The sequence below is a fragment of the Rhinolophus hipposideros genome (assembly GCF_964194185.1).
Source record: "Rhinolophus hipposideros genome assembly, chromosome: 14".
NCBI lineage: Eukaryota > Metazoa > Chordata > Mammalia > Chiroptera > Rhinolophidae > Rhinolophus > Rhinolophus hipposideros.
The window spans coordinates 4370589-4442677 of NC_138060.1; positions in this window are offsets into that span (position 1 = coordinate 4370589).

Here is a 72089-nt window from a genome sequence, read left to right on the forward strand (position 1 = left end):
ATTCCCAAGGAAAATAAAAAGTCTGCATATTTATGTAACATTCAGCAGATGGACGTGATATTAATATAGGGTTTTCAGTTGTACTTTTATAACTACTAGATTTTCTTGCCTAACTTGGCAACCCGAGGCACCATTTGAGTTTTGGATTTGGACAATACTGCAACAGATGTCCAGACCAATAAAATAAATTCCTTAAGGGCTATGCTTAATTTGTGTAATTGATCAATTTTGGTTACATAGGCCTCAGCTCACCAGCTTGTAACTGCCTTCCACGAAAGCCTTCCAGTTGGGATTTCATTCCATATGTTCCCAGGGTTTATAGACTCTCTCTGACAATGCAGCAGATCGAGCAGGGCCTGTGGTGACACCTGTTGGCAGCCAGTGGCAAGAAACAACAACTGACAGAGTAGGTGGTTCTGGGGCAGCGTTTGTCAGCCTCTGCACTGTTGACATTTGGGCCAGTTCTGTGCCATGGGGACTGTCCTGTACATGTACGATGTTTGGCTGCAACCCTCGCCTCCACCCACAAGATGCCAGTGGCACCGTCCCCCCAACTCTCAGTTGTGATAATCAAACATATCTCTAAACGGTGCCAAATGTCCCTTGGGGGACAAAATCAACCCCGTGAGAACAGTGGCAATAGAGTGGATGTTTCTGGAAGAGCCACACCTTGGAATAGCTTAAAATTTCTCCTGTAGTTTTTTAAAACATTTTTTTCCAGCTTTATTGAGATAGAATTGACATACTGCATTCGATTATACTATACAATCTCGTGTAGGTTTTTAAGACAAAACACGACATTTCCCCTTCTTTGCGTTGAACGTTTCGATCTAACGTTTCAGTCAACTCAGAACACACAGGGTGGCTGTGTTCCTTGCGCAGGACACTGCGGATCACCGTACGCAGGCGGGTGGTAATGAAGACAGGGATTTCGAAACCCAACTCTAAATGTTCATCACTCACCTATTAAACTTGCCAGAGTTGCTATGTTAATTATCTCCCCGTATCCTTGATTTAGCATAATACGGCCTGCAGCCTGTGACAGAAATTAAAGGAAAGACCAGTGACCTCTTTTGTGATTGTGCTAATAACTACAAGATAATAAATTAGTTCTCAATTTTCAGAAGACTTTACATGGTAAAAAAAAAAAAAAATGGAGCCAGTACATGATACACAAACTTGATAGAAGACGGCTGATTGGCAGCAACTTTGAATCTTATTTTAAAAAATTAGTTTCCAATCAATGGGAGCCAGAAGTTTAAACAAACTGCCGTATTATTTACCTGGCTAACCACATTACTGAAAATAATAATAATGAGAAAATTATGTCAGTTTGCAGTTTACATTGGATATTTTATCAAGAAAAGTCTTCTCATCTGACTTTGTCCGAAGTAAGGAAAACTTTGCCACACATATGCTGTATACACACCCCATTTGCTTACACCACACACAAAAGATTTTTCCAGTCAGATATACTGACATGCAGGATTCATACTAACATCAGAACAAAAACATGCAAAGTAAAATGACTCATCTAATAGCAAAGAAGTGCCATGACTTCTTGGCATGTCTTGAGCCTTTCTTACATCTGCTCCTGCCTCTAACAGCTTTCTTCCCTTGGCTGACAAAACGCAAATAAGAATGTACAGGAAGCATGGCCCCCCTCTGACGTACAATAATATTTAGCTAATTAGAAGACTCCTCCAGCTCGTTATGCTAGGCAGTAGGAAGTAAGAAACTACATGAAAGCCTGACACTTGCTAAGCCCTAGGATGGTGTCAGAGCTGAACTGGCATCACTTTCTTCTGTTGCTTTATAGACTTGGTAGGATTGCAATTTCATTACTTGAAAATCAGTTTTGGCTTTCAGAGGGAATGATCCCTTGAACACTGCACCATCTTGTGGCCAGATGCTTAACTACAAGTTCTTAATTAAAGTGTGACACCCCAGTTTCTGAGAATGATGGCTGGCTTAGTACTTAGTATAGCTTATTCCCACTTTAAAACAGTACAGTAGGTAGGTAACATACATGAAACATTTCCTTCTGGTTACATGAAAAGGCAGTGGAACTCTTTTTTAAGACAGCTGTGTGCTTCACACCATAAATACTTTTTTAATCCACAAATATTTGTGGAAAGCCATGTACAAATTTGGCCCTTAGAATATAGTGATTGGGGCCCAAAAAGGTGTAAAATGTGATTTGGGCCCTCAAAAGCTCACAACCTAGTCATATAATGATGAGCTGTAAAGTGCGTGAATTCTGAATATCCCAGATAAGAAGTGCAGTAGGAATTAGAGGAGAGAACTGAGGACTGACCTTGTTGGAAAAGATGTATTGTAGACAGTGGGCTTGAATCATGCTGAAGAATGATGCTGCTGATGCTAATGGTGCTTAAAATAAGCCCGGTACTATGCGAAGCCCTGTGCAAAGATTACCTTAATTAATCCTCCAAACAGCCTCATCTGCTGATGAGCATCTCAGCAATGGGGTGGCCCGGTGAGCCCGACCCCACAGCTCAAGCTGAACCACCCGCTGGCCTGTCTCCCATGGTAAGGATCAGATTCCCAGGAAGAATGACAGAGGGGTTTCTGGAGGAGCGAGATGAAGTTTAGCAAAGGGCTGGAGGCTGGGTGTACAGGGGCGGCTCCAGAATTACCCTGTAAGACGGACTTAGGTGGATGTCTGTTTGAGTGGGAGAGAGAGCTCAGAGGCTTACTTGCTTGAAGCTGTGTTTGCACAGGAGGCATACAGGTTCCACCTGGATAAAGTCGGAGGAGTTGATGGGGATCATGGAAGAGACTAATGCCTGAAGACCCCCCCACCACAGCGGCTGCCAATAAGAATGTATTACGTACTCAAAGTAAACCAAAGAAACCAGTTAATAGCTAGGTTGTTGAGAGGGCATTCATGGGAAACGGGATGTATAAAGCAGATTGGTATGTAAGAGACAAGCATGTTCAAAAAGTTAACAAGAATGTGAGGGTTCCAAAGAAATGAAGCAGTAGGTTCATTCATTCATTCAGCAAAATGACCGTGTTAAAGGGCAAAGGATCTTGGGAAGTGGTAGGATTAAGAGAAACTTTTGTAAGGTAGGGGAGATGTGTGCATATCCACAGCACAAGGAAGTCAGTCCGGAGAGAGCGAGAGGGCGCTGGGAGATGGGAGATGCTATAGAAATAATGCACGATTGAGGAAGTACAGGTGAGGTGAATGTGGGACTGAGCAGCGCTTGAGGGAGCAAGTCTCCAGAAAGGGTCCCTTCAAAGTCATGTAAATGATGCCATCATCACCTAACAAAAAGATTGCAGACTTACATTTGAGGCAGGTAAAGTATGGGGTGGACCAGCCAGGTGAAATTAATAAAGAATGGTGGCAATTGAGGCAGCCTGACCCGTCTAAAGGGGACAGCTGAGCCTCCACTCAGACTACTGCCAAGAAAAAACAAGAACCCGGAATTGCCAGATGCTCTGATATTTCAAGACAAGCTAAAAAGATGGGTTTCTATGTGCAGTCTCTCGATGTATATGTTGTTAAAAATTTTAAAACAGTCTGCAGGCCAAACAAAACACATCTGTATTCCAGATGGGGCCTGCAGGATGCCAGCTTAGGACCTCTGGCTTAGCAGAAGGATATCAGCGTGGTCCCTGGACTCAGTCACGGCTCTGAGCTCCTGGGCTCATGGGCTAGGCGGTCCCAGCTGGAGGTCTTGCCAGCACCCCAACCACAACAAGCCCAAGCCCAGTTCATGCTCTCCCCTCAGAACTCCCCTTCCTGCCATGGCTGTTTTCAAAAATGCCAGTGGCACTCGCCCTAAAATCACGACCTGTGCAGCGCCCCGGCATGCATCCCCCTGTTGTCCAATCTCCATTGTCAGCACCCCTCGTTGAAGCTCTCCTGACTTTTAATCTAGACTGTGGACATCATTTCCCACCTCCGCTTGCTCCCTGTTCCTCTCGTGCCATTCATGTCATTGCACTCATCCTCCTAAAATGTAGTTACGTTTTTGCCGCTCACTTCAGCCTCAGCCCAGAAATGTGAAATGATGTTCCCCAGGGCTCACTAAAATATGTACAAACCACTGCAGCAGCCTGCCCCCATGACTCCACACTGTAGACTTTTCTAACTCAACATTTCTTTCCAAATGAAATGCTCTTCTAGATCTGTACATATCCTAAGCTTTTGCCAGTGTAAACTGCCCAATTGCCCAAATCGGCTCAAGTTTTCATGTAACTACATCAGAGTTGCTCAACCTCATCACTACTGACATTTGGGGCCATATAATTCCTTGGTGTGTGTGTGTGTGTGTGTTCTTTTGGGGGGGGGGGCATTACAGGACCTTTAGTAGCATCTAGGGCCTCTGTCCACGAGGTGCCAGGAATACCACCCCCGGATGGTGACACCGAATAGGATGTGATGGAATATCCTTCCCAGGATAACCTTCCAATTAACTTGAACTCTAGATATTCACCAGTCGGTAGCAGAAAAGTTTGCTCAGCAGTAGGCTGAGGGGCAGAGGAAGTTGGCCACTGGTAAACAGACACCATGTGTGTATTATACTGCTGATAACCAGAGTCAGAATCTATCCTGACTTTTTCACCTCTTATCAGCACTTCCCCCAGGACCTTTTGCCTGCCTGACTCCCAGGCAATGGCAAACTCCCTTACTCCGGGCTTTCATAGCACAGACTTTATAACACTTCCTTGTTTAATGGTTTCTCCTCTAGGCTGTACAGTGCATGAGGGTACAAACCTTGTGTGTCATCATCCCTAGTGTATTTCCAGCTCCTAGCACAGTGCCTAGCATGGAGAGGGCACTTAATATGAGTGTCATATGGGGCGTCAGGCAGGGTCTCTGGTCCTGCTCCTCGCGCTCGAACGCAGGATATGGTGAGGCCAAAAAGGAACACCCACGGAGCCATAGATAGGGGAGTCATTCCACTATATTCTTGCTGGCGGCTGGGTTGGAGACACAGGAGGCAGGAGCCACATGACCTGCAACCTGCCATCCACTTCTCTCTGCCAACCAACTTCACTTGCTAGCTGCAATCCGCTCTTGCTAGCTCAGCCACCAGCTTCTTGCTAGCCCCCATTTGCTGCTAGCGTAGCCACGGCAGTTATATTCGTGGCCAATGGCTCACTGGTTACAGCTGACGGCCAACTAGCCACAGCTGATGGCCATCCAATCACAGTGGATGGCCATTTACTACCTGAGCCAGCACCTTTCCACGTGAGGCCGAGAGCCTGGAAACTGCACTCCTGGCTCTGTCCCCACATATAGCAATGAATGATACACCTTGCAATAATGGGGTGATTTATTCTGTGTGTAATTCTCAGCAAATCCCAGCTCTCCTATTCTGTTCAGACATGGCTCAAGATCAATGATCTCCATGAAGACATCTCTGACTAATGCCAACTGACAATGGTCTTTCTTTTCCTATAAATCAATACGGCATTTTAGTGTCTCGTTATGATTTTCCATATAGCAGACCTCTATTACCAAAGAAATTCAAGATCTTTGGTTGAAGACAGTCTCTATCTTTGCCTTTTTAATCACCCTTTACAATGAATATACAGTTGACAATTTTAAATATTTCTAGAGGTGAATAAATGATTGTGTCTTTCAATAAAACACCTGAAAAGCCCTCCATAACCAAATTGAACATTGGAAACCAACTTTTAAATTTATGATCTGTCTCTAAAATGCTTACTTAATGTTCCCTTATTGTGTTTTAAAATTAAATTTCTATTGATTCAAATTTAATTATTATTTATTTGTACAATACATGTCACTTTACAAATAATACATACAAAAACCTTCTAGCCAGCACACATTATATCATCCCACAAGTTTGTGGTCAGGTGAAATGAGTTCTTTGTAAGAAAAAATAGAGACCAGAGAACTTAAGCAGCTCAATTAACCTCCTTGGTTTCCTCAATCCATAAAATGGGTACATTAATATCTGCCTGCTGGCAAAGGTAGTGATAGTTCCCGTAAGCTTGGGTTTGGAGTTCTACAGACTACATTCAAATCTGCATTTTGTCCCTTGATGGCTGTGTGCTCTTTGTCTCTCTGCTTTGGCTTCTTTAAATGTAAAACAAGAACTGAAACAGAACCTACGTATTGTGAGCCGTGTACCAGTGTGACGGTGTAGTTGGTCCCTGGTAAGGGGTGAATGCTCAGTGGAGGCACTTCCTCTATTATGACGGGGAAACAAATGAGACAATGTATTATAATTAGAAAAGAACTTTGGACAAGAATAGTTCTTAGGGATGACCCATTTTGTGATTGTAGTTATTAGAAAGTTAAGTGATTACGGTATCAATTGCCTAATATCCATTTAAACAAAATTCTTACTTCTCAGTCTTGTGGCCACACAGTCAGCACTGGGTCTTTATGGACTGAGACTAGAACAGGGCCTAGGACACACATTATACTTCAAAGTGTCTAAACCAGTCATTTTCCCCAGAGCTCTTTGAAATTTCAGGAGACCTTTTTGTTAAACCTAGTGATTCTGTCTGGCATGTCCAAATCTGTTCTGAGTTAGTTGGAACCCTCACTGCACCCAAACTGAGGCACGTGGAACTGCCGCTTCAAAGTGAAGTCCAGCAGAAATGCAGCTTCAGAGTTCAGCACCCGTCCTACTCATGCTGGCAGGACCCTTTTGCATTCCACAGTCAGGGCTGGGAGAACTGGGCGACTGTCCATCTCCCCTGCTATGCAGTGTAGCCTGGGCGGCCTCCAGGGATGGGTGTGTACCCGTTCCTCATCAGGCTGACTGAAATTCAACTAAATTCAGTGTAGATGGCATTCATCTCAAAAGGAAAAAAAATTAAGAGGTATTTTGACTAATTCAGATCTGAAAATCTTTTTTTTTAAATGGAGATTTCACTCACTCAACAAATACTTAGATTCAACTGAAATATCAAATGAATGTCTAAAATTTCCCTCTAATTTGGCTCTGAAGATCTGGGTTTTGTTTGACCTTGAACAAGATTTTACTCTCAAAATCCTGTCAATAAAGCAGGGAAAATGACAGTATTTGCCCACTGCAAGGGGGAATTGTAAAACTGAATTAATTGAAGTCTTGGATGAAATGTGGTAGCAACACCAACAATCTGCATTTCTTCCTGACCTGTATACGAATGAGTGTTAATTTAAAAGACAAACTTCCAATTTATAGCATGATTGTGGAGTGGAATTTTACACACACACACACACACACACATACACGTGCTCATCCATATACATATGTATATGCATATGTATAGCTTGGCATTTATACGAATGTGTGATTTCAGCAGCAAATCAGCCAAAGGAAAAATTAGCTACAGTTTTTTCCAAGGGAAATAATTTTCTGTTCATGTTCTGTTATTTTCAAAAGACTTTAATGCTGTTATTTCAAAACTAAATGTCCTCAAACAAGGCAAAGACAATTCTTCGTTGAATTATGCTTGCAGATGCCAAATTTTCAGTGTTGTGTTAAAGTTTTACAAGAATAATCCAAAATTTTTAAAGTGTATATGGAAACATTCTTTTAAAATGAATTAAAACTATTCTACCTTTTTAAGATCAGATAACCTTTAAAAGAAGATAAATAAACATTCAAAAAGAGAAAGGGAAAAAAGGAAGATAGAAAAGAAGGGCATATTTAAAGAACTTATTTTCATCACCCACCCAATAAAAAAATAAAAATTACCCATGAAATTTATTCTGCATTCTTACTTAACTAAAATTGGGCAGGGTCTTTTTGCAACAAAATAATAGAAAAGCAGAGCTCCAATATAATTTAGTAGGAGTGTTAAAAAGCTATTTCTTTTTCTCTTTGCACTTGTCTCTGGCTATCACGTACATAAATTCCTGCCTGCATTTTTTTTGGGACACAAACAGATTAGATATTTCTTACAGATAAATATTATCTCTGGATGCAGCTATTTTCATAGCTGATTAGTTGACTAAATGCCACAGTATTTTTAAACTAGTTCATTTATAGATAAGGCTTTTATTCAATATAGCATCAGTTAAATTTGGCATCAAAATATGGCCTCTTGTCACAAGCAAAATATATGCAACTGATAGGATTGAATACTGCCTAATACAGTAGGAAGAATGTATGGATCAGGGCTGTTTATCTTCTAGCATGAATAAGAATCTTTTGTTAATTTAATAACACTATGTAACATTAACACCTAATAAAAGTGTAGATGTGAAATATAAACATTTTTATAGATACACTAAGAATTTTTATTTTATTTAACTTTATTTTATTAACTAATTGTCTATTACATTTTTAATGAAGAGAGAGACCATATGTAAAACATCAAATGGGTCTTAAAAAGAGAAAAAGAGGGAAGAGTTCTCACTAAAATAGACATATTCAAAAAGAAAACAAAACTGGAAAATTTGAACGGTACCAAAATTATTGATGAAAAGATATATCTTTTAAAAGATTATTAAATCCTTCTTTCCATTGTTGAAATCCAGTTTTAGTCACCTTCCTCATTAACTTAAGGCAGGGGTTTCATCTGTTCTGTTTACGACAAAAGCCTCATGGTCTAGACCAGTGCCCAGCACATAGTAAGTGCTCAATAAATCTGCGTTGAATAAAGAAACAAGGAAAAGAGCCTGTCAAGGCAGGCTCTAACATTTGAGATTGATTAAAAGGCAATAAGAATTCCACAGAGCTCCTTGTAGGTCACTTTGAGGTTTGCTAAGAAGGAGAAAAGGAAAGAAAAAGAAGAATCAAAATTAATAAACAAAATGGGGCTTTGGATCGGTCTACACAGAACCTTGAGTAAAAAAACAGAAATTGCCCAAAGGATAATTGGAATATTACTTTCTTCTTTCACAAGAGTAGGACTACCTCACTTTTAGCAACAAAGACATGGATTTGAAGTAGTGAGAAGAAATAAGATGAAAGAATTGCCACTGAGTAAGAGGCTCAATAAATATCTCTGAATAAATGAAAGGTTTTATGCACATGAGGCAGTGGCTTGGTGCTGGGAGGGCAAACCACAGCTGTCCTTGGAGAGCTCACAGTCCAAATACGAGGAATGGGCAGATTCAAGTTCTGACAGAAAAGAAGGGGAAATAAGTAAGAAAGGTGACAACACCGAAAGGGAAATTAATCTCTCCTTTTTCCAACCCATGGCACATTTGGAATTTGAGCAAAAATCCCAAAGGCCTTAAAAAAAGACACAATGGGTCACAAGCAATACATTCAATGAAAAGCCTCTGAAATGCATGGTGATAAACTTGAGAACTTTTATATGAGGAGAGAATACAAAGAACAAAAAAATATTCTGGAAAAGATGGAACCTCAGCATATTAAGAGAATAAGATTGTAGGTTTAGAAATTTACAAAATAAATGGGATGAACCTGTAATTGTTCAGAAAAGTTCAAGAATTGTGGAACGAGGGTCAGCTCATAGCATTAGAGTGGTACACTTGTGATAAACTTTTTAAAATACCATAGCTAAATATAGTACAGATTAAAAACATGTAAATTGGGTATAGGAAAATTCATGGATCAGAGACAACTCTAGTAACCTGAGGTAAAATCTGGCCTATGGCTGTGGATTTTTTTTAAGTCTTTATTATGGAAACTTCAAACATATACAAATTTAAATACGTATATATTCATCCAGTTTCCAAAATTATCAATCCACACTCAGTGTTGTTTCATGTATATCCTTTGTTTCACTTACGCAAACCCACTTCCCACCCTAACCCATGAATCATTTTGAAGCAGATCTCAAGATGACATCATTCATCTGTAAACATATCAGTGAATATTTCTACCTAAAATACAAGGATATTTTTTAAAACATAACTATAATACCAATATCACACCAAAAAAGTTAATAATAATTCTTAAACATCATCAAATATTCTGTCAAATTGCAAACTTCCCTGATAGATAGGCAATAGTGTTTTTAAAACTTAAGAATTTATTGTCACATTTGGAAATAGAGATATTTCAACCAAAAGTCTAAGTTTCTGACTTCTCTTTTAACAAAAATATCTGGCAACTCTCGGAACACAATCATGAACAGCAACACTGAGAAGAAATGGAGTAGACGCTTCTGCTTTCCTGCCCGTCTCACAGTCTCCGGCTCACCATACCCTCACCACTCCCTCGCACCCTGCCCCTTGCACACTCCACACATCTATAGTACCTGTCTGGCTCTTGGATACAACTGAGTCTGCAATTCTAAATCTAAGCTAACAGAAGGTTTGGGTGATTGGATCCCGTCTTTTAGCTTGGAGGGTAATGATTTCATAAGTGGCAACCACAGTCATGGTTTAGCCTTACAGATTTGAGTAAGTCACAGATAGAACAGCACCTTGAAGACAAATGGTCAAATCGGAAGGTTAAACCAAGGGCGGAATGAGAGAAGTCAACAACAGACCAGGAAGCCAAGAGGGAGAAGGGAGGAATTATGAGGCACAGATTGATTTGATTAGTTCAAGAATTATTTGGAGAAGCAAATTATGTGCTGGGCTCTCTTCTTTGCAATGCATTCCAAGACCCAGAGATGGGTAATGTTGCTTTTAAAGGAGTTATGCCAAGTCCAACACTACATAAAGCCTTCCCGCCTTCCCCATTCATTTGTCAGTTTTGAAATGTGAGAATGCAAGCACAGTAGGTTAAATTAAAAGTATAGTCACTGGGGCGAGGTATTAATGCTCTTAAAATTGAAACTAAAATTAAAATCTAAAACAAGATTTCTTACACTCACCTATATCTGCATGTAAACTCCTTTTCAGGTATGCTGGAATGCTCAGTACACAATGTAAGACAATAAAATGGTATGTGTTTGACAACCAAATGCTGTTCAAAATTAACAGAGCTCAATTTTAAGACTAGCAGAGTAGAAGACATACAATTTGCTTGCTATGCACACAGTAAATTAAAAACTAAAAAAAAGGCAATGAGTGTAAAATATTAAATATTTATTTCTCAGGGTATTTTTGTGCATTCTGATATTAGTGGGTAATAATAATTACCGTACCTTATCCAAGACACACCTAGACTGAGAAATTAAATTCCCACATATGGGTATATGCAGCAGTCCACACACAGGCTTAACTCCCATTATGTTAATAGAACCAGAGGAAATGCACATATGGGGGAGGGGAGGCAGAAAAACAGCAGAATCTTAATATAATGGAAATCTGGAAGAGTATGTTTCCATTGGAACTAGGTGAATTAATTCCATTAAGATTTCTCAAAATAAATATGCATCCGGGACAGAAAAGCTGGGTACGTAAATGATTTCACAGAAGGTAACTCACAGAATTGACACGTCAGTCTCCTTGTATACTAAAAAGCTCGAGATGTCTTAGTCTGTGTGGTAGCTCAGTCAAGGAAATTAGTCATCCATCTGAGACCCCAGCATGGCTCATAATTTTAGTGGGGAGATGCCTTGCCTTCTTGCCCTCTTTTCTACTTGTTAATTCTAATTCCTCATCATGTCTACACCACCACAGGGATGTGCACACCAGTCCCTGGGGCAACCACAACTCAGAGCCATGCCTACAGGTCACCTGGCAAAGGCTACAGGCCCAGCAGTGGCTGATGGGATTAAGGAGGCCAGAGGCCAGAGCTCTGGTGCAACCTCTGCTGTTTAACCAGGTGGATGACCTTGATCGAGACCTCAGCATTTAGATCTGAGGAGAAGCAAGGTAATAACCCTTGTCCTCCTGCTTCACAAAGTCTTAGCCTCCAAAAGAATGCTGTGTGTATGTGAAGGTAACTGCAAATTGTACAGCACTCCACAAGGCCCATAAGAAACAGCAATGTGTGTCCTGCTTTTCAAATGTTTGATTCATTTATTATGAATGTTTTATCTTTTGACCTTTTTTCTAGTATTAGATTAATACACATCAGTAATCACAAATGAGAACAAGGTAAGCAGACAGAAGAGGGGCCATCACTCATGCTTTCCCCAAAATAACACCCATTACCATTGTACATATACATCAATCTGAACCAGTGCCTCTTCGATGGCAGGCAATTTTGTCCTCCTCCCCTGTGATATTTGGCAACTTCTGAAGACATTTTTGGATTTTTCATCAACATCCCAAATAATATCTTTCTTCATCAATGTTCACTCAGGAGGACAGGGACAAGGCGTGCTAGTGGCCAGAGATGGTGCTAAACATCCTACAGAGCACAAGACAGCTCTCTACAACAAAGAATTACTCAACCCAAAAGAGTCGAGAATGAGAAACCCAGATATAATATACATACATGTATATGTAGCATCATATGTAACATTAATGTCATAATGCCATTCTAAAATGTCTTTCACCAACTTATGCTAGGTAGCATGGCATTCCCAGACTCTCATATTTGACCAATGTTTATTACTATTATAAAGACATACAGGCAATGTACATGTGACATTTAATACTGAAATTATAAAATGTTGTTTCATATACCTTTAATGGAAGCAGTGTTTGTGATGACACCATTTATCATTTACTCTCCCAACTTCTTCTTTAACTGTAGGAAACTCATAGGGTGACAGCGGAGAGGGAAGATGGAATGGCTTTTGCTCAAGCAGGTTTTTTCCTACCAAATATATTTCTAGACACTGCAATGGAGTCACACAATCTAATGGATATTAGATTGGTCATCAAGAATACACAAGAAACTTAGGGGGGGCATAATTATGGGAACATTGTTAAAGGGGACTATTCTTGCAGGTAATTTTTTTTTTTTTTGCTTTTCATAAGAGTAAGTAGTTATAGAGTTAAGAAAATAAACAGGCTACTCTTTAATAAAAGTAAATATTACTTTTTACACAGCTGAGAAATCAAACATTAGAACTCCACCAAAATAAATTTAATAATTAATAGAAATTGAAAGAGGCCAAATAAAAAAGACATTCCACAATACTTTTTTAAACCTAAAAAACAAAAAGATACCAGTTAAGTGGTATCATTATCATAATTAAAATCAGATCTACCATCGTATTTTTCACGTATTAGGTTGGTGCAAAAGTAATTGCAGTTTAAAAGGTTAAAAACGATTGCAAAAACTGCAATTACTTTTGCACCAACCTAATAGTAACATGTAGTACACATCTCTGTGCGTCCATGTGTATAACTCTAAACAACTCCTTTAACAGCACAAAAATATTTCATTGTATGAGTGTTTACAATTTACTTAAACTCCTACTATAAATATTTATATTTTTTGAATCTTTCATTAAAGTAAACAATGCTGCTCTGAACATCTTCATTGATAATTCCTTAAGTAGATCTTGAACTGTGGTTAAATAGGTAGAAGGTGAATTAGAAATCAAAGTGTAGGAGTCATATAGCCAAGTAGCCCTCCAAAAGTTTTATTGAAAGGTGAAATTGAAGTCAACCTTTATAACTTGCTGTAATAATCTGACTCTATTCCTGACTCTATCCACTGCCATTCCTGGTGAGCATGAATGTTTTCAGTGACGTAATTACTCTACACAACAGGAGATATTCCACAGCCTGTCCAAAGCTGTCTAAATTAAAGTGACTTCCAAATTTTGATTCAACCAAATGATTACTGATCATTAAATTATCATTCAGGTAGAAGTTCACAGAGACAGAGCCATAGCAAATCTGATTTGGCCACCAGGGGAACCCTAATTATCATTTTGTCATTCCTTTAAACTAACCTTCTAACCTCATCCAATTGTCTATGTGTCAATTCAGTTTACATATGTAATTAATTATTAAAATGTTGTTCCTAAGCCCATTTGGCCTCCTCTTTTTGATGGTTCTCGGCAAACACTGATGAAGACAGCCATTATTTGAAATTTCAGGTCTTTCTTTTGTTATCCCTATTGTCAAGAATTCGTCTTTATTTTTCTTCAGGGACCTATTCTGCGGAACTGAAAGTGGTTGGCCAGCCCAATCCCAAGGTCTTGAGCGGGGAAATTCAGAAATAACTAAACTGTTTTTTTAGAGTCTTTATAGCAGACTATGTTTGTGCCTGGGTATATGTGCCATTTACACAAAATATTTTAAATCATGTGGAAAGGTTTCCCCAAATGTGAAGAGGGCTCCATGTCACATGGACCAAGTTGCCATGATGCTGCAGCTCTTCTCTCTGGCCACAAGGGTGCCATTTTCGGCTCCCAAAGGGAATTGGATAGATGAGGCCTCTAGCCCGTAATACCTCCTTCTGAATGTGAGTTTATTCTTTCCCACCTTGCTAGCAATTTTTTTTCTTTTCCAGCTTGGCACATACAATCTTGCAAGTCTCCCTGGAAGGTGACTCATATTTAAATATGAATGGGGCAGCTGGCTTCTGTTATCTTAAAGGGTTACATTATGTCATTACACATTTTCAGCTGGGGGAAAAACAAACTGTGCTCTTTCCACACATCAATTCCAGTAATATATGTTTGTACAAGATCACAGGGACTTATAAACTGTCTGAAATTTTTCCAGCTTTAAAAATTAAGATCAATGTACTATGTTTCTTAATAATTCAGCAACAATAACCAAAAAGATCCTTTTGTTACCTGTCATGCTGTTTGGGACTTATTTATAAAAATAAAAAAAAGTGATGGAGGAGAATACGATGACGACAGTGACAAGAACAATGATTATACACGTTAACTTTCGTTAACATTTACCATGTACCAGGCACTGTGCCAACAGCTTTCCATGTAGTCTTTACTGAAATCCCAAGAAAGAGGTATTCTTATTATTCCCATCTTTCAGATGAGGACTCCAAGGGCTTAATAGGGAAAAAAGGTCAAAGAGATAGAAAACGACAGTGTCAGGGTTTGAAAGTAGTCAGTTTTGATTACAAAGCCTGACTCTTAACCATCAGGACATACATTCATGGGTTTTATCGTAGCATCTCATCCACACTGCAGGGCTGCGGCATGGATTAAATATCGTAAGGCAAGCACTGTGATTAGAATAGTGACGGACACAGAACAAGAAGTTAGTAACAGTTAAGCAGAGTAGTAGCAGAAATAGTGTTAATAATTGTCGGGACAGTATTAGCAGTAACGGCATTCCCGAAAAAATGGAGCAGGAGTAACCAGGGAAGGAAAGTTAGGACACAGTTTCACTTTTTCAAAGTTGATATGCTATTTGGTGCTTTCTCTGTACAGGACATACTTTCTTATCAAAAATAGAACCATGTATTCTTTAGGTAACCAGTAATAAAAAAAATACAAAATAACAATTCTTAAGAGCCAACGAATATGCTAAATATTTATGTGCATTTATGTAATTTAATCTCCAGCCCTATTAACCTCAGTTACAGATGAGTAAGTAGAGATTCGGAGAGGTACAGTCATCTGCCCAGGATCACACAGATGGTGAGTTACGGCCCCAGGATATTGACCACATTTTGTTTATTTACTTAAAGGCCTGTCCCTTCCGCTAGACTAAAAGCACTACGAGGCAGGGGACCACAACTGTTCTCTTTATTACTGTATTCACAGCCTGTAGCATAGTGCATAATCAGCAGTAGGGAATTTTGGAATGTGTGAAAAAAATAAATGAATAAATCCAGAGCCTAAACTCTTAATCAAAGTGTGTCTCTTAATTACATGAGATGAATAATATTTTTCATGTAACACATCACTGGCAAAATTAGAAGCTGGCTGAAACATTTTATATCAATAATAATAATAATAATAACAATTATAACTGCTATTTATTGAGTGCCTGCTACATTCATTGTTCCTGTGCTAAAAACCTTATACAGATCAATCCATAAGGTATATGTTACTACCTCTATTTCACAGATACATTATGTCTACCCAGTTATGCAAGACCTGAATACAGGTCTTATGGTCCAAAACCCAAGCCTTTTTCACTTCCAGACACCAACTTTGAAATAGGAAAAAAGGCAGGTAAGTGCATGCTCTGCTTATTCTTAGAGACTCATGAGGTTCATGCCAACCGAACCTCAGGAGTTTTAAGAAGCATCTGGAATCTGTTGACTACGGCCAAGAAAAAATCTACTGTATTTCAGCATCCATGATGCCTGACTAGGCTAGGTGACCTGTGTATGCAGAGCTCTGTTGTCCCCTCCCATATATTCCACAGGGTTGAAGGGACACTGCGTCATGTACCTTCTGCTGCCTGTTTCCTTCAGGGAACAGGGGTACAGGTTTGCATTTTGACCTTTGAACATGAACAGTGACTTTAGTCCAACACCTGACATTTAGTTTTAAGTTACTGTATTCTCATGCCTCTGGCAGAACTTTACACCAAGCCATGGATTTGCTTATGATATAAGTGAATTCCTACAAAACCTCCCGTTCTCTGCTAATAATCAACCCTGAAGTGCCAAATGCTCCAAATAATGCTATCTGATAAACAGTCAAGATCTGATCTTGACTAATCTATCTGATAAACAGTCAAGAATCAACCAATCCTTCATTCATTGATTCATTCACTCTACAAATACTTATTGAAATCCTGTGTGGTCACTTTTGTGAAGTGCACAAGGGAGGCACCAAAAATAAATAAATAAATGGCGGTAGCTGCTACTGCTGTTTACCTTCTCCATATTTTTGTGCAGATGGGCAGAATAATGGTCCTCCAAATATGTCTACATCCGAATCCTCAGAACATGGGACCATGTCGTCTTATGTGGCAAAAAGGACTTTTTAGATGTTAAGGACCTTGAGATGGGGGATTAGCCTGGATTATGTGAGTGGCCCGGTTCAGTCAGAGCCTTTTCCTGCAGAGGGACAGCCAGAGGAAGATGTGACCGTGGAAGACGGGTGAGAAGAGTGCAGCATGGCAGGCTTTGACAGTGGAAGAAGGGGCCATGCACCAAGAAATGTGGGCGGTCTCTAGAAGCTGGGAAAGAAAAGAAAACAAATGACCCCCTGGAGCCTTCAGAATGGAATGTAGCCCTGCTCACACCTTAATTTTAGCCCCGTGAGCACTACAAGTGTAAGATAATGAATTTACGTTGTTTATTTGTGGTAATTTGTGACAACAGCAATAGGCAACCAATACACACTGCAACCAAAGAAGAAACTCCCAAGCTTCCAAATAATAGGAAAACTGATTTTTTTTACAAGTATTTCAAGGAAAAATATCCATTTTTATGCCTAAAAATTGGAACGTACAAGAATGTAATGAGTAATAAAATAAATATTAGTATTGGATACACTTGGTACCAGCTGCAAAAATACCTAGCACGTATCACATTGCAAATCTTCCAAAATCAATATGCAGCGCGAGTGGATTAAATGAGTTCCCACACCAGTTAGGGTAGATGGTCATTCCTTATAAACAGCAGAACTCCAAATTGCTTTGCTCACCAAGAAGATCCGCATCAATCACTTGATTTTCATTTTTTAACTTCAAGCATTTTCATTGGTCACATTCACCTGTCAAGTTGTTCTTTCAAAAAACGTGTTTTCCATTCAGATCATTTCATCCACTGGAGAGGAAAAAAAAAGGATTGGAGTTGTGCCAAAGAAGAAAAAAATTAATCTTCTTGCAATGGACGATTTTGTTATAACGAAACATCTTTCCCATGAAATGGATGCTGACACAACACAACAGAATATTAATACAGTCTTTTCATAATATTTTTCCTAAAGATTACTTGCATTTTAAAAATTGCCTTTTATATTGCCCCCAAGTGATGCTTAAAAAGATAAATCACTTTTGAACAAGTGTTACTTTTTCCTTGCATTTCTGGTTAAGTTACATATGCTTTCATAAAGTTATCTTTAGTCAATGAGACTTACCAAAAGAAAAGATCATTTACAGTTAAAAGGAATAATTTGTATGATTTAAAGAAGAGCTTTTAAAGCTCCAGATTTTCCCAAGATAACACACATGCACGGCAGGCCCATATTTGGGCTTAACAACTGGGAAAAAGAGTTGTGTTTCATATTTCACAAAAAAACGTATTAATTTTATGTGCATTTAATACATGCAATTTAAAGCCCAAACTTCTAAATATTCACTAATCATTTCACAATGATAATTGAGTGTCTCACGTTTTTGGACCTTTGGAGCATGAGGAATGTATAAATTTTTAAGAAAATACATCTCTATTTTTCCCTCCCTCCAGAAAATGGAGGGCTGAATGAAGAAAATGTTGATGGTGTCGGATGTTGGACCGTAGGTGAGCAGGTGTGCACTGTTGAATGGGCCTCTAGGGAACTGGATGGAAGCTTTGAAAAGAGATTGATTCTCTCGCTTAACTAGTTATTTCAAACGTGCTTTTGAAGGTATTAATTACTTATGGAAAAGATTCCCCATTTACTTCTAAATTGTTTCTTTGGGTGATTCTTCTCCTGCAAAAATGTCTGGGGTAAAGGTGAATATTCTGTTACCATAATTTAAAATAATATATGTAAATATTATGTTTAAAGTTATATAAAATACATTTATATGTAATTAAAATTATATAGTACACATTAAAAGTTATACAAAATATTTACATTTTGTTTATACATAAAATTATATATTTATATGTAAAATAATTACATGTATTTATATATTATATACAATATGCTAGTTAAACATCTCTTAAAAGAACTTAGCTTTTTGGTTTATTCATGCACACATATGAGTAAATGTGTGTGTTATGTAATTCCTTTCTACATAATTCTACTACTTTGTTTATCTTGCAGAATTGTGGAAGTTATAGTCAGACACTAATCGGTATCTTCACTACCTTCAATATCTGTCCCCAGTGCTACGCAGTTATTTATTCCATGATTTTTCAGTTTGATCTGCTGAAGTCATTTGAATCTGCATCAAAAAGGCATCTTTGGTTGGCAGAAACTATTTTTTAATACATGGAGCCTAATACCTTAGGGGTAGACACCATTGTAATCAAGTCATCAGAACTTTAAGCACAATTCCATACTACCTGTGACTTAATTCTTGAATTTAGCAGCCCGCAGCATCAGGTTCACATGGAAAAAAATGTGCAGCCCCTTAGGCATAGCATATTCTCACTGTGCAGAAAGACCAGTTTCCAGTGATAAGGGGCCATTCTGCCAATTTGCTGTCCAGGACTCAGACTAATGAGTCATAAACATGAGAATAAAGAAAGTTAACACTCTTGGCATTAATGAGTAGGGTGAAGATCAGTTATTTAAAATGCTCCTTGGTAACACAGTAAGACAATTACCATATTTTGCCGTGTATAATGCACACCCACGTTTTTGGCCCAAACTTTCAGGGAAAAAAAATCTTTCGTTTTAATTCTTTAATTCAAATTTTTATTTGTTTACATTTAGGTACTTGTTTTTTTAGCAAAGGAATTTTAGCATTTATTTTTTTAACATATTATGGTACAAGAAATTTTATGTAACAAATAATTACAAAACACAAGAACAGATGCAAGGTACAAGAAATTTTCTGTACTGGTAACAAATTTACGATATTTACACATCATAGAAGGCCAAGAACTCTTCGTTGCAAGTTCATCGTAAGTTCAACAAAACCGATTATAGTATTCCAGGGTACTATTTTGCATATGGATATCGTTATTGATTTCTGGAGTCACACTTTGAACTCACAAGCATAAATAAAAGAATTTAAAACATTTATATAGGTGTGGAATTAGTACCACCCATGTAAAATGTGCATCCTTATTTTTCCGTCACAAATTTGGAGCAAAAAGTGCTTATTATACACAACAAAATATGGTAACGATTGAAAATAAAAGCACCGTCACCTTGATGTTTGAGCAACTATTTTATTTTAACCCAGGATTTGCAAAAACCTGTAGGAATATCTTCCCTATGCCAAGATATTTATACCTTTTTCCACAAACATTTGAAACAGAAAAGAACACCTAAAAAATTTATCATATCTATGTTGTTCACTCCTGTTAGATTTTTAATAATATTACAACTATTCACCATCACCCATCGATAGTTTTCAAAGCTTTGTCACTAATGTGAAATATGTAAATAAGTGAAATATATAAATAAGTGAAAAAAAGATGGAAAAGAATCGATGTCAAAAGTGCATCTTTGGTTACCCCAAAACGCATTTTAAAACACTGAATGAATATCTAATTGTTAAAACCAACCCAAAAGACAAAAGCCTTTCTTTCTCTCAATGTTCCCAACATGATAATATCATCGAACAGTTTATAAACACAAGCCAGGAATTAAAATTTAAAACTACCCCAGGTCAGAAATAAGACCACTTTATAATGAGGGGAAAAAATTACTGGTCCCCAGTGGAGATTAAGAAGGAGATGATTTCTGAAAATGTACACAAGAGAAACAAAAATAACCAACTTCCACAGTCTAGTGGCACAATTCTGTTCCCTTGTGATGGAAACACAAAAGGAATCTCTAACAAGCTCCAAATATATGTGTATGTATATTTTAAGTAAAACTTAGCTTTCCAGGCAACTACGTTTTTCTGCGGGAAATAATGAACTCACATAAAAATGATATAAGGATGTGCATAAAAGGACATTTAAGTAAAACAGGTTGAAGAGCTTCATAAATTTACCAAAGATTAAATTAGAGCTGGATGTGTAAAATGTAGTGCTAAAACAATTTGAGGTGGTTTCTTTCTTAAGCAAGGATGGTTTGGGCTTTATCAGAAACCAGTGAAGTGACCAGCCCAGGCTCGGAAATGGAAGTCTCAGGCAGACCCCCACAGTAAGTCCATAGATGCTCCAAGCTCATTATGTGCGATATGCCTTGTTCTTGACCTAAATGTAATAGAAATTCTTCCTTGGGGTGCATGATATACACGAAAAAGTACAACTTCTTTTTAAAATGCCATTAGAATATTTTATTGTGTGTGGACATACACTCTTGTTACTCCTAAATGCTATTCTATTGAGTACAGTTTATATTCACTGGCAAAGCGAAATCTCCAGGGAAGCCGGAGAGGGAATGCAATTTCTAGTAATAACAGCTCACAACAGTGAATACTATCCACTTATCCCCACAATTTCCAGCTATTTTGGACTCCTTTCTGAATTAACCTTTCATATCAAAAGGAGCAATTCTGCACACTAGAGACTCCAGCACAATTTCATGCATAATTTATTCACTCAGTTCAACATTAAACGCACAGTCCTTGACTTTGTCAAGGTGGCTTCTGTTGGCAGACTTCACAAGCAGCAAACAGGAGAAACGAGATCGACGACTCAACCTCTTCACCTGTTCTGTCTGGTGAGAGATGGTGAGTGGGGGCTAAGGAAAGATTAAAAATAAGGCAAGCTTCGAGTACAGTGCTTTGTCATCTCTAGATTCTCTGGCAAGTACATAGTATTTTCACACAGTAGTCTCTCAAAGGTATTTTTTAAAGTCCCCCCCCCCCAAAAAAAAATGAAAGAAGCATGAATTCTATTTCGCCAACAAAAGTCTGGGGCAATTTGTTACCTTCCTGACAATTTCACCATTCATGGGAAAACAATACTTTTATCCTAGGTTGTATAGTAGGCTCAGTTGGAAGAAATTACTCAAAGTAGTTATTCCAACAGACCCACACATTAGCTTGAGGTCATATTAGAAGGGCTCATTTTAGATATGTAAATAATGCAGACTTTCCATTGAGATCCCGCGTTTCAGATTTGCACTCCCAAATTGGTTTTCATGAGCACAGACATTCATTTTATCTCCTAAACTACCCATTTAAACCCCCAAGCGAGGGATGTGTGCAACCAGTTGTAAAAACGGAACCTTGATACACCATGAAACTATTCCTCAGTCTTTTCAGTGTCAGCCAAAGCTCAGAGTAAGACAGGTGATCCATTTTCTGTTCTTCAAAAAGCAACCTCATTCGGAGCCATTCAATCCAGACACCAGGACAAGCCACACATTACTCCTTTTCTCAATCTTACGCACTACAAATAATTTCTGTTCATCCTATAACAAAGAGGGTTTTTTCCTGTTAACAATTATTATCTTAGCACTTAATCTATGGCAGCAACTCCACTAAGGGCTTCACAATCTTATTGAATTTATTGCTTCTAACATCACTATAAGATAGTTACTAACACCCACATATTGCAGGTGAAGAAACTGAGGTTTGCAGATCCTAATCCTATCCATACCACCTCCCCAGCAAGCCTCTTTTTCCTTGAAAACAAAAATTGTGAAACTAAAGCAATAATGAAATGTCAACACGAAAACAGATACTAATTTTCCTAAATACATTAGACAAAGTGATTTTGGTCCTAAACTTTAGCCCCAGCTCTTTAAAATATTATCTTCCAGTGGCCACGGCGCACTTTCCAAACCTGTGGATAATATGAGGCCCAGGAGTATACAATGAGATGTCTTTGAAAATACCACAAAATACTGGAAATTTTCACGTAGGACTCTTTGGCAGATGTCTTTAAATCTAAACTTTGTTAGCTGGCTGCCCCCACAGTCTAGTTAGAAGAAGCCCAAAGCACATAAATTGGAGCCTTACCAAGTCTGAGCCTTGCTCTTATAATTTGCCTTCAAATTTATTGCAAGACCATGAAAATTAAATGCCTCTGGTACTGTCAAAGTAGCTCACTGAGAGTGTAGCCGTCCTCCTCGGTTACCATTCAGCAGCCTTTTTATTGTCTCCAGACAGTTTCTGGATTTGGACCAAATGATTGAAATCTGTGAAAACTCAGAGGTGCCCAGGTTTTCTGTTTATGATTTTTCAAGCCCAGAGGTGCTGATTCTCACCCTGATGATGACATACTAAATGAAGTATAGAAGTGCCATTTTGCCCTGCATCCCACAGGCCTGTGCCCTCCCCCCCGCCCCGAAACACCATGCAATTTGAGAGGATTAGCAGGTGGTGGGAATAGCACCAGGCACGTCGGACACATTGAACTCAAGATGTGATGGCAGTGGCTGCAGGGCTCGATGTTCCCGCCCCAAAACGCTTGCTGCCACATTCCCGAGGCCCATGGGCACCCACACAGTGGCCTATAATTTCAGACCTCCAGAGCAGGATCTCGTGCTTCCAGAGTGACAACCAGGTCTAAACATTTCTGGAATTCTGTTGACCAGAAGCCAAACAATAGCACAGGGCTTTACTCTCTGAGGTATACTCCCTGCCTCCTGTCTCTCACCTCTGAGCATGACATCCTTCTGAGCAGGTGATCTGCTGTCACAAGATAGTCCTGACTCCTTCCTACGCTCTTAAGGCTTTTTCCAGCCTCTCCCCCTTCCCACACCCCTCAGCCCAGGGTACTCTGACCTTTCCACCATCCTTAAGTCCTCCAAGAAACACCCCAGGTCCTTGGTGATGTTGTTACCAGAGGCTCACTGGGTGCCCAAGGGAGGACTCAACCTGGAGCAGCGGTGACCAGGGTCTTGTTTCCACACAAGAAAGAATTCAAAAGAGAGACAGATGCAGGAAAGCACAGGGAGTTTATTGTAACCAAAGTACACACTTGAGAGGGAAGTGCAAGCAAACTAAGAGACTGAGTTTCTCTGAGGAAGTCCCGACAAGGGGTATTTATACCCCCTCCAGAGGCAGGATTTGGTAACATTTCATTGACTGGGCACCTCATTTTCCTCCCAGTAAGTAGGATCCTCAGTTTGCCACTCTTTCTTCCGTATTTGGGTCCCCTGGAACTGTCATGGCATCACATGCATGCTGGGAGCTGTAGTAACCACAGTGTAAATAAGATTATAATAACATTATAATTAGCTAACGGTCTGGTCCAGGTCCAGGGATTTGCCTTGCTGGATGAAACTGGGTCTTGTTTTTCTCCAGCTGCAGGTGCTGCATCTAGTCACTTGTTACTTGTGTAACCAGTGAGGTGCCTCAGGTTGTGTCCTGGAGGGGTTGTCAGTTTCCTAGGCTACCTGTCCTGCCTCAGTTTTACACCAGTTGCTCCAGCCACTTGGAAGGTAATTTGCCCTCAGCCCACATACACCCTCAAGAAACTCCTCCTTACATCATTCAACTCCCAGCTCAAATGTCAGGTCTGTCTTTGGGTTTTTTCTGAAAGTAGAACCTATACCAGACTTGCATGCAGGTGGCTTATTTGGAAAGTGATCACAGAAAGCAGGAAGGTAAAGTGGGACAACTGAGACAGCGAAGAAGAAAAAGTAAATAGAGCTGCCGTATCAGGGTTGTTGCTGCAGACAATGTCAGGACCTCTCAAAACCACACAGAATGCTTCTTAGATGGTCCCTTTAAAGATGAGAAAGACTATTGGCTTTCATTCCCCCCACCAGTGGGAGCGTACCCCCTGGGGGCGTTAACTACCTGGGCAGTTCTGTACTAGGGTTTCCAAGTCCTGACCTTCAGAGCAAGGCCTGGGCAAGAAAAGATGAGAGGCATGGCCCACATCCTCAGTGCCTCAGAGCTAGCCGCTGCCTGGGCAGCTGAAACAGAAATGGGCAAAAGGGAGGTAATGAAAGACCCCCCCAGATATCAGCTCCACTTTCTTTGCAAAGCTTTCACCTACTCATGGGAAGGGAGGAGTTCTCCCAAAACCCACGCAGCACTTAGTAGAGCTCATTGTCATTACCTGTGTGCTGCCCTCTCCCCACAACGAGGCCCTGATCTCCCAGAGTGCATGTCCTCCGGGTAGAGTCCATGGTCCATACCACAATTCCCCAAATGTTTGTTAAATGAATCAATCAGTAAAGCTTTCCCAAGCCATTCCACGATACTAAATGTCTAATTTCACATTTTGGAACACAGAGAACGAGACAGCATACCAAATCATTAATACGAAGTTTCAGATCTGCAGCCCTGACTGTCAAATATATAACCAAATATTTTAGACTGAATTTCAGATGCTAAAGCAAAGTTGTTTTCTTCCTAGCGTTTGCAATATTAAGAGTAATAAGTAAAAAGAGACAGAGAGGAGAATCTGCTAGACTGAAGGAGTTTAAAATGTGTATATATATATATATATATATATACATATATATATATATATAAATGTCTATAGTGACATATATATGTCATTATTCAATACATCTTTATTATATTTTTTAAATATTTTGTTGCTATAAACTCTATTGTTTAAAAGTTACCTTTCAAACAATTTAAGTAAGTGGCTATGTTTTTTTTCTATTCCAGGCTTATTTAAATTAATTTGAAAGATTTTTTTTCATATCCTTCTCCTCCTGTTTGCTTGATGTACCCTGACATAAATTCAATACAAATATTGGTGGTTGTTTGAAGGGGCCGCCTAGAAATGTTAATTGGCTGATCACAATAACAGTCTCATCCTAATTCCAGGCATCTCTCAGCCCTAAAAGAATCATGTTTCCAAATTCTTATAAATTTAAAATAGAATTCCATTTGATAGAGCATGCCAGTTTGCATTATTTTTCCATTTTATGAAGCTTATGGCTGGGGGAAAATGTGCATTGCACACAGAAGTGTGCAAAAATAATTTTTAAACTGACACTTTTTAAATTTTTAAATTTTTAAACTGACACTATTCTGTAGTTGTTGGCTTTGGTCAAGGTAGGTGTACCCTTCATTAGCTATTTGTTGAGCACGTACCATATGCTGGCACTCTGCCAGTGGTTGTATTTATTCTCAAGCACACACAGCCATTCTGCCATTTCCAACTCCCAAAACTTCACAGTGTTTCAGTATCTTGTCATCAAATTCTATTGGAAAGTCAAGTTGGTTCCATTTAGCAAAGCTAACCAATATTCTACTAGTTATGCATACACCTAAAATAAGGATATTTTTTCCCTTCAAATATGTTTACCATCTGTTAAAGCTGACAGTCACTACAATTTTAACCAATGCCTATACTTAGCTTTACACTTCAGTTCTTACCTAGTCTTTTCCCCCTAGTAGTATTGTATTCCCTTCTGTATATGTGTATGTATGTAAAATATACATAACAGACAATATAGAGTTTTAACAATTTGTGTACAATTCAGTGACATCAAGTACATTCACAATGCTGAAAAATCATCACCACTATTTCCAGAACTTTTCATAATCTCAAACAGAAACTCTGTCCCCCTTTAACAATTACTATCCATTCTCCTCTCCCAGCCCATAGTAACTCCTGCTCCACTTCTGTTTCTCTGAATTTGCCTATTTTACGTACCTCATAGAAGCAGAATCATACCCTATTTGTCCTCTTGTGTCTGGATTATTTTTCTTAGCATAATGTTTTTAAGGTTCATCTATACTGTAGCATGTTATCAGAATTCTGTTTCTTTTTACGGATGGATGATACTCCATTATATGTACAATATATGCTGAAGGTTTTGTTTATTTATTCAACTGCTTATGCACACTTGGGTTGGTTCTACCTTTTGGCCATTGGGACTAGTGCTGCTATGAACACTGGTGTATAAGTACCTGAGTTCCAGATGTCAGTTCTTTTAGGTATGTACTTAAGTGTAATTAATAAATTGTATGGTTGTTCTATGTTTAACTTTTGAGAAACTGCCAAACTGTTTTCCACAACTGCTGTACCATTTTACATTCAGACCAGGAATGCATAAAGGTTCTAATTTCTCCACATCTTTGGCAATAATTATTTCTCATGTTTTATAATAGCCATCCAAATTGATATAAGTGGGTATCTCGTTGTAGTTTTCGTTTGCATTTTCCTAATGACTAGTAACATTGAGCATCTCTGTGTGTGCTTATTGGCCGTCTGTATGTCTTCTTTGAAGAAATGCCTATTTAAGGCTTTTTCCATGTTGGCTGTTCTTGTTGAGTTGTAGGAGTTCTTTATATATTCTGTATACTAATTCCTTAACAGATTTACAGATTTTTCTTCTATTTTGTGGTTTGTCTTTTCATTCTCTTGGTAATATCCTTTGATGCACAATAGTTTGTTTGTTTATTTTTAATTTTTTTTATTAGTTTCAAGTGCACAAGACAAAGTAATACTTAGACGTTTATCATTTATTTCCCTCACAATGTGTGGATCCCTCTCCCCCCATCCATTATCCCTCTGACATCGCACCAAGCCATTACATTTCCAGTGTCTCTATTCCTAATGCTGTACTCCACTTGTAAGTATATACATACATATATATACACATATCTATATATATAAAATTAGAGTTGGCATTCATTATTGTTCAGCTTCAGGTGTACAGTGCAGTGATCAGGCATCCACATCATCCCTGAGGTGGTCTCCCAAATGGGACACGTGTCCATCGGATACCAAACAAAATCTTTACATTATTGATTACGTTCCCCAAATTAATTTTCAAAACCCCGTGGCCATCTTGTGGTTACCAACTGTTTTCTAATCCCCTCACCTTCCCTCTTATCCCCACCCCCCACCCATCTAACAACCCTCGGTTTTTCCTCTTTGTCTCCAAAACTGTTTCTGATTAGTTCATTCACATAGTCTTTTCTTTAGGTTCCACATATAAGTGAGATCATATGGTACTTGTCTTTCTCTTTCTGACTTATTTCACTTAACATAATGTTCTCTAGATCCATCCATGTGTTGCAAATGATAAGATTTCTTTCTTCTTTATGGCTGTGTAATACTCCATTGTATAAATGTACCACAGCTTCTTAATCCAGTCATCTACCGATGGGCATTTCGGTTGTTTCCATATCTTGGCTATTGTGTAAAGTGCTGCAATAAACATAGAAGTGCATAAAGATTTTTGAATTGGAGTTTTGGATTCCTCCGGATAGATACCTAGGAGTGGAATTACTGGATCATAAGGTAGTTCCATTGTTAGATTTTTGAGATACCTCCATACTGTTTTCCATAGTGGCTGCACAAATCTGCAATCACACCAACAGTGCACAAGTGTTTCCTTTTCTCCACATCCGCGCCAACACTTGCTGTTTGTTGGTTGATTTATTGATGATAGCCATTTTGACTGGGGTGAGCTGGTATCTCATTGTGGTTTTTATTTGCATTTCTCTAATGATTAGTGAGTTTGGGCATTTTTTCATATGTCTGTTTGCCATCTGTATGTCCTTTTTAGAAAAATGTCTCTGCCCATTTTTTTATTAGGTTGTTTGTTTTTTTTGGAGTTGAGTTGAGTGAGTTTTTTATAGATTTGTGATATTATCAGATATATCATTGGTAAATATCTTTTCCCATTCAGTAGTGTCGTGCGGGGCGTCCGGCGGGGTCTCAGCTCCCGCTCCCCACATAAGAACACAGGACATGGTGAAGCCAAAAAGGAACACCCACGGAGCCATAAGTAGGGGAGTCAAACCAATATATTCTCACCGGCAGCATCAGCCTCTCTGCAATCTGCTCTTGCTAGCCCCCATTTTATGCTAGCGTAGCCACAGCAGTTACATTAGTGGCCAATGGCTTACGGGTTACAGCTGACGGCCAACTAGCCACAGCTGCTGGCCATCTGATGACAGTTGATGGCCATTTACTACCCAAGCCAGCACCTTTCTATGTGAGGCCGAGAGTCTGGAAACTGCTTTTGGGGGCTTTGTCCCCACAAGTAGGATCCCTTTTTGTTTTATTGATGGTTTCCTTTGCTGTGAAAAATCTTGTTAGTTTGATGTAATCCCACATGTTTATTTTTTCTCTTACTTCCCTTGCCTGAGGGGATATATCAGTAAAAATCCCACTCCGGGTAATGTCTGTGAAGTTTCTTCCTATATTTTCTTCTAGATATTTTATGTTTTCAGATCTTACATTTAAGTCTTTAAGCCATTTTGAATTTATTTTTGTATATGGTGTAAGGAGATGGTCCAGCTTCATTTTTTTGCACGTGTCTGTCCAGCTTTCCCAGCACCATTTATTGAACAGACTGTCTTTACCCCATTGTACATTCTTGCTTCCATTGTCATAGATTAAATGGCCATATAGGCATGGATTTATTTCTAGACTCTCTATCCTGTTCCATTGATCTATGTGTCTGTTTTTATGCCAGTACCATGCTGTTTTGATTACTGTAGCCTTGTAGTATAATTTGAAGTCAAGCATTGTTATACCTCCCACTTTGTTCTTATTTCTCATGATTGCTGAGGCTATCTGGGGTCTTTTATGGTCCCATATAAATTTTAGGATTATATGTTCTATTTCTGTGAAAAATGTCATTAGTAATATGATAGGAATTGCGTTGAATATGTATATTGCCTTAGGCAGTATGGACATTTTAACTATATTAATTCTTCCTATCCATGAACATGATAATGTGTTTCCATCTATTTACATCTTCTTTCATTTCTTTATTCAGTGTCTTATAATTTTCTGAGTACAGATCTTTTACTTCTTTGGTTAAATTTATTCCCAGGTATTTTATAGTCTTTGGAGCAATTGTAAATGGGATTGCTTTTTAAATTTCTCCTTCTGATGTTTTATTATTGGTATATACAAATGCAACTGATTTCTGAATATTAATTTTGTATCCTCCCACTTTACTATATTCATCTATCAGCTCTAATAGTTTCTTGGTGGAGTCTTTAGGGTTCTCTATATATAGTATCATATCATCTGCATATAATGATAATTTTACTTCCTCCTTACCGATTTGGATGCCTTTTATTTCTTTTTCTTGTCTGATTGCTGTGGCTAGAACTTCCAGCACTACGTTGAATAGAAGTGGAGATAGTGGGCAAATTTTCCTTGTTCCTGAGCTTAGGGGGAATGGTTTTAGCTTTTCCCCATTGAGTATGATGTTAGCTGTGGGTTTATCATATATGGCCTTTATTATGTTGCGATATGATCCCTCTATTCCCACTTTCTTAAGGGTTTTTATCATAAATGGATGTTGGATTTTATCAAATGCTTTTTCTGCATCTATTGATATGATCATGTGATTTTTATTTTTCATTTTGTCAATGTGGTGTATCACATTAATTGATTTGCGGATGTTGAACCATCCTTGAATACCAGGGATGAATCCCACTTGATCATGGTGTATGATCTTTTTAATGCATTGCTGAATTCTGTTCGCTAATATTTTGTTGAGGACTTTTGCATCTTTGTTCATTAGAGATATCGGTCTGTAGTTTTTGTGTGTGGTGTCTTTGTCAGATTTTGGGATCAGGGTGACAATGGCTTCATAAATAGTGTTTGGGAGTCTTCCCTCCTTCTGGATTTTTTGGAAGAGCTTCAGGAGAATAGGTGATAATTCTTTTTTGAACGTTTTGTAAAATTCACCTGTAAAGCCATCTGGTCCAGGGCTTTCGTTTGTTGGGAGATTGTTGATTACTGATTCAATTTCCCTGGTGGTAATCAGTCTATCTATCAGGTTTTCTGTTTCTTCTTGCGTTAGCCTTGGAAGGTTGTACGCCTCTAGAAAATTGTCCATTTCTTCCAGATTGTCAAATTTGTTGGCATATAGTTGCTCATAGTAATTTCTTAAACTTTTTTGTATTTCTGCGGAGTCTGTTGTCACTTCTCCTCTTTCATTTCTGATTTTATTAATTTGGGTCCTCTCTCTCCTTTTTTTTAATGAGTCTGGCTAAAGGTTTGTCAATTTTGTTTATCTTCTCTAAGAACCAGCTCTTGGATTCATTGATCTTTTGTATTGTTTTTCTGGTTTCTGTTTTATTTATTTCTGCTCTGATCTTTATTATCTCCTTCCTTGTGCTCCTTTTGGGCTTATTTTGCTGTTCTTTTTCCAGATCCCTTAAGTGTGAAGATAAACTGTTGATTAGTGATGTTTCTTGTTTCTTTAGGTAGGCCTGCAGTGCTATGAACTTCCCTCTTAGGACTGCTTTCGCAGCATCCCATAGATTTTGGGTCGTCGTGTTTTCATTTTCGTTTGTCTCGAGATATCTTTTGATTTCTTCCTTGATCTCCTGCTTGACCCATTCATTATTTAGTCATAAGTTATTCAGCCTCCATGAATTGGTGTGTCTTCCAGTTTTTTTCCTGTAGTTCATTTCTAATTTCATAGCACTGTGGTCAGAGAAGACAACTGGTATGATTTCAATTTTCTTAAATTTATCAAGACTTATTTTGTGACCTAACATATGGTCTATCTTGGAAAATGTTCCATGTGCGCTTCAGAAAAACGTGTATTTTGCAGCATTGGGGTGAAATGCTCTGAAAATATCGATTAAATCCAAGTGGTCCAATGTATCATTTAAGGTTGTTGTTTCCATATTGATTTTCTGTCTGGAAGACCTGTCTCTTGTTGTCAGAGGTGTGTTGAAGTCCCCTACTATGATAGTGTTACTGTTGATCTCTGTCTTTATGTCAGTCAGTACCTGTTTTATATATTTAGGTGCTCCTATTTTGGGTGCATAGATGTTTACTAGGGTTATGTCCTCTTGTCAGATCGATCCCTTTTTTTTTATATAGTGCCCATCTTTATCTTTTAATATGTTCTTCATTTTAAAGTCTATTTTGTCAGATATAAGTATTGCAACTCCAGCTTTTTTCTCATTTCTATTTGCATGAAGTATCTTACTCCAACCCTTCACTTTCAGCCTGTGTGTGCCTTTTGATCTGAGGTGAGTCTCTTGTATACAGCATATCCAAGGGTCTTGCTTTCTTATCCACTCAGCCACGCTATATCTCTTGATTGGAGCATTTAATTCATTTACATTTAAAGAGATTATTGATAGGTACATACTTATTGCCATTTTTAAATTTGTAGTTAGATCGTTTTCATCTTTCTTCTATTTACAGAAGAAAACATCAAATACATTCACATGTAAAAACAACCAACAACTGCCACTCAACATAGGCAAAAATATCAAAGATATAAAGACAAAACAAAACAAAGCAAAGCAAAACAAAAAGCAGAGCCAGTCTTGGCTTAAGCCCACCAAGTAATCTCCAGGTTTTCCTCTGCTGTACCAAAGAGTCCCCTTCCTATTGTGCAGGCAGAGCTGGTCACCTGGTGCCCAGGGCGGGAATTAGTATTGGAAGAGCAGGGGGAGGGGCCCAGGTATGGAGTCTGTGTTCTTTGTCCGCTCTAGAGCCCACCTAGCTGCCCCCCCCCACCCCCAGGCAGGAGCAATCAACTGTGGGACACAGGGAAAGAGCCCACCTCCTGACTTTTGTGTTCTCTGTTCCACCTCCACCCTGGGATCCCCAATGTCTCTGCAGCTGCGGGTGCCGCGGTGTTTCCACAGCCACAGATGTGGGCCGTGTTTCCACTGTTGCCGATGGGGCCGTGTCTCTACTCCACTCCCTTCCCTCTTCCCCTGCTCGCCCAATTTGCGCACCTTCAAGTAATCCTTCCACAAATCTCTTAGCTGTTCTGCGTGATGAGCAGAGTTCTCTGATGGGTTATACGTCCCGTTTGTGATAAGATCCAGAGGAGAACTCAAAAAGTGCGCCCCGCTGCCGCCATTCCTATGATGTCACTCTATTTTTAATTTTGATGAAGTCCAATTTATCTGTTTTCTTTTGTTGCAAGTGCTTCTGGTGTCATATCCAGGAACTCATTGCCAAACCCAATGTCATAAAGATTTTCCCCTGTATTTTCTTCTAACAGTTTTAGAGTTTGGGCTCTTAAATTTAGATATTTAGTCCAAGTTAATTCTTGTATATGGCTTAAGGTAATTGTCCAACTTCAACTTCATTTTTGTTCATGTGGATGTGCAGTTTTCCTGGCACCTTATGTGGAAAAGACTGTCCTTTTTCCCCATTAATGGCTTGCATCCTTGACAAAATCAATTGACCACATATATGAGGAGCCCCCTTATATATTTGAATTAGTCCCAGTGGGCCAGACGTAGAAAATAAGCACTAGAGAGCAACAACAACTTAAACTTCTTACTCTCTGCAAAGAGATATGATCTTCACCACCGCACAAAACATGGGATTTTTAGTATAGTATTTTGCCAATGTTGTTTAGACTCCTTATTTTTAAAAAGTGAGATGTTACGAATGCTATTGTTATTTAGTTCGTCTAAACATTTCATGCCACACATCAGCAAGAGAAGAACACTGCCTGGCCTTTTTCACTTCAAAGGAAGGGTGAGTTTATTGGGTTCAACTGCTGCAGGGATCTCCCTCCAAGGATGGCTCAGCCGTGATTCCATTAGGAATGACCTCTAACTACACTAAAAAACTACACAATGAACAAAACCTGTTCTAGAATTCAGGGGCTAGAAGTTACAAATGCCATTACCTTTCAAAGTAAGTAGTCGTAACTTCTGTATTTAGTTGACTCCACAGTCCAAATGAATTCAATCCATCACTAATTATTAACTAAGGGATTCTACAGACAGGTTAATATTAGGTCACACAATTCCCTTGACCCAGAAGCAAGGAGAGAAAACCAACCAAAACCATCCCAGCTCAGTTACCTCAAACTTCATCTTGAATATGGTGTTTGCCTTTGAGCACCTTATCTGGCAAACAAACAAAAAAACCATAAAAATAGAAGTTATTATGAAAAACACAGGAAATGATTGAGGCAATTCATGACCATACCTTCCATACCTGAAGAAATTATAAAGCCTGTGGCTGGAACAAGCACATGAACAGTTGGTCAACATCACTAATCATCTGGGAAATACAAATCAAAACCACAATGAGCTATTCCTTCACATCTGATAGAATGGCTATCATCAAAAAGACAAGAAATAACAAGTGTCAGCGGGTAAGCAGAGCAAAGGGAACCCTCCTGCACTGTTGATGGGAATGTAAACTGGTGCAGCCACTATGAAAAACAGTGAGGAGGTTCGTCAAGAAATTAAAAACAGAAGCTTCATATGATTCAGCAATCCCGCTTCTTGGTATATGTCTAAAGGAAATGAAATCACTATTGAAGAGATATCTGCACCCCCATGTTCATTGTGGCATTATTAACAATAGCCGAGATATGGAAACAACCTAAGTGTGCATTGATGGGTGAATGGATAAAGAAAAGTTGGTACATATACATACATATAATGAGACATTATTCAGCCATTAAAAAAGAATGAAATTCTTCCATTTCTGACATGGATAGACCTTGCGGGCATTACGCTAAGTGAAATAAATCAGACAGAGAAAGTCAAATATTGTATGACCTCACTAATATGTGGGATCTAAAAAAGCTGAACTCACAGAGAGTAGAGTGATGGTGCCAGGGGCTGGGGATGAGAAAATGGGGAGAGGTTGGTCAAAGGGTACAAACTTTCAGTTAAAAGATGAGTAAGTTCTGGGGAATCTAATATACAGCATGATTACTTTAATTAACTATACTGTATTACATAGTTGAAAGTTGCTAAGAGAGTAAATGTTGAATATTCTCACCACAGGAAAAAAATGGTAATTATGTGAGGTGATGGGTGTGTTATTAATAACTAACCTTATTGTGCTAATCATTTTGTAATATATACATATGTCATATCATCACATTGTACACCTTAAATTTACACAATATAATATCTCATTATTACATATCAATGAGGCTGGAGGCAAAGGAAGAAAGGAAGGAAGGAAGACAGGAGGGAGGAAAAAAGGAAGGGAGGGAGAAAGAAAAGAAGTCAGCGAGCTTGGGTTTCTTTAATAGTGCTTTGTGATTTGCTTGGGGTAGAGTTATCAGGAAGCATGTGTAGGTGGCAGTGGTAGAAAACAGGAATAAAAAGACCTAATTGTTGTTTTATACCAAGACAAACAACAAAACATTTTAAAGTTTGTGACTTTAATGCATTAATAACTGAAAATATTCTCATTAAACATTTAAAATGTTTTTATTGATCAAGTGTTGAAAATGTAATGAACATAATAAAATGTTTTTATTAAACGTGCATTGCAAAACAAAACAAAACAAACAAAAAAAATGACAAGACTTTGTGCTATTACCCTTAATTAAACAGTTGGTAATATGGAGCAATATGATGATGGATTTGGGCATCAGACGTACACGTTTACAAGCCCATGGAGTTTACTTGCAATACCTGAGCCTTAGTTTCCTAATTTGTAAAATGAGGTTATTAATCGCCACTTCATAGCGCTGCTGTAAGAAGTGAACGACATTATAATGTGGAATCACTTAGTAAAATATGTCAGGACTGCACAACTGTAGTTATAGTCTGAAATATAGTTACCTTTCCTTAGGGCAGAGGTGAGGTACATACATATCTTCTCTGGTTATCTTTGTAGAAAGTGAAGCAAGATAACCACCCATCAGAACCATCTGCTTAATATAGTTGCTTAATATGGCCAGTGATGTCCTTCCATTTAAGAATGCCAACTATAATTTTATGTATATAATGTGATGGCTCGGTGTGAGGTCGGAGGGATAGTGGATGGGGGTGGGGGGTTCATAGTGTGAGGGATATAAATGATGAACGTCTAAGTATTACCTTGTCTTGCACACCTGAAACTAATAAATTAAAATAAATGTAAAAATAAAAAAATAAATAAATAAAAAGTTAAAAAAATATAAAGAAAATAAAGAAAATTAATAAAAAAACAGTGTTAGAGACCAGCCCCCAGTCTCTCAATCACTGAAGCTCCAAAAGATAAAATCTGATTAGGACAATACATATATAATGGATGAAATGGGGAAAAAAATTTTATAAAATACTTGAGTTAGTATCTAAAAATAAGGACTTGTAGGTAGTAACTATTTTTATTATTTGTTTTATTCACATCAGTTCAAATTTATTGGCAAAAAAAGTCAGTAAAACAATACTGTTATCCCACTTCCTCTGTTTTTGGCACTCACACAGATAAATATTCCACGGAGTTCAAACCAAAATTAAGCCCATTTAAAAAGATCATTAAAATTGGATTCTTTCCCTACCACCGAGGGAGCTGGAATAAATATGGATTCAATAAAACAAATCTAGAAGTAAGAAATCTATCAGGGGATGAACAGATGAAGAATGATTTCTAATGTAATCCACAAGCAAACAACAAAGAACAAGGAATTCAAGCACATCTTCCAATTAGAAGAAGTTAAAATCCCTGCCACAGAGGACCTAATTCAATGCATAACCATCTTCATCAACAAATTAAGGCATAATTAGTAGAAATATAATGCTGCCTCCTGGCGAAATGGGAGTTCAGAGCCACTATTCTAGCTCTTAACAGAGAGGAGAAACCTTCAAGTGATTTTAGACTAAGAAAAGTTCCACATTGGTCTCACCCATTGTTTAAATGCTAAGAGTAATGGCACTTTACAAAACCTTCAAAATATGATGCATCTAACTAGAAAAGAAAGAATTTACTCATTGTGCACATGTTTGGCTGGAAAGAAGATTGGATTAAATGCCTTATCATCAAGTAAAAGTCAATTAATTAAGTAAGGAAATTATTTCTTTTCAAATCCAGCCTGTGACTTGACTCTCACATTGTGATGTGTAAGGAGACACGGGGCTAATTTTAAGACACGTGAGCCTGCACTGTATAGTTTAACGGCTTACCTCATGGCCTCAGGAGTCAGATGGTCCCATGCGAGATCCACTATGTCACCTTGAGCAAATGACTTATCTTCTCTAAGCCCAAATTGCTCGCCTGCTAAATAGGCTTAAAAATTGTGCCTGCCTCGATTCATTAGGACATTGCGACACTCAGAGCGATGCCCAGTCCATTGCAGTCATTATTCTCACCATTATCAATGAGGAAATTCCATCGTGTGGATGACATTTGGACTCACATTTCTTCCCTTGGAAAAACATTAGACACCTCTTGTTTTGGAGATACCTAAAGAATGAGAATGACATATCTGGAGAGGTTTCATCCCCAAGTGTTAAGAAAAGATTTGGTCATAGGTTTGCTGTTTTTAGCAAAAAAATAATGCAGCACACTGACCAAAGGAATGTCTTCTACCAAAACATTCCATCAAATATTTTATTTTGCCTCCCAATTTATCAAATTTAGGATTGTTCCTTTTCCAACTAATGAGAAACCAGGCCATTTCTGGGTATGGAAGTGACACAGCGCTGTGGCTCACACAGCACTTTGCCATCCACCCACCTACCTTTTTGCCAGAATAAGAGTCTTCCAGCCACAAATCCCGCCAGACAGGCCACTCCTCTGGCTGTAATCACGTGAACAGTCCTGGGAACACATCTCCTGCTCAAAGTAAAGGGCTCAAGGCAAAGACTGCATATTCAAAGAATCACAAGCCACCTCATACGAACAGAGAGAAACAACTTCAGATAGGAGATGTCCAAAACTGAAAAAAGAGAAAAAAGGTAACTCCCATAACGGAAAGTATTAAATGGGTTTTAACTGAAAATGAAAAGCAATTCACATTTGTCCTAATGCTGCCTAAGTGTCTGTTGCAAAGGCCTTGAAGTACTACTGATGATTTTAATATTACCCCCAAGTAAAAATGGTTCTGAGATGTCTTCTGTATTCTTTCTGGGCCTGAAAAGAAATCACTGCATTACCTTGCCTTTGCTCTTACAGTCATTAGGCTTAGACAGCACCGTCATTTAAGAAATTTATCATCGCGCTGTCCTTCGCCCAATGTATTAGTGCAATACATTAAAAGAGCAACTCACTCTGATGATGGATGGCCCCAAAGATGGCAACATCTGGGACAAATGGGTCTGAGAATAGATTTGGTGCAAGAGAATAAATGTATAACCACCTGGGCAGTGTTATTCTGAAATAAACCAGTATTTGTTGTTCTGAACCAATCCACTGACCACTCATTACAATCTTTACAACTTCCCTGATTTTAAAAAAAGAAAAAGCAAGTATTCATGACATTAAATTGGTATTTTATGATAAAAAAGGAGGTTTCTAAAATTAGTGGGTTGCTGCTTTGAGGGATAACCTAGCGCAAGCTTGATGATAAATTTCAATCATGGCTTTCAAGAAAACTCTAATTTAGTCCACCTCTCGCTCACTTAAATTTTTCAGTAGTTTCTCCAAAGGACACAGAGGTGATTAACGTCTGGTGTCTTCAAGGGTATTAGAACAAAAATTGAGTCACAATTAATTAGTCTTTACCAAATTCTAGGTCTCTACATGGCTGAGGATACATTTTTTTCTGAAGCTCAACTCTCCCATTTTCATTCTTCAAAGTCCAGAACGCTGTGCTCTCCATTACTTTGCCCAAATAGGACGCAAATATTTTAGTTAACCATTGAAATAAATCATTATGAACATTCAGCCTCAAAGAACATCATGGCAAATGAAAGTGCCTTGATGGCCCAATTCATACGCTAGAGTAACCTGCAGGACTACAGATTTCTTTTAAAATGGGATCAGAGTGCCCATTTACAAACTTCCAAGTATGGTTTAGGTCCTATTTTCCCATTTTTAAGCACAGGGCCCCAGGAGTCGGTGCTAAAGTGATACCCCAATCCAACTTGCTACCCTAACCCATCATCTAGTAATGCTTCCTAAACTGGAGTTACTCAATATTCCTTATGCTATAAAAAAAAAAGCAAAAAGAGAGAGACTGAAATGCCAAGCTTGCACAATCCCACAATTACATCCTTTTCTTTTTTTCTTCCACTATGTTCACGTGCCTGCCTGTGCATAACTCAGCACTGTGAACTCAGGAGGCACCAGCTCCTTTGACTCTCTGTCCACCAGCATGATCTCACAGGAGACATGCGCTCTCAATGTGTCTCAGCCCACCGTCACATCATCGTATTATCTGACCTGCTCAGCAAACCACTTTCCTCCCACAGCACGGTGTGGTGGAGAGAAAATAAAACCCTAGTCTGCACCACTTGTCTGTGGTGATCAGGGACTTGATATGTTCTCAACCTCTTGCACTCTGCCATCTTTTAGACTCTGCCAAGGCGATATCCCATGTTATTTGTTACAGATTTACTAAACCACCAGACAATCTTGCTTTCAGTGAGAAAGAAAATAGAGGCAGTAAGAAATACAGACAAGTCAGAGGGAGTGAGACAGATAGACAGAAGGGAGGAAGGGAGAAACAGCAATGGATACAAGAAATAAATTGATGAACTTCAAATTGTTTTACTTAATTAGCTAATAACTGTCTGAAATCCGAAATCCCATTCTCAGAAGTTAAAAACAAACATAGTCAGTGCCTGAAGAGCAACACTGAATATCATCTTCCAATGACATTATTTCCTTTCATGAAATAAATAGAGAAACTTAGCAAAGTAAAATATCTAGTTAAGGAACATATCATCGTGTCATTGATCAGTTTTCAAAAATTATTTCCTCCTTTTTTCACTTGTATGAATTACCAAATTTTCACTGCTTGTCATTTCCATTATACTAGTTTGCTCCCATCTCTGTTACCTGTTTTCTCTTCTAAATTCTTCCTGATAATAGGATTTGTGATTTAAGGTAATCGTTAGCTAATAAATACAAAACCAACAGAAGTTTAGCATTAACATAAAACTACTGTACTTATTCCAAGATATATTTTCCTCTAGACTCTTTTAAGCAAATTGTGCCTTAAAACTTTACTACACTCATCAGCCCTCAAATATTTCGGAGTTTAGCCAATTTCATTTTAAAATAATGCATTCTTCACACCTAAGTGAATCTCACCCACTATGGGAAGCTCAAGGCCCTTCCAGACCCCTCTTCACCCCTTTTCACCAAGAATGGGACAAGCTCATGACCACAGCCAACTTCCAGCCATCTTTCTCTCACCTCTTCCCACAATTTACTAAACAGAACTGAGGTGTCTAATATTCTTGAATTTTCTGCCTTTCTCACTCCTTTTCCTCTGTATCTTTCTTTCTTTGCCATCAATGTTAAGATCCAAGATTTTCATGAGGTAGGGGAAAAACAGATTATTTGCTTTAGGCTCTCATCGCTGGAAAACAGCCTTCCTTTGGGACCAGCCTAAATGTCAGAGTTCTACAATGAGGTTTGGAGTCAAAGTCTTAGCCAACCAAAGGACATCCTGATGCTTCGCTTTGCCTCTTCTCAACATACTCGTATGTGTCTCAGGGATCTTGTGGAGAACAACAGAGATTAAGGCAAAGCCACATTCAGCCCATAGGCAATAGAGTGTCATGGCTGGGACTGATCCTCTGGCATCAGAGCTTTGAGCCTTTGGGAAAAAATCTTATTTTCTCTATCTTCCATTTTGTTTAGTGGTATATGATCAGTCATTGATAAATATCAGCTAATTTTACTATTGTTCTTGGGATGCTGGTCTAATATCATGTGCTACCTTCTATTCCTATCAGAAGGTTATGTCTGCCTAATTTTTAATTTGAAGCAAATTAAAAATTGCTTCTGTAAAAAACACAGGATAAATCATGAAAAATTATGGCAAACCATTGTGTTTTAACCAGAGTACATCAATTAAAACCAGGAAGCTCGTGCGTTCGTTCCACTTATCAGATAGCCTTTCATATTAAGCACCTACAATATGTCTGGATTTGTGTCAGTCACCGTGGGAATACAAAGAAATATGAAAAATTGTTCTTTGAGTCAAAGAGCTGCCATTCCAGCTGAGGAAAATAGATGGACATAGGTAGTGGGATTTGGACCTGTTAGTGATTGAGGCATATCTGAAATAAGGAGCAGACTGATGTGGGTGATAATAGTTGGGAACAGGATAGAAAGAAAAAAAAAGCTGGAAATAAAGCTGGATGGGAAGATCAGATTGAGACTGGAGGAAAAAGTGTGGGCATTCTAGAAAGAAGACTCGATGTGCACAGAAACAGACACAGAAGTGCACGTGAAGAGAGCTGGGTGTGGAAAACACACTGCTTCAAAAGACAAGTAGATATGGCTCAATTTGTGACAGTGGACAAATGGGAGCCACTGATAGTTACTGAGTCAAGGAGAAGCATGAAGAGAGGGTACAGAGGAGTCAGATTCAAATTTTTATGTGCTATGAACACTGCCTCCCCAATATGAATTTTGAATGGCAGCTACGTTAAAGAATGATAAGAAAATTGTGGCTACAGGAAATTTTTAAGAAGACAGAAAAAATTATTATAAAATTCCTAGCTTTGGAGACTGGAAGTTATTTGATAATTTCCACTAAAATGAATGTTTACAGACCTAACTTCAGGAGAGAGATTATGAAATGAGTTGAGATTTAGAAATTCTGATTTCATAGAAAGATATTTTAGAATCTAGTAGAATGTTATATTAAGAGAAAGTTGGATACAATGGAGAAAAGGCAGCCTCTCCAATAAATGGTGCTGGGAGAATTGGATAGCCACGTGCAAAAGAATGAAACTGGACTGCTATCTGCCACCATGTACCAAAATTAATTCAAAATGGATCAAAGACTTAAGCATAAGACCTGACACAATAAACTGCATAGAAGAAAACATAGGTACTAAACTTATGGACCTTGGGTTCAAAGAGCATTTTATGAATTTGACTCCAAAGGCAATGGAAGTAAAAGCTAAAATAAACGAATGGGACTATATGAAACTGAAAAGCTTCTGCACAGCAAAAGAAACCATCGACAAAATAAAGAGGCAACCGACTGAATGGGAGAAGACTTTTGCAAACAGTGCCTCCGATAAGGGGCTAATACCCAAAATATACAAGAAACTCATGCAACTCAACAATAACAACAAAAAACCCAATTGAAAAATGGGCAGAGGACCTGAAGAGAGATTTTTCCAAAGAGGATATACAAATGGCAAATAGACATATGAAAAAATGCTCAACATCACTAATCATCAGAGAAATGCAAATAAAAACCACAATGAGATATCACCTCACCCCAGTCAGAATGGCTATCATCAACAAGACAAATAGTAACAAGTGTTGGAGAGGCTGTGGAGAAAAAGGAACCCTCATACACTGTTGGTGGGAATGCAGACTGGTGCAGCCATTATGGAAGGCAGTGTTGAGGTTCCTCAAAAAATTACAAATAGAATTACCATATGACCTAGCAATCCCTCTCCTGGGTATTTACCCAGAAAATCTGAAAACATTTATACATAAAGACACGTGCTCCAGTATTCATTGCAGCTTTATTTACGGTGGCCAAGACATGGAAACAACCAAAATGTTCTTCAATAGATGAATGGATAAAGAAGCTGTGGTATATATACACAATGGAATACCATTCGGCAGTAAGAAAAGATGATATAGGAACATTTGTGACAACATGGATGGATCTTGAGAGTACAATGTTAAGTGAAATAAGTCAGACAGAAAAAGCAGAGAACCCTATGATTTCACTGATATGTGGTATATGAAACAAAAACAACAAAAGAACAAGACAAACAAACGAGAAACAAAACTCATAGACACAGACAATAGTTTAGTGGTTACCAGAGGGTTAGAGGGGTGGGGGGAGGGAGATGAAGGTAAGGGGGATCAAATACATGGTGATGGAAGGAGAACTGACTCTGGGTTGTGATCATACAATGGGATTTATAGATGATGTAATACAGAATTGTACACCTGAAATCTATGTAACTTTACTAACAGTTGTCATCCCAATAAACTTTAAAAAAAAAAGAAAGAGAAAGTAGGATTCAGATTCTTAAATCATTTTCTTAATTCAAGGCAATCACACGAAAATATCAACCCAACTTTTTCTTCACAAGAAATGTATCCATGCAATCTTTCTTCCAACTCCAGAATTAAAAACAAACAACAACAAAAAAAACTAAAATAAAAACTATTTTACAATGATAGAATCTGTCCCATTTGAAAATGGTGGCAGCTACCAATTTGTTTCAAGATGAGAAAGTTTAAACCAAATTGAATTTACGGAATCTTATAAGCTCTTTAGTTGTGCAAACTTAGTCAGAATCAGTGAATTATTTTACAATATGCGTGAGAAACAACGTGGAGAGACAAAGTGAAATGGTGAGATACGTAAGTCCAAAGGGACGTTACTTCATCTGGTCAATTACAATTGCCTTTGAAATTTACGATGTAAGTCAAAGTACTATACAGATTGTGCAATAAAAAATAAAATTAGCCCAATAAATGTTCATAACTGAAAGATCAAAAGAACCAACCAACCAACAAACAAACAAACAAAGAACCCCCACTGTGATTATTAGAAATAATTAGATGTCTCTATTCTGTACTGGCTGACTCATAACACAGCTCCTTAAATAAAATCAAATTATGTACATTTGGAGACCAGTGGGGCACATCATGTTGTCATTTGAATACTCTGAGTTTCCCTAGAGAATCAGTTTGTAGGAACCTCAATATATGCTAGCGCAGACTCAAGGACAACAGATTACTGGAGGAACAAAATCTTTAGATTGCAAAAACAAAAGGTCCTTCTTGTTGATATGTTGCCTTCCAGCAAGCAGCACCTCATAGCAGGTGACAGGAGACTTTGTGACCTACTGTGGTGGCTAAGCAGTTTTAGATCTCAGCTTTTTGTCTCCTTGGTAGGGACTACTTCTTTAAAAATATTCACGAAGATTTCACAGGTTTCTTTGAAAATCATTATTAAAAAAGAAATGACTCCCAGGCTTTATATGCACAGCAATAAGCCTCACATGTGACCAAGTTTTCTAAGTCAAGATTTTTGCTTCCAAAAAATCGGATTTGTTGAAATGCATTTAAAAACATTAATTGGAGCAGGCTATAGGCCAATTATTCCAGTGGCTTGAAAACAATCCTAAACGAATAAAATATATAATAATGCTGATTTTTTTCCCCCTGTTAATATCACCACAATCTGAGAAATCCTTTGAGCGTTTGCACCAAAAATGATTTGGATCTTTAATGACAGTTAATTACAGAAAATCAAAGGGAGTTGGGGAGAAATAAAGAAATATAATAATCAGGTATAGTAGACTTACGTTTGGCATTATTTAAGTAAGCTATATTTTTCTTGACTGTTCTTTTAGCATTTTGCCACTTTATTTTGCTATAGATGTTTTATTTTATAAGTTGATGAACTACATTATTTTCGTAGACTAAAAGGTTTTTTTTTTTTTTTTTTTTTTTTTTGGGTGTTTTTGACCTTTATTTCTTTTTTTTTTTTTTTTTTAAATTAATTTTATTGGGGTGACAATTGTTAGTAAATTTACATAGATTTCAGGTGTACAATTCTGTATTACATCGTCTATAAATCCCATTGTGTGTTCACCACCCAGAGTCAGTTCTCCTTCCATCACCATATATTTGATCCCCTTTACCCTCATCACCCACCCCCCACCCCCTTACCCTCTGGTAACCACTAAATTATTGTCTGTGTCTATGAGTTTTTGTTTCTCATTTGTTTGTCTTGTTCTTTTTGGTTTATATACCACATATCAGTGAAATCATAGGGTTCTCTGCTTTTTCTGTCTGACTTATTTCACTTAGCATTATTCTCTCGAGATCCATCCATGTTGTCACAAATGCTCCTATATCATCTTTCCTTAACGCCGAATAGTATTCCATTGTGTATATGTACCACAACTTCTTTATCCATTCATCTATCGAAGGACATTTTGGTTGTTTCCATGTCTTGGCCACCGTAAACAAAGCTGCAATGAACATTGGCGTACACGTGTCTCTATAGAGAAATGCTTTTATATTTTTTGGGTAGATACCCAGGAGAGCGATTGCTGGGTCATATGGTAATTCTATTCGTAATTTCTTGAGGAACCTCCACACTGCCTTCCATAGCGGCTGCACCAGTCTGCATTCCCACCAACAGTGTATGAGAGTTCCTTTTTCTCCACAGCCTCTCCAACACTTGTTACTATTTGTTTTGTTGATGAAAGCCATTCTGACTGGGGTGAGGTGATATCTCATTGTGGTTTTCATTTGCATTTCTCTGATGATTAGCGATGTTGAGCATTTTTTCATATGTCTATTTGCCATTTGTATATCCTCTTTGGAGAAATGTCTCCTCAGGTCCTCTGTCCATTTTTCAATTGGGTTGTTTGTTTTTTTGTTGTTGAGTTTCATGAGTTCCTTGTATATTTTGGATATTAGCCCCTTATCAGAGGAACTGTTTGCGAAAATCTTCTCCCATTCAGTTGGTTGCCTCATTATTTTGTCAATAGTTTCTTTTGCTGTGCAGAAGCTTTTCAGTTTCATATAATCCCATTCGTTTATTTTAGTTTTTACTTCCATTGCCTTTGGAGTCAAATTCATAAAATGCTCTTTGAACCCAAGGTCCATAAGTTTAGTACCTATGTTTTCTTCAATGCAGTTTATTGTGTCAGGTCTTATGCTTAAGTCTTTGATCCATTTTGAATTAATTTTGGTACATGGTGACAGATAGCAGTCCAGTTTCATTCTTTTGCACGTAGCTATCCAATTCTGCCAGCACCATTTATTGAAGAGGCTGTCTTTCCTCCATTGTATGTTTTTAGCTTCTTTGTCAAAAATTATCTGTCCATATTTATGTGGTTTTATTTCTGGGTTCTCAATTCTATTCCATTGGTCTATGTGTCTGTTTTTCCGCCAATACCAAGCTGTTTTGATTATTGTAGCCCTGTAGTACAAGGAAAAATCAGGGAGTGTGATACCTCCAGTATTGTTCTTTTTTTTTAATATTGCTTTGGCTATTCGGGGTCTTTTGTGGTTCCAAACAAATCTGATGATTTTTTGTTCTATTTCTTTAAAAAATGCCATTGGGATTTTAATGGGGATTGCATTAAATCTGTATATGGCTTTGGGTAATATGGCCATTTTAACTATGTTGATTCTTCCAATCCATGAGCACGGAATGTCTTTCCATTTCTTTGTGTCTTCTTCAATTTCTTTCAAAAATGTCTTATAGTTTTCAGCATATAAATCATTCACATCCTTGGTTAAGTTTATTCCTAGGTATTTTATTCTTTTTGCTGCAATTGCAAAAGGAATTGTTTTTTCTATCTCTTTTTCTGAGATTTCATTGTTGGTATATAGGAAAGCAATGGACTTTTGTACGTTGATTTTGTAGCCAGCAACTTTACTGTATTCATTGATTGTTTCTAATAGCTTTTTGGTGGAGTCTTTAGGGTTTTCTATATATAGCATCATGTCATCTGCAAAGAGTGACAATTTAACTTCTTCATTCCCAATTTGGATGCCTTTTATTTCTTTCTCTTGCCTGATAGCTCTGGCGAGGACTTCCAACACTATGTTGAAAAGCAGAGGTGATAGGGGACAACCTTGTCGTGTTCCTGAATGTAGAGCAAAGGGCTTCAGCTTTTCACCATTAATTATGAGATTAGCTGAGGGCTTGTCGTATATGGCCTTTATTATGTTGAGGTAGACTAAAAGGTTTTTAAATAAGGTAAACAATTATAAAAACAGCCCAAGTTTCACAAGGATGAAAGATAGGTCATATGCTACCTTCCTTCTTTAAGGATAAACATATCAAACAGAAATAAAAGAAAATCTAATACAAAGAAATGCACATTTTTAACTAAAAACAAAAACTCATGATACTAATAATCATTGTAGGAAAAGAGTTTTGGTAGCCTCTTACTAAGTAAAGGACTTATGCGCTCCCTTCCCTTCCCACCTCTCTCACACAAACACATACACGCAGACACACAGGGAATTCTTTCCATGAAGACACGATATGGTGAAATAAGGAAGATCTCTAAAATAATTTCCCATGAAAAATAAAATTCCCACTTTTAGCTTCCTCCTTGAAGCTAAGGCACCATAAGCTCCAGAATGCCCCCGCTAAAAGACATATTACAACTAGGAGGGTTAAACATTTCACTCACCATCACTAACTCTTTCAAAATTTGGTGCTACCATTATCTCACTCTGTGGTACTGAGAAATTTCCTTAAATGTTCTAAATCTCAATCCCTTCATTGGTGAATAAAAATGTATGTTTATATAACAATACATGTCATATACTTGTCATGGAAATGATATGAAATAATGTCTTTTAAGGGCTCACTTTGCTTCATGTCTCATGAATTGTAGAAGATAAATCAACTGTAGCTTCTACTGCTATGATTATTGTTTATTACTATTCTTATTAGCTAATGGGAAAGGAGTGTGACCCAAGTTGGCTCAATCAGATAGTCAGAAGGTGAAGAGAAATGCACAGATGGAAGCAGTGGAAGGTGGGCAGTGTGAAGGCTCTAGGTCCCATGCTATGGAGCGGAACGTCTGACATAAACACCACGTCCATGACCAGTATGCCTAGGCCAAGCCCGACTACTGACTCATTTGCTACTGCCATAGGTTCCACAATTTCCACGTTGGTAGGTAGGTGTCTTAGTCCATTCGGATTGTTATAACAAAAATACCACAGATTTAATGGCTTATAAGCAACAGAAATTTATTTCTCACAGTCCTGGAGGCTGGGAAGTCCAAGATCAAGGTTCTGGAAGATTTGATGTCTGGTGAGACCCCACTTCCTTGTTCATAGCTAGCCCTCTTCTGTGTCTTCAAATGGTGGAAGATGCCAGGGAAATTTCTGGGGTCTCTTTTATAAGGGTACTAATTTCATTTGTGATGTCTCCGCACTCACAATGTAAGTACCTCCTGAAAGTCCCACCTCCTCATACTCTCACCTTGAGAGTTAGGTTGAAGCATAGAAATTTTGAGGGGACATAAACATCAGTCTATAGCAGTGAGGTTGGTAGAAGGAGACCTGTGCAAACACAGGGCATAATTTTTGGATAATTTCAAGTCCTTTGGTCATTTCCTATGAGATATTAAAGTTGCACTCTTTCATGTAGGGTGATGGTGAATCATACTTTTCCTGTTAAATTATTGTTTGCCTTTTTAATCTTTTAGCTCTTGTTGAGAAAAATAGTTGAGGGGACAGAAATGAATAAAGGAAAGGACAAAAAGGAATAAAGATAACTTTTAGACCCAAATTTATTATGGTTAGTGTTCATTTCTCCGCGATTCACCCAGTGAGTCGCTTACTCACATACTCATGATTGGTGCTCAGTGCCGTGCTTGGGCACTGCAGAAATGTCAGCCTTTGTCTGGCTGTAATGTACATGGTGCACTTTTAAACTCTACCCTTAAAGTCTTTCCATAATCTTTGCTGTAATTGAGAAGCTAAGCAACAATTTCCTAAGCTTCCAGTTTCTGGACTTGAGGGAGCATTTCTTCAGAGTGTTCTAAATTTTTATAATTGTTATACAATCCGTCAATCAGTGTGAAAAAGGCTATGCCAAACAAGATCAAGCAAGGTCCCTTATGGCAAGACTTCTTAGAGCCTTTAATGTACTAATACGGAACATAAATTCCCCAGAGAGGCACTTCCTTGATCATCCAAAGCTTTTTTTTTTTTTTTTCACAGAGCATTTCATGGGATTAATTGTCTCCTAAACACTTGGAAAAATACTTGGGGAAGTCTCAAGGTGGTTTCACATCTTAATTTTCTCTTTTTGTCTTACCTTACTAAGTTTGGTAACCTAAGTCCATATTATCTACTTAAGGGAGGAATTTAGAAACCCTGTAAGCATTCTTAGTAATGCTGGTATAATTTTAGGACACAGAGCTCTGGATATTTAACTGAAGCTACAAGTCCTTGAGAGTTATAGACAGATGGACAACTCATGAAAATCATTCTCTTGACTTTTGTGAAAAGCTTTTTTTCTCCAACTCCATTATAGACTCTTAAAGAGGCAATTGGAGGAGGGTGACTGTTTCTGTCCCTGAACATATTCTCCATAAGTGGCAACTTTTCAGATTCTGTGGTGAAGGTCAACATGGATGGGTGCCTCTTTTGTGTGTTCTTTCTCATCCATAACCCCAAAGCAGAACGAACACATCTGGATTTGGCTGGAAGGTGAGCTCAGAGAAAGGTAGTAGTTTTGCCTAGACTGCAGGCAAATATATCAAAGAATCAAGTTAATATATGTCCTGATAAATCAGGGAGCATGGTCCCCAGAAGCAAGCAATTTCTCTGAAGTTTCTGTGTAGTATACAGGGTTGATTTTGCCTGCAATCCCATCCTCCTTCTTCAGTTATCAGAATATGTTTTATTTTTATTTTTCACACTTCCATATCTTGAAGGTATGTCAAAGTAAAGGCCCAGATGCTTTAACCCCATTGGGAATCAGGTTACTTTAGCTAAGTAGATTTCCTCCGTAGTGTGGATAAAATCCTGTGTCATAGGGCAACATCCAACACTACATTGAGAAGTTCTCGCTCCCTTTTGGAAATTGTAGATGCCAATGGTCATAAGCCTGGAGCAAATACCATCATTGCCATCAAAGCAGAGGTAGCTTTCCTGCAAATGAAGACAACACAGAGGAAACCATATTGGGAAGACAGAAAACTAAAGATTCCCTATAACAATGTTAGTCCCCTTGGATCCAGCCATGCCTCTGAAATATAGCCTTCCAAAGTTTCAAATTATAGGAAGAGTATGCTTTTTCTGCTTAAGCTGTTTTAAGTTGGTTTTCTAAAGCTACAATCAGAAAGTAGCTAAATAATCCACTCCTATTCTTAAAAATTCATGTAAAGTTTGCATTCTCCTTTATAATACATTAATGTTTATTTCAAAAGAAAAATACATTAAATTATTTACCTTTGAGTAAAGTTGACTTTCCAAAAAGATGTGCCATAATTTTACAGTGTCTTCTCACCCCCTGACTCATGGCTGAAGACTCCAGTTTTGAGTTACATGGTTGTGGAATAACAATGTAATAGTGCCTTTCAATCTTAGTTGTTTCAATCTTACTATCCTGAAGGCAAAGGAAATGCTAAATAAAAGAAGATGAAGAAGAATTACACCCTAGGAAGGCCTAATCATTGACTCTGGCCTCCTTTACCTGTAGCCCCATTGACTGCAATATGGCTGAAGTTTACTGAAAATTTACTATGTGCCACATGCTTTATATGTATGATCTTAGTCCTCATAACAGCATTTCAGCTGGATGCTATTATTATCTCTAGAGTATAGATGAAAAATGGGATTCACTCGGGTTTTAAAATGTAGTGCAAAATTACATACTAATAAGAACAGTTTGGGGAAGGTCCAAGATGGTGGTTTAGGTAAACGTTTTGCCTGCTGCCTCCCAGGATTACATTAAAATTACAACTAAATTACAAAACAATCAACCTCAAGAATCATCTCATGACCAGCAGAACTGAACCCCTATAATTAAGGATATAAAGAAGAAGTCACATTGAGATGTGTAGGAGGGGCAGAGATGCAAAATGGGATGACCCCAAACCCACAGGTAGTGGTTGAACAATGAGACACCTCAGCAGTAGAGGTCCCCACTGAAGAGGGAGGGTTCCCAGTCCTACTCCAGGCTCCCCAGGGGTCAGGGGTCCTGTCCTAGGAAGAAGATTCTCCACAACATCTGTCAATGAAAGTCAGCGAGGACCCTGTCTGCCTGTCCCAGTGGTATGGAAGGTGGCTGGAAACCCACACCTCCTCTTAAAGGGCCCACACCCAGATTCACTTGCTAGCAAACACTCACCTGGTCTCTGGTGGAGGAGTGGCAACTTGAGAGGCACCAGAGACATATGGGAAAAGACCGAGTTGTGTGGCTTCAGAGTGAGGGCAAGAGGGATAGCAGCCGTTGTCCCCGTGTGGAGCTAGCCTCACATGTAGCCTCCAGGATGGTGCCATCATTTTTAAGTTAAACCTTCCCCCAAAGGGCTAAATCTGAGATCGCATTGGTCTGGTAAAATTAATGTGTGCACACCACCTTGGTGACACACTGGGTCCCTGTCCCACCCAGCTAGTGCTGCATTGTGTGTGTGTGTTGGGGGGCACTCTCGGCTCCTGGGTGGCCAGCCCAGCCCCACAAGCTGTGGAAGAGTTTTCCAGAGGAAGACAGCCTCCAGTGGCCTGGGGATTTTTTGGTGGTAGGCAGTCAGCCACCACGTGCTCTGCAGCCTCTCTTGGGCAGCCCTTAGGGATCTGTGGGGCCCAAGGTGTTTGGTGGATGAACACAGTGTTCTCAGGGCATTTTTTGAAGTGCTCTCAGGCCTGGCACTGGAGCAAGAACTCAATCTGTATTAACTTTGCAAAAACCATTGGCCACAACTTGTGACTCCCTGGGACCCTGCCTGGTGCAGCTAGTGCTGCATCACCTGAGGCACTCTAAACTCCATGTCAACCATCCTGGTCTATGCACCTAAGGAGGCTCTTTCAACAGCTGAGTCTGACTGGAAGCTGGCAGGTGGCAACAGGTCTAGGGGGCTCTGGACTTTTTGCTAAGCTGCCTCAGGCCCAATACTGGTGGCAGCTAGTCTCGGTTCATAGCAAGGCTGTGCCCACGTGACTCTAGGTCCAGCACAGGCAACAGCCAACCACATGTAGCTTTGTGGCTCCTACCAGGTAGCCCAAAGGCTGGTCAGACACAAGGCTGAAATGGGCCTGCACGGGAGACCCTCCCAAGAGACACCAGAAACAACAGACTCAAAGGCCACCTTCAGATCAGACAGGAGCACTACCTGATTAGCCCCATAAGTGGCACATCCAAAGGGTAGTATCAGCAGGAAGAAGAGCCTGCTACAGTGAATGCCATTTGAGGGATAAGTCCCCACACAGTAGCTCATACACTATGGGCATAGCCAATCCTCTCAGTCAGTCAGCCTGAGATTCAGTCCCACTCACTGATGTACCAAAAACAATCAAGGCTCAACTATAACAGGAGGATACACACAATACCCACAAGGGACACTCCTAGAACACATGCAAGGTGATCAGGTAGACTGTACCACTGGATCACATAAGACACATACTACATAAAGCCACCAGCAAAGACAGAGACATAGGAGATCTACCTGATACATAGAAGCAAACACAGAGAGGCATCCAAAATGAGGAAACAAAGAAATATGTACCACATAAAAGAACAGGAGAAACCTCCAGAAAAAAAGAACTAAATGAGATGGAAGCAACCAACCTACCAGAGACAGAGTTTAAAAAACTGGTTATAAGAATGCTTAAAGAATTTAGTGAGAACTTTAACAAAGAGATAGTAAACATAAAGTAGGACATAGAAACCATAAAAAGAACCAGTCAGAAGTGAAGAATACAATAACTGAAATGAAGAATGCACTAGAAGAAATCACCAGCAGACTAGATGAAGCAGAGGATCGAATCAGTGATTTTGAAGACAAGGTAACATAAAACACCCAACTGGAATAACAACAAGAAAAAGAATAATATGTTAAAAAGGTGATAGTTTAAGGGACCACTGGGACCCCATCAAGCATAACAATATTTGTATCATAGGGGTACCAGAAGGAGAAGAGAGGAAGCAAGGGATCAAGAGCCTATTTGAAAAAATAATGACTAAAAATTTCCCTAACCTGGTGAAAGAAACAGATATACAAGGGCAGGAAGTGCAGAATCCCAAACAAGAAGAACCACATGTCTTTCAATGTGGTTCCAACGTGGTTTCAAAGAAACAGGACCACACCAAGACACATCATAATTAAAATGCCAAAGGTTAAAGACAAAGAGAGAATCCTAAAAGCAGCAAGAGAAAGACAACTAGTCACCTACAAGGGAGCTACCATAAGACTATTAGCTGAAGTCTCAAGAGGAAATTTGCAGGCCAGAAAGGATTGGCAGAAAATATTCAAAGTGATGAAAACAAGGTCCTACAACCAAGACTACTCTACCAAGCAAGGCTATCATTTAAAATTAAAGGAGAGATAAAGAACTTCCTAGACAAGAAAAAGCTAAAGGAATTAATTAATATAAAGCCAGTGTTACAAGAAAAGTTAAAAGGACTTCTTTAAGAAGGAGAAAAACAAATGAAGATAAAAATATGAATAATAACATGGCAATAACTATATACCTACCAATAATCACTTAATGTAAATGGATTAAATGTTTCATTCAAAAGAGATAGGATAGCTGAATGGATAAGAAAACAATACCCAAGCATACGCTGTCTACAAGAGAACCACCTCAGATTGAAAGACATGCATAGATTGAAAGTAAAGAGATGGAAAAATATATTTCACACAAATGGAAATGAGAAAAAAAAACTGGAGTAGCAATACTTATATCGTACAAAATAGACTTTAAAACGAACACTATCAAAAGAGATAAAGGAAGACATCATATAATGATAAAGAGATCAATCCAACAAGAGGACATAACCCTAGAAAACAAGCACCCAACATATGAACACCTAAATATATACAACAAATATTGACCAACATAAAAGCAGAGATTGATAGTAACAATCATAGTAGGGGACTTTAACACCCAATGACACCAATGGACAGATCTTCCAGTCAGAAAACTCAACACAGAAACAATTGCCTTAAATGACACACTAGACCAGATGATTTTAATGATATTTTTCAAGCATCTCAACCCAAAGCAGCAGAATATACATTCTTTTTAAGTGCACATGGAACATGTTCCAAGATAGACCACATGTTAGGCCACAAAATGAGTCTAAATAAATTTAAGAAGATTGAAATCATTCCAAGTGTCTTCTCTGACCATAGTGCTATGAAAGTAGAAATCAACTACAGGAAAAAAACTGGAAGACACACCAATTCATGGAGGCTGAATAACATGTTACTAAATAATGAATGGGTTCTACCATGAGATCAAGGTAGAAATCAAAAGATATCTTGAGACAAACGAAATGAAAACATGATGACCCAAAATCTATGGGACACAGTGAAAGCAGTCTTAAGAGGGAAATTCATAGCAATGCAGGCCTACCTAAAGAAACAAACAAACAAAAATCTCAAATAGTCTAACTTTACACCAAAGGGCACTGGAGAAAGAATGGCAAGCAAAGCCCAAAGTGAGTACAGGAATGAAATAATAAAGATCAGAGCAAAAATAAATGAAATAGAGGCCAAAAAAAAAAAAAAGCCCCCAAAACAATATAACAGATCAACAGAACCAAGAGCTGTTTTTTTAAAAAAGATTACACAAAAAATTGACAATTCCATAACCAGACTCATCAAGAAAAGAGGGAGAGGACCCAAATAAATAAAATCAGAAATGAAAGAAAAGAAGTCACAACTGACACCACAGGAATAAAAGAAAAAAATTAAGAAAATGCTATGAGCAACAAATACTATGCCAACAAAAAATACTATGCCAACAAATTGGACAATCTGGAAGAAATGGATAAATTCCTAGAAGCATACAATCTTCCAAGGCTGAATCAAGAAGAAACAGAACATCTGAACTGACCAATCACTACTAATGAAATCAAATCAGTAACCAACAAGCTCCCAACGAACAAAAGTCCTGGACCAGATGGCTTCACAGGTGAATTTTAACAAACATTCAAAAAAGAATTAACATCTACTCTCCTCAAACTATTCCAAAAAATTGAGGAAGAGGGAAAGCTCCCAAGCTTATTTTACAAGGCCTCCATTATCTTGATTCCAAAACCAGACAAAGACATTACAACAAAACTATAGACTGATATTGCTGATGAACACAGATACAAAAATCCTCAACAAAATATTAGCACACTGTATTCAGCGATACATTAAAAAGATCATACACCATGATCAAGTGGGATTAATTCCTGGTATGCAAGGTTAGTTCAATATCCACAAATCAATTAATGTGATACATCACATAAACAAAATGAAAAATAAAAATCACATGGTCATATCAGTAGATGCAGAAAAAGCATTTGACAAAATCTAGCATCCATTTTCAACAAAAACTCTGAGCAAAGTGGGAATAGAGGGAACATATCTCAACATAATAAAGGCCATATATGACAAACCCACAGCTAACATCATACTTAATGGGGAAAAGCTAAACACATTCTCCTTAATTTCAGGAACAAGACAAGAATGTCCACTTTCACCACTTTTATTCAACAAAGTACTGGAAGTCCTAGCCACAGCAATCAGACAAGAAAAAGAAATAAAAGGCATCCAAATTAGAAAGGAAGAAGTAAAATTGTCATTATTTGCAGATGACGTGATACTATACATATAGAAAACCCCAAAGATTCCCCCAAAAAAACTATTAGAGCTGATAAATGAATTTAGTAAAGTCGCAGGATTCAAAATTAATATTCAGAAATCAGTTGCATTTTTATACACCAATAACAAGCTATCAGAAAGAGAAATTAAGAAAATTATCCCATTTACAATTGCATCAAAAAGTAAAACATTTAGGAATAAATTTAACCAAGGAGGTAAAAGATCTGTACACATAAAATTATAAGGCATTGAAAAGAGAAATTAAAGATGATACAAATAAATGGAAACATATACCATGCTCATGAATAGGAAGAATTAATGTAGTGAAAATGTCTATACTGCCCAAAGCAATCTATAGATTCAATGCAATCTCTATCAAAATATCAATGGGATTTTTCACAGAACTAGAACAAATCATCCTAACATTTGTATGGAACCATAAAAGACCCCAAATAGCCATGGCAATTCTGAGAAAGAAGAACAAAGTGGAGGTATCATGCTACCTGATATCAAACTATACTACATGGCTATAGTAATCAAAACAGCATGGTATTGGCGTAAAAAGAGACACATAGGTAAACAAAAAAGAATACAAACCCAGAAATAAATACATGACTACATGGCATTTAATTTATGCCAAAGGAAACAAGAATATACATTGGGGTGAAGACAGTCTTTTTATTGAAATGGTGTTAGGAAAACCAGACAAATACATGCAAAAAAAAAAAAAAATGAAACTGGACCACCTTCTTACTCCACGTAAAAGAATACACTCAAAATGGATTAAAGACTTAAGTGTCAGACCTGAAACCATAAAACTTCTAGAAGAAAATAAAGGAAGTAAACTGTCAGACATTACTCTTAGTAAGATTTTAATAATATAGCTCCTCAGACAAAGGAAATAAAAGAAAAAAATAAACAAATAGGAGTACATCAAACTACAAACTTTTTGCACAGTGAAAGAAACCATCAACAAATTGAAAAGACAACCTACTGAATGGGAGAAAATATTTGCCAATAATACATCTGATGAGGGGTTAATATCCAAAATTTATTTTTTAAATAATTCATACAACTGAACACCAAAAAAACACAAACAACCCAATTAAAAATGACCATCAGAGAAATGCAAATCAAAACTACAATGAAATATTATTTCACACCTGTCAGAATCGCTATCATAAATTAATCAACAAACAACAAATGTTGGCAAGGATGTGGAGCAAAGAGAATGCTTATGCACTGTTGGTGGGATTGCAAATTGGTGCAGCCACCATAGAAAACAGTTTGGAATTTCCTCAAAAAATTAAAAATAGAACTATCTTATGATCCAGCAATTCCGCTCCTGGGTATTTATCCAAAGAAATCCGTAATACCAATTCGTAAAGATATATGCACCCCTATGTTTACTGCAGCACTATTCACAATAGCCAAGATATGGAAATGCCCATCAATAGATGATTGGATAAAGGAATTGTGGTACATTTATACAAAGGAGTATTACTCTGCCATAAAAGGAATGAAATCTTACCATTTTCAACAACATGGATGGATCTAGAAGTGATTATGCTAAGTGAAATAAGTCAGACAGAGAAAGAAAAATACCGTATGATCTCACTTATATATGGAATCTAAAGAACAAAATAAATGAACAAACAAAACAGAAATAGACTCACTTGTACAGAGAACAAACTCATGGTTACTAAATGGGAGGGAGATTGGAGCATTGGGTGAGAAAGGTGAAGGGATTAGGAAGCACAAATTAGTAGTTAGAAAACAGTCACAGGGATGTGAAATACAGTATGGGGATATATTCAATGGTATTGTAATAGCTATGCATGGCGTCATGGGGTAGTAGATGTGCTGGGTATGTAAATGTCTAATCACTATGTTGTTTTATATACCTGAAACTAATTCAAATCAAGATTTCAAAGTAATAAGAGAGACAGAATCAAAATCTAGACAACTCATCATCATCATCATCATCATCATCATCATCACATTTACTATGTTCCAGACACTGTTTTGTATAAATTCCTCATCAGATAGATGCTATCATCCTTTACTCAAAATGGAGAGACCAAGGCTAACTGATTTGCCTAAAAACCTACAGTTAGTATAGTTCAAAACCAGATTCTTGTCTAGAGTCCTCAAATTTGGCCAATGTACTATCTTCTTGGCTTGGCCTTTTAAGGTAGATGAAAAGGAACAACAATGCTTTCTTCCAAGATAGAATAAGCCCCAGGATCCTGATGGCATTCCACTCACACACACACACACACAAATAAAAACACCCCCCGCAAAAAAGAAACAAAACACATAACTTCTAAGAAACCAAAGAAATCATAACTTCCCATTGAAAACTAAAAGTAAGAAGCAGAAAACTTGCCACACCTTTCTTCACATCACACTCAAAGTTGCACCTTCTAAACTGGCTTGATGTGACTGAGGCCTATCAAGGTTCTTTTCGTGGGTAAAGTGGAAAGGTGTGTTAGTTTCCTATTGTTGCTGTAACAAATTACCACAGACTTAGTGACTTAAAACAACACACTGGGATGGTGAACACACAATGGGATTTATAGATGACGTAATACAGAATTGTACACCTGACATCTATGTAATTTACTAACAATTGTCACCCCAATAAATTAAAAAAAAACACACTGATAGTTCTGGAGGTCAGACATCTAAACGAGGTCAGTAAGGCTGTGCTCTTTCTGGAGACTCCAGGGGAGAATCTATTTGACACCCCAGCTTCTAGAGGCTGCCTGTGTTCCTTGGCTTGTGGCCTCTTCCTCCATCTTCAAAGCCAATGCTCTGGCATCTTCAAATCTCTCTTTGATTCTGCCTCTCCTGCCTCTCTTTCACTTATAAGGACCAAGGAGCCTTGTGACACATTGGGCCCACCTGGATAATCCAGGGTACCATCTCAAGATCCTGATCTTAATCACATCTGCAAAGCCCCTTTTGCCACGTATTCACAGGTTCCACAGATCAGGACGTGGACATCTTTAAGGAGCCATTATTCTGCCTACCACAGTAGGCAAAGGAAGATGCAGCATCCCAAGAGGCCAACAGGTACTGCTTTTAGAAAATAATTCCAAGCTTCGTAATTGCAATATTCAGTGGCATCGTTCTGCTCCAGCTCAGGTTCTCGGGGTGGAGCCCACAGGGTCTCCTGCTCTGTCTAGGAAGGACCTCAGGCAAAACGGTGGAGACAGTTCACACAATTGTCCCTCTTTCTTTTGGGCCAGACGTCCTAACTGCCTTTGAACCCAGAGCACTGCCATTTGTCTTGCCAGAATGCAGTCACCTATGAGAATTAACTTCATCTGTTATTTCCATGAGTTTCCAGAAATCTCTCTTAATAATTGTGTTTTAAAACATAATAGGAAGAGTGATTATTTCCTTTTCTAGGTTTGAGATGACTGTGATTTTCATGCTTCATAATAGCAAGTGATTTCTTTGTTTTATAGCTTGCTTTCCCGGATTTCCTCTCAGGTCATGTTTGAATGGGCATTATCAGATTTTCCCAATCTTTGTTTTCTTTGCTATTAGAGAAATGGAAACCAAAATACCCAGTTTTGTTTTGTTTTGTTTTGTTTTGTTTTCAGACACTTCTTAACCAATTGACTTCACTTCTATATAAAAGAAAAGTTAAATCTATGTTCATTTCAGTCTGGCATTGCTACTCTAAGATCTCTTCTCTACCTTGAATTTTGGATTAAATGAAGGAACTCATAAGCCAAAGTAGACTTTTGTTAAGATTACAGTCAAATTATATACATTATGAATGACTAATAGAAAAACAAAACAAAACAAAAAAAACCCATATTCTCTCTACCGACATATTGGGGCTGGGGAGAAAAAGGACCCAAAATTTAAGAACTCCATTGGTCAGACCTTAACTATAGGTCCTTTCAAAGCTTTGACCAGATCCTTAGAAAGTCAAAGGAGGCCTGGAATAGAGTTTAGAGGTATAGTGAAGAAGAAGTGGGTAGCTGTGCCTGAGAAAGTGGGAGACTTTTTCTTTTCTGTCTCCTTAGAAAGCAGTCACAGACAATACAAAAACAAATGAAACTAATGTCTTCTAACAAACTATACAAAAATAGGTAATAGGCCAGACTTGGCCCATGGGCTATAGTTTGCTAACCCTTGGTTTAATTCTTTAAGTCAATAAGCTCACCACCACTCTTGACATGTGTTGCCCTATTCACTTGAACTAAATTAAGTTGGGATAATAAGTTAAATTGTATTTTAATAAAATTAATTTCCTTTGTATTTTATTGTATGCAATCAGAAACATTAATCTGAGGGGTCTTCACTGTACAGCCAAAGGATCTGACGTACAAAAAAGATTAAGCATCCTTGAATAACACCCCAATTATTATACACACTTCTCAGGAACCAACTATTCTTGACAGATGGTATATGATGAAATTGTGAATAGGTTATTAAAAGGAAGATGGAGATGTTTAACATAAACCATAAGACATGAGAATGACATCAATGAGAACAGCATCCATCCTTCCCTGTTACTATGGTGAGAGCCCTGATAGACAATAGAATAGGATGGTTCTGAGCTGACCCCACACCCCCAGTGGTATTTCTTACATTATGATTTTATTCCCTTTGAGATATGGCATGGGAGCAGGAAATCATATGGCCTTTGTTAAGCACTGAGTCTTGGGTTTGAATCCCATTTCCATCTCTTAGTAGCTGTGGGTGCCTGGACTGCCTACTTCATCTCTCTGAGTCTCAGTTTCCATCTTTCTCAAAATTCATAGAGCTCATCAAAATAACAAAAGAGAAAATACGATGATGGAAGGGAAGGCACCCCATCGACAACTTTCTCCTACTGCTCCATTTGCTGTGGTTATTGGTTTCCTTTGGACAACAAAAACAAGAGGTTGAAGTATTCTACAAATGTGTAAGACTGCAGTTGCTCATTAAGCATTTCAGGTTTTTATTAAGCAAACTGGTAAGTTTTATATCCTATAATTGGTGCGTGTTCTTTTTTGCCTACTGACACTAATCTGTTTTTATCTTAGTCATTTAACTGAGTTTCACAATTAGCACAGACAAGATTTTAGGGATTTAAATAATTTGTGTGATATCTGCTTTTAGGAATGTTTGATTATTTATTAAAATCGATAAAATCAACTTTGTCAACTAGTTATTAAAACTATAATTCTTTTATTAGCTAATATGAGGAGGGCTGAAGCAAATGAAAAACTAAAACATTACATGAATTCTTGATTATAAAGCAAGCTTCTATAGGGGTCGCCTACAAACTTTATGTTAACTGCAGCCAGTTTAGAACAAGTCTGTTCTATCTTTAGTCAATAAGGAAAGGATAAGTGGGTAAGCATATGTGCGCCTCATGTTCTAATTTATGCTTTAAAATAAATACAAGTTTAAAAGAAGCAATGTGTTCTGGTCTTCAGAAAAGAAATACAAAATACTTGCTAAGGAAGTGTCCAAAGTTGGCTTCCATCAATTTCTTCCCTCCCCATTTATGCATGTTACTCCAACCATCAAGAGGCAGATTTCATTTCCCCTCTGAATCTGGGCCTGTCTTGTGATCTGCTTTGACCAGTGGAATATAGTGGAAGTGATACTCTGCCAGCTTTGTTCAAGGTCTTCAAGAGTCAATGGAATTGTAACAGCTGTATACGATGTCAGAGAGGTAGTAGATTGGGGGAGGAGGTTTATCACTTTGTGAGAGATGTAAATTTCTAACTATTATATTGTTTTGTACACCTGAAACTAAAAGAAGAAGAAGAAGAAGAAGAAGAAGAAGAAGAAGAAGAAGAAGAAGAAGAAGAAGAAGAAGAAGAAGAAGAAGAAGAAGAAAGGAAGAAAAAAAAATCCTTTAAGAGTCTCTACTTTCGATGTAGGAAGCCAGATGCCAAGTCCTAAAGAAGCTTAGGCCAGAATACTAAATGATGAGACAGTGCCTGGAGAGAGAAGGACATATTAGGAAGCACAGAGATGTCATGCCAGACAAGTAAGTAACATCTTCTTGGACCTTCTACCCCAGTCCACCTATTATGGAAAAGAAAAACTGTCCAGATGAGCTCTACCAGGATTCCTGATACAAATACTGTGAAAGACAATAAATCATAATTGTTTTAAGCTACTGGGTTTTGGTGTGCCTTGCATCCCAAAAATAGATAACTTCAATGGAGAAAGGAGGGATAAGAGAATGAATACAACTTTTCTTGTAAGTGTTCAAAATAAAATATCTGGTTGCATGAGTAAGCTTCTATTGACCTAGGATTATCTCTTCCTTTCAAAGCAATTTCAAAAGAGCTTCTCTTCTGAAACATTGCAGGGAAAAGAGAGAAATACCCAAAGTGTCACACAGTTGAGGAAAAGAAATTGGCCTAGGAGTTTGTTATGTGAAATTAGAGTGATTGTTGAGAATGGTGTAAAAGTCTAGTGGCGTTAATTTGTACTTGTCCATATAAAGAGTTAATTTACTAGCCATAGGCACCTCTTAGGTCCCTGTGTCTTTGTTTGTGCATGGACTGTTGTGGATTATCTGCACAATAAACAGTTAAGTTACCGAAAACATATATTGTACTTTAACCTCAGTTATGTGAATAATTTAACCTCTCCTTACCTCCTGAAAAAAGAAAAAATGTTCTTAACTTTGTGAAATCAAGTACCTAAGAGATGAAAATGAATGCGTAGCAAATATATAAAATATATGAAAATTAAAGGAGTTTCATACTATTATCAGTTGTCAAACTGGAAAATTAAAAAAATAATGATTCAAAATAAAGGCAAAATTAAGATATTTTCTTTCTAAAAGACTAAAATAAATTGTCACCAGCAGATGTTCATTCATTAAAGAATATACTTAAGAGGTTCCTGTAAGTAGGAGAAAGATTATCCCAGATGAAAAAACAGAGATGCAGAATGGTGAGAAGCAACAAAAATGTAGAATTTTTGGATATGTCAAAAAGTGGATATGTCAAAATGGATATTAAATGTACAAAACAAAAACACTAATGTTTTATTTGCTTTTGCAATATATAAAGTGAAATGCACAATGTCATATTAGTTATAGGGAATAAGTAGCATTAAAATGGCTAGCACTAATGACCTCAGATCATCTATAAAGAGGTTGAAAGTACTAATACTTGATTTTGATAAGTCAAGGGCTGATGTAATCACCATATAAATAAGAAAAGAATGTGAGTAAAACTTCCAAACTCCTACAGAAAAATATGAGACAATTAAGAAGTCTTAATTCACCCAAAATAATATCAAAAAGATTTCAAAAGAGTTTCTCTTCTGAAACATTGCAGGGAAAAGAAAGTGTCACACAGTTGAGGAAAAGACCCAAGACGGCAGAGTAAATACACACAGCGCCTGCTTCCTTCCATGACCAAATTGAACTTACAACTAAACTATAGAACAATCAACCTGGAGAATCATCTGAAGTCTTGTGTACAGAAGTTTTATAACTGAGGATATAGAGAAGGAGCCACATCGAGGCTGGTAAAAGGGGTGGAGATGGGGAACTGGCTGGCCCAAACCTCTGTGTTGTGGTTGAGAACCGGGAGGGATATCTCAGCCTCAGAGGTTTCCCCCAGAAGAACAAGGGTCTCCGGCTCCACACCAGCCTCCCCAGCCCAGAGTATTGGTGCCGGGAAGAGAAGTCCCCACAACATCTGGCTGTGAAAAACAGTGGGGATTCTGACCATCCAGATGGGAAAGAAGATAGCAGGAAACCCATGCATCTTCTAAACAGCCTGTGCACAGACTCTCTCACTCCCGGGCACTCACCTGGGGCTCCAGTGGAAGGACAGTAATTCAGGGGGTGTTGGAGATATACAGGGGGCAGACTGAGTTGTATTGCTTTGGGCTGAGTGCTGGAGGACAGTCACCATTTCCCTGTAAGGAGGTCCTCCTTCTGTGCAGCTGGCAGACAAGCGCCACCTTTCTTGTGTTGAGCCCTCCCCCTATGCTGAATCTGAATCTGATTGGCCTGGTGAGCCCCTGGGCTCCACCTTGCTGACTCACTGGGACCCCGCTCCAACCAACTCCCCTAATGCTGGAGGCACTTCCACTAAGAGCAGTCCCCCGGCATTGCACTCTTTCCTGAAAAAACTATCAAGAGTCTTACAGACCCCAAGGGGGCAGCAATGGGCCTCAGTGTGTTCTGAGACTTGCCAAGTAGCTCCAGGCTCAGCACTGGCACCAAACCAGAATCTACATTGACCTGGCGACCACAACTCTTCCCACTCTAATGTCTCCCTGAGACCCTGCCTCATCCAATTTGAATACTGTACCAGGCTTTATCAGTGGCTAAACCTTAAGGGACCTGGCAGCTGGAAGCCTGTCTCTGAGTGTCCTGGAATTTTAAGTACCTACCCTAGGCTCAATACTGGTGGCAGACATCCTTGGTTTGCAGTGTGGCCGCCAAGGTTAGCACAGGCAGCGAACAACCACAATTACTTTGTAGCTCTACTAGGTAGTCCCTGGCTGGTCAAGGCAATGGGTAACCTGGGCCTGCACCAGAGTCCCTCACAAGAGGCCCCAAAACAAACATACTTGAAGGTTGGCTTCAGAGCACTGCCTAATTAGCCCTACAAGTGGCACACCCAAGGGCAGTCTCAACAGGCACCAGAGCCCACTGGGGAAAATCCTGTTCCACGTGGCAATCCCCTGCACAGCAGCCTGAAAGCTGGACATGGCCAAACCCCACAGCCAATGAGCCTGAGGATCAAGGCCACACATTGATGTGCCAAGAGCAACCAAGACTTTACTATAATAGGAGGGCACACACAACCCACACAAGGGACACTCCTGGAGCACCCAGTGCAGGTGCCCAGGGAGACTGTGCTAATGGGCCCTACAGGGCACCTACTATATAAGGCCACCTAGTCAAGACTGGAAGACATAGCAGATCTACTTAATACATAGAAACAAACACAGAGAGGCAACCAAAATGAGGAAACAAAGTAATACATCCCAAATGAAAGAACAGGGGAAAACTCCAGAAAAAGAACTAAACAAAATGGAGGCAAACAATCTACCAGATACAGCCTTAAAAACAATGGTTATAGAGAAGCTCAAGGAACTTATGGGGAACTTCAAAAATCAGATAGCAAGCATAAAAAAGGACATAGAAACCATAAAAATAACAGTCAGAAGTGAAGAATACAATAACTGAAATGAAGAATGCACTAGAAGGAATCATCAGCAGACTAGATGAAGCAGAGGATCGAATAAGCAATTTGGAAGACAAGGTAGCAGAAAACACCAAATTGGAACAGCAAAAAGAAAAGAATCTGAAAAATAAATGAGGACAGTTTAAGAGACCTCTGGGACAACATCAAGTGTAACAATATTCACATAACAGGGGTACCAGAAGGAGAAGAGAGAAAGCAAGGGATTGAGAACATATTTAAAGAAATAATGACTGAAAACTTTCCTAACCTGATGAAGGAAATAGACATACAAGTCCAGGAAGCAGAGAGCGTCTCAAACAAGATGAACCCAAACAGGCCCACACCAACACACATATTTAACACAAAGAGAAACACAAAGAGAAAATCCTAAACATAGCAAGAAAAAGGCAACTAGGGAGCCATAAGATTGGCAGCTGGTTTCTCAACAGAAACTTTGCAGGCTAGAAGGGATTGGAACAAAATATTCAGCATGATAAAAAACAAGGACCTACAACTAAAATTACTCTACCCATCCAAGCTATCATTTAGAATCTAAGGACAGATAAAGAAGTTCCCAGAAAAGAAAAAGCTAAAGGAGTTCATTACCATCAAACCAATAATGCAACGAATGTTAGAGTGACGTCTTTAAAATGAAAAAAACAAACAACAACAAAAAAAACACTGTGAATAATAAAATGGCATAGCTACATATCTATACACAATTACTTCCATGTAAATGGATTAAATGCTCCAATCAAAAGACATAGGAGGGCTGAATGGATAAGAAAACAAGTCTCTTAACATATGCTGCCTACAAGAGACTCACTTCAGATTGAAAGATGCACACAGATGGAAAGCAAAGGGATGGAAAAAGGTATTTCATGAAAATGGAAATGAAAAAAAAAAAAAGCTTATGTAGCAATACTTATACTAGACAGAATAGACTTTAAAAGTAAGGCTATAACAAAAGACAAAGAAGGACCCCGTAGTCCCATTTCAGGATATTTATCTGAAAAAACACAAATGTTACTTCAGGGGGACATGGGTATCCCTATTGTCATTGCAGCATTGTTTACAATGGCTAAGATGTGGAGGCAACCTGGGTGTCTATTGATGGAAGAATGGATACAGAGGAGGCGGTACATATATACAATGGAATATTGCTCGGCCATGGAAAGGAATGGGTACTCGCCATGTGTGCTGGCATGGATGGACCTGGAATGTACAGTGTTGAGTGGAATGTCAGACAGAGAAAGACAGATGTAATTTGATTTTGTTTCTATGTGGAACCTAAAGAACAAAATAAATAAAACAGAAACACCCTCATAGATACAGAGAACATTTTGGTGGTTGCTAGATGGGAGGAGGTTTGGGAGTATGGGTGGAAAGGGGGAAAGGATTAAGAAGTACAAATTGGTTGTTACACAGTAATCATAAGGAATACGAGGCTGGATGATTAAGTTCGTGGACTCATCCTAGAAAAAGTGCTACATACCTCATTCATGAATATCACTACAGTTACCTTTGAAGTATTCCCCTTGGGAAGCTATGCACTGATACCAATGCCTTCTAAGTAATTTGGGAACTCTTTTTCTGGAATGGCCATCAGAGCTGTCGTCATATTACCCTTGATGTCCTGAATATCATCAAAATGTCTTCCTTTCAATATTTCCTTTCCCTTCAGGTAAAGAAAGAAGTCATTGGGGGCTAGATAAGGTAACTAGGGAGGGTGTTCCCATACAGTTATTTGTTTCATGGCTAAAAACTCCCTCACAGACAGTGCCGTGTGAGCTGGTGCATTGTCATGATGCAAGAGTCATGAATTGTTGGTGAAAAGTTCAGGTGGTCTAACTTTTTCACGCAGCCTTTTCAGCACTTTCAAATAGTAAATTTGGTTAACTGTTTGTCCAGTTGGTACAAATTCATAATGAATAATCCCTTTGATATCAAAAAGATTAGCAACATTGTTGCAACGAGTTCACAAACTTAATTGTCAGAACTTGTATAGTCAACAATATTGTAATAACTGTGTATGGTGCAGATGGGTACTAGATTTGTTGGGGTGATATATCGAAGGCAGGGTGAAAAAGGTGAGGGATTAAGAAGTACAAACTGATAGTTACAAAATCGTCTTAGAGGTGTAAAGTACAGCACAGGGAGTACAGTCAATAACATGGTAATAACTGTGTAGTGACAGGTGGGTACTAGACTAGTCAGGGGGATCGTACAAATGTCTAACCACTATGTTGTACACGTGAAATAATATAAAATAATATTGAATGTCAACTGTAATTGAAAAATTTAACAAGGAGGAAAAGGTGAATAAGGGGAATAATAGGTTCAAATTTCCAGGTATAAAACAAATCAGTCGTGGGGATGTAATGTACAGCACAAGGAATATAGTCAATAATATTGTGATAACATCGTATGATGTCAAATATTTTCTGGACTTATGGTGATTGATCATTAAATATATAAATGTTGAATAACTATGGTGTACATGTGAAACCAAAATAATATTATATGTTAGCTATATTTTAATAGCAATCTTTAAAAAATAAAATAAAGTAAATTAAAAAATAATATCAAAAAAAGGAACAGATTAGACCGATAGAAGACATTCTATAATATATAAATAATAACATTAACTATCTATGTACCAAATGCTCCATTTAAATGACAAAGACTATTCAACTGGGTTTAAACAAAACAAAATCCACAATAAGCTATTTACAAGTGATAAGAGTAATGGGTTGAAAGCAAAAGATTCTAAAGAGAAGAACATTTTATGCCATACAAACTAACAAAAGGAAGTTGTGAGATAACACAAAATAGATTTTAAGTCCAAAATACTACTAGACTTGAAGAGGGAAAATTTAAGTAATAAATATTTAATTCATCAGGAAAATACAACAATTCTACATTTGTATGCACCTAACAACTGAGCCTCAAAATATATGAAGCAAATATTGACAAAAATATAAGAAGAAATAGACAAATCAGTAATCATAGTAGGAAAATTGAGCATAGCTTTGTCTATTACTAGCAGATCAAGTAAACAAAATCAGCAAGGTTGTAGAAGATTGGAACAGCACAACTAGCAAACCCAATTTAAAGCAAGTATGAAAAATACTTGTTCAAAAGTAGAGAAAACGTTCTTTAAAGGCACAAGTAAATGTAACCACAAATGATCATATAGTGGTCCATGAAGCAAGTTCCAGCAAATTTCAAAGTGTTGAAACCTATACAGAGCACTACTAATTAAATAATATGAAAAATGAAAAGTTAAGTAGACAATCCCATATACTGGGGATTTAAGAATATACTTACGTAGTGGCCTTTACGTCTAGGTATAATGGAATTGCTTATTGCTAAAAATCCTCTTCAAAAACACCTGTAAAACCTGGATAAAAAAATAGTAACAATAAATGACTGTAATTCGACCACTGTGGGAGAGAAAATTGTTAGTGATTTGGTGGTTGGCTTTTCCTTGTGTTTATATTTATTTTCCCAGTTTTCAAAATGCAGTAAGAATTACTTTTATGGAATTCAACAAGAATTGCCTTTTTTCTTACAGACCATAAATAGGTATTATAAATAAAATGTCATTAATTTTTTTCCATCATTTACATCTCAGCCAGTTGTTACAACAGCACAATTATTCTCTGTGAGGGCCTTCATCACTGTACGGTCTCATACGTATGCTTTGACGCAGCAGTTTCACTTCCAGCAATTTCTTGCCCCAAACATATTCACACATGTTCCAAAGATGGACATACAAGAATGTAGTTGTGTGTATAGATGTAGTTGTCGTTGTTGGTAGAACAACATTCTGAAGTAGTTATTGGTAAAACGCCAAAAAACACAACTTAAACGACCCCTGCTAGGGGACAGTGAAATAAGCCGTGCTAGATCGGTTTAATGGAATGCCATTCGGGTGCTAACAGAGAACGAGGTAGGTTTATATATGCTGATATCCTGTATGTCTATGGTTAGATATCTTGGGTTACAAGCAGCAGAAACCAACTCAGGAGGAGTGAAGCAAAAAAATGAAATGAATTGGAACAATATGAGTTGGTCCCCAGAATGGCCAGGAGGCTAGACAGCAGAAGAGGAATGGGCAGCTCCAGCCCACCCAGACTCAGGTCTCCCTCCGTTGTCTTATCTGGAGGTGGGCAGCGCCCTTCAAATGAGGTTTCAATCCCTGAGTCATTGAGGGAGAGGGAGCTTGGGTCACATACCTAACTCTTGACTACCCCTGGACAAGACACATGATTTATGATTTACATTCTCACAGAATTATGTAGAGTGAGACAGAGGTGCTTCCCCCGAGTAAAAACAGGGTGCTACTTGGGAGGAAGAAAGAATATTGTGAAGTTAAAAAAGTCCTCTGCATGCTGTTACAGAAATAAAACAAAACACTAAAGCATATGCACAGTAAATCGTCATTTCTCATTAAAAAATGAGAGAATGTAGTCCACGTATACATGTAGAACATATTCTTAAAAAACACCAAAACACTAGAAAGAATTCAAAATCTGTGTCCCCTTTTTCAGGCCCTCAGTTCCATGAAGGCAAGAACTGTCTGTCCCAGTCACTTTGTATTTCCAATGGCTAACACCCAGGGGGCGCACCATAAACAGCTGCAGAGTGAATAAAATGATGTAATTCTGAGGAGGAAAACAAGAAAGAGAAGACAGACGTCTTATACGTACATTGTTGTCAAGTGCTGTAGTTCTTTTGCAATTCGAAAAAGTGGGTAAAAAGAATTAGTAATTAGAAATATATATATGTAATTACATTATATATGTATATATATATATATATATATATATATATATATATATATACACACACATATATTTAAATTTGAAAATTCCATACTCTAGAAAGTTTGGGAATCCTTTTTACAAATGATCTGCCTCCCACTCCCGTAAAACCATCTGACTGTATACTTACACATTTACACAGAGAGAGTCAAGCAGAAAAGGCCTCATTGTCCAGTGGAACGAACCAGCTTCCGCAGGGGAAGCTCCCCCGCCCTCCACCCTCACCCCCCTGCACACACACACACACTGCAACTCAGCTACTCCAAGGCCTTAGGAACTAATGACTGTGGAAAGAGAAGTAGTCAAGGGCTATTTGGTCATCACACTGAGGATCCAGCTCTTTAAAAGTCTGCACGGATAGCAGAAACATCGCTGAGTGTCTAAATAATTTGAGTGATATTAGTATGAGACGCTGAAAAGAGGAAAACAACAATGGCTTGATGACAGCAGGCTGACAATAAAACAGAATTCTGTGGGCTGAGATGATTGTGAAAGCAAACAATGGTGATATTGTCCTTCTGGTGTTATTGTGTAATGCTGTAATTTATGGATGGAGTGGAATTTCAAACAAAATAAATAGACTTGAATTTGTTAACTAATACAGTAAGCACAGAACATTCTGTTATGTGAAAAGAGAAAGGGGAATGTTTTACATACCCCTGTTATTTGCTAAACAGAAATATGTTTTATGTTTGGCATAAAGTCTTGCTTCCCATTGTTTTTACTCGCTTTTTGAGAATATTCTTTTTCATTTAATCTTAAAAACAGATAAAAAAATGTGGGTATAAGGGGAATACTGAATATATTATATATATATGTATATATATATATACTATATATATATGTGTATATATACACATATATATATATAAAACTATGCAATTATGTTCTAGTTCTAGAAGTTAAAAAAAAAAAAAAAAAAAAAAAACAAAGACAATATATTTCACCAGCCAGAGAAAACGCTCTGTGAAAGCATCAACTAATTTATTCTATTCTTTGAAACTGGAATGCTTCTCTAATCACGGATACAAGGTCATGATGGCAAGGCGCAAACGCCTGCTTCCCTACCACAAGTAGTTGATGATGTTCTGTAGTAAGAATTTGCTTTCAGTCACACTTATAAAAGAGGAACCACTTCTCTCTACACGATAAAAAGCAGGTCTGCATCTCAGGAAGTATTGTTAATGGTAAGTTATTACTTTTTATGAAATTCTTGAATTAACCTTACTATACTGGATGGAGGACAAATGATATATCTCATATCACAATGCTGGGAGTGGTGCCTGTACGTAGTCAGCAATCAGTAGAACTTTGTTGACTGAGTAAATATTTGATTCTTGTACTGGCAAAGTATTGTTCTAAGTTGAGGATAGATTTATCAAAGACAAAACTAAGTCTGAGACAAAATTAACAAAGACTATTCGTAAACTTGCAAGGGAACCCGCTGGCTGTCACTTTCATTTAAGCAGGAGTTCAAGGGTGTTGTTCAAGTAAGTTTTGTAAAGTGAAAAAGGAAAGACTAAAACAGCATCTGATTGGCAAGGGTCCTATTAAGGTGGGATTTTTAGAAGCCAGAAGAGTTTTCTACAGGTACACTTGGCAGTTCGTGGTTGGCTGCCAAGCGGCAAGCAAGCAATTTGGGGACTTTGTTAAATGAATGTGGGTGGAGGGTTTTCTGTGGCCAGCCATTTCCTGGAACACATGGTATTCAATGTGGCACATTTTTCAAGGTCAAAATGTCATGACAGTCCTTTAGGAGAAGCTGCCTACCACCTGGGTCCTATTTCTTTCTCAAAAAAGAAAACAAACAACTCCTCACCCCCCCAAAAAAATTCTGTCTCTAAATTGGCCAAAAACCTCCTAAAAATACCTAAAAATATATAAAATAGTATCTTAATTTTAAAATAAAAACACCATGATCATCCCCAAATCCTAAATGCAGTAAAAATAAAGGAATGATATAACTTCAAATGTTCATGGGAATTCACCTGATTTAAGAAAACTTGAATTTTTATATTCAAGTCTTATTTAATCATAGATGTGGTCTCAGGACAAGTTTAATATTTTAATGAATTTGGGTGATATCAGTGAAACATTTCCCTGAAGATTCAAGCGCATGATTTCTATAGGTATTATTCTGTTTACTGTGCAAAATAGCCACCTTTAAAAAAGCTTGTAAAGTTATTTGAAAGTTACCTGCAAGGATTCACAACCTTTCTCATGGCCTTGTCTTTATTTATTAATTTATGAACCTGCCATCAGGGGACAGTGTTAGTGACCAGGGAAATCTTAAGAAATTAAATAGAACTTTGGCTTCATGCCCAGAAAAAATGTCAGTCCAGCACAGAAAACCAGGCAAAAGACAAGAAAGATTCCATTATATCTATAACACAATCTTCTTATGGCTTTAGTACAAGTTTCTTCTCTGCTAACAGAAGTCCCTGCAGAAGGTTTAAACAATCTCAACAATTTCATTACGTGAGCGTAACTAAATCCAATAATGTAAAAGGGCCTAGAGAGCCTTCCCATGTGCTTAATTCCATACCCTTTCTTTCTTGGGGAAGTCAAAGAACTTGGCTCTCTGGAAACTGATTCTACTCTGATTGCCCAGAGCACAAATCTTGCTTTGTTGACATGAATGCAGTTCTCCAGAGGACACACAAAGAAGAGAAGAAGCCATTAAATTTCTCGTGACCCTGCTCTGAGGCAAATCCAGCTTCACTTAAATGAATGAAAATGCTTGTTATATGGCCCAAGAAGCTACTTTGTCCATTTGAAAATTAATTAGACCGTAGCTAGATGAACAACCGTAAGACGCTTTCACAGTGTTCTCAGATGGATGACCCTGGCTGAGTTCCCAATTTTAACAAGTTTACCCTTAAGCAAAAACATGGCCTTTTGGCTCAGTTGTGGCCTACAATTAGAATGCTTTCCTGAGTTGTAGCCAACTGCTGGGCACAACCCCACCAGAAAAGGAAGTTAGGAAGAGAGTGTGTAGTGAAGACTTTTACATGCAATTGTAATAGAAGAGATTCTTGCAGGACATTTTTTGTCTCAAGGAACCAATTTAGTTACCCATTTCACAGCTGGGCTTAGAGAAAATTATGTCAGATTCTGTCCCCGTGCTTTTTGCCAATAGTTTGAGTGTTTTCACCCTCTGCTCAAACAACTAAAACGTTCACAGAACATCCAACAAGTATCCAAAACTGCAAGGGTGTTGACTCCTATCTTCTGTATTTTCTCTTCCTCTAGAGGAGAACTGATAGCAGGAATCAGCACAGGTGGACCGACCAACCAAAACCTATGAGAAGTTACCAATGGAGACTCACGCGCTAGCTAACAGCTCTTAGAGTAAGTATCGACTATTAAACAGAAAACCCCATCTGACAAACAAGACTCATCCAAGGCAAATTAAAGTGTTGAATATAAAAACACAGATCAATAATAATAATAGCAATTTGTGAATAAATGAGTGAATGAATGAATGAATGAATAAGGCTCATATTCACAAGCCTTTTGGGGCGTTGAAAGAGGAAGGGACCGTAACAGCAAGAGTTATGCCCTCTGAGTATAGTCCTCAAAACTGTTGCATTC